Source organism: Cornus florida, unplaced genomic scaffold, assembly GCF_030987335.1.
Source record: "Cornus florida cultivar Cherokee Brave unplaced genomic scaffold, ASM3098733v1 CherokeeBrave_3.0.0_Hap2_Chr01, whole genome shotgun sequence".
NCBI classification, from domain to species: domain Eukaryota; kingdom Viridiplantae; phylum Streptophyta; class Magnoliopsida; order Cornales; family Cornaceae; genus Cornus; species Cornus florida.
The window spans coordinates 102,770,554-102,842,642 of NW_026775571.1; the positions used below are offsets into that span (position 1 = coordinate 102,770,554).

Sequence of the window (72,089 nt, forward strand, 5' to 3'; positions counted from 1 at the left end):
ATTTAAAGTAATCCTTATGTACGAAAATTTAAACAATATTTATTTAATATTTAGAATAAATAATCAGTACCTAGTGGGTATCTCCTTTACCTCCCAAAGTGAATGGTGAAGGTTCAAGTCTCCAAAAAAGTAAAGTGCGTGATATATATATATATATATATATATATATATAAAATATTAAATGTACTAACTAATTTTATCTAAAATTATCATTTTTGATGAAAATTCTTCTTTATATAAAATACATTTCTTGAAATTTTTTTTCGCAGTGAATGAATTTTTTTTCAATTAATATTATATGTAGAATATCGTTAAACTTTTTAAAAACTATACCCAAAAGAAAAAATATTTTGAAGCTGAATTCTATTGAGGTAGGTTTTGATACCAACGTATCTCTCTCTCTCTTCGGTTTTTTTTTTTTTTTTTTTTTTTTGCTTTTTTTTCATAAAATCCATATTCTTGAAATTTAATGTCAAAATAGTTAGGACTTTTCTCATCAATAAGAAAAACTTCAATATTTAAATACATTTCAAATTTATTCTTAAAAATCACATAAAGAAAAAAAATTGAAATAAAACTCAAAACACACAATACAAAAAGAAAATTTTATCATCACCATTAGCATGATGGTGTTGAATAACTCATGGAGTTTTGTTACAGGTTTTCTGTACTAATCTTGCATTTCTACGTACAAAGATCAATATTAAATCCTAAGTGAGAGAGTGCATATAATTAATACAAAGTAGAGATTTAATTGAGAGAGATTGTAAATGACCCAAAACCTCAAATAAAGGAGAAAGTGTAAGAGAAATATATATTTCTATAACTCAGAGGATAATTGTGGTATTTGAGAAAAAATAATTAATTATTTGTAAAATTAGGAATAAAAATATCATTTTTTATAAAAATGTAATGTAATTGTAAAAAAGTAAAGTACAAATATCGCCTCCCTTAATTATTAGCCTCCCTTAATTATTAGTAATATTATGTACCTCTAACATAGAAGAAATATAATTAGTTATAACACAAACACATCTCCTCGGGCTCATGGCATTTAATATATGTACAAATATTAAAAACATTTTATTGAGGATCCTTGCTCTTAGTATTGAAAAATGATATTGAATGCGAAATATCAATAATGCCCTAATATTATATCAGGGAATGATAAAATTATTATTTTATAAAATTTAATCAACAAATATATTGTAAAGAAAATACTAAGAATATAGGGTCAAGGGCAAAAAACATTCTCAATTATGCTTACAGTGCATATCACACTCTTTCGTGCAAAAAACACCAATTAAGTTTTAATTTGGTACAATCAAGTCCATTTGACACATTTAAAACCGAAACTTGACTAAAGTGGCTTTAGTCAACAATTTTATAAAATATATAAAAATACAAATTTTTGTAAAAAGACCAAAAAGGACACTAAACTGTGACAGTGGTGACCTCGGAGGTTGTGGCGTTAACGGGGGAGATGGTGGCGGAGGCGACCATGAACTTTGGGAGGCGGGGGCAGAGAACGAGCCAGACGATGAAGAAGATGAGGACTGAGGCGATGGGTGCCGGCCGAAAGCTACACTCTGTAAATATCGAGAGAAATTCAGCAACGGCTCCCGTTGTTGAAATGTGAAGCATCGTTTCTCAGAGTTTCAAACCCGCCGTTTCCACTTCCGATCATCCCGATCGTCGGCTTCGGCGAGAGCCAGAAACCCCATGCGTAACGGCATCGGCGGGTAAGGAGAAGCTTGGCTGTGAGCGACGGCGAGCTTAACTTTCATGGAGCGACGGAAGAAAGGACGGACGGTGGTAAGAAGATGGGCTCGGCTGTGGAGAGCTTGGCCGTGGATGACTCGGCGGTGAGCTCGGCAGGTGGAATCGATGGCTGATGAGCAAGGGAGGGCTCAGCGATGTAGCGGCAGTGATGGTAGACAACTCTAGTTTGTCAAGGTTATCTTGAATGGTGTATTGCGAAGCAGACACCGATGCCAAGAGGCCAACCATCTTGCGTCAACGTAGAAAAAATGGCCACAGAGGACAACTCCATGATTGTTCTTGAAACCTCGGCTGGGAATGGTTTATCATTGCTAGTCAACTTTAGCTGGGTAGGCTCTGAAACGACAGAAACTGAACATTTAAGAGGTTGTACCAAAGATTTGCAAAATAGGTATGGCTTTGAAGGGTTGAATTGGGTTCTGATGGTGGGTTTAGAGAGAGAAAGTGATGGTCTGAAGATGTGGGCAGTGGGGAGGATTAAAGGTAGAAGATGTGTTGTGAGAGATTGGTTTTGTAAAACCATTTCACTTCATTGTGTGAGATCAATCGCGCCTTCCAAGATTCCTGCTTTGCAAGATAATCTAGGAAGAGAGAGTTTGTAGAATTGGATCCGGCTGGTGCTGACCGTGGGTCCCACTGCTTCATCAAGCAGTGGTTGAAGAAGACGACGGTGGTGGGAAAAGCTGGCGGTGATGGAAGAAAGAGGAAACGCCAACGACCAACTCACAGAGAGTAGAGAGAGAAGGATGGGTATTTTTGGAAGATTAAAAGGGTAAAATGGGTATTATAATAATAATTTATGACAGTTTTTTGAAAGATGAGTAATTTTACATAATTTTAAAAAATTAAAAATATTTATTACACACTTTTTTAAATACGAAATAAAAATACTATTTAAAATATATTTCAGGATATTTCTGCACTTATCCCAAAAATACAATACATACACAAACACCAAATTTAAAACGATGTGAAAGGAATAAACACTCAACCAACCATCTACTAAATACAAACCAAGAAATGGTTTAGTCCAAACACATAAGTAACAAACATAACCAAATGCCCTCAGACCCTAAAATAAATAAAAAAATAGTACATAGTTGGTGAAAGATTGAATGTCACATTTAATATGGACTGTCACTCAAATTTCTCCAAATAAGGACCTTTCACTTTGGAGCGTCCCGTCAAAATCACTTTATTGCATATACGAAACCACTCAGAGTCAGAGCTGGGAAGGGACATCACGCGTCCTGTTCACCACGCGATGCACAGTCGCGTGGAGTGGGACCCATTACTTTTATATGGTCAACCGTTGCAATTATATCATATGCTAACAAAATGTGTTTTTTGTTATGGTTTTTTTCAGACAAATTTTTTTGTTGGAAGCTTTTAGTTGGCAGCTTATTTTTCGAAATACAAATCAAATTTCGCTTAATCAACAAACATGGATTACTTTTAATTGGTCAATTGTTGAATTAAATGCAAAAATAAATAAAAATAATTCAACTAAATTCAAAATAACATCTTTTAGTTCGATGAATTTTAACTTGAATTTATTTTTTTTTCTAAACTCAAATCAAATTTAGATTAATCAACAAAAAAACACGTTTAATGGAACCTACTACTTATGTGTGGTCAATCGTTGAATTATATGTCAAAAATAATCTATTTGATTTGTAAAAGAGAGAAAAGAAATGACAGTAAATGGTTAGTGATGATTAAATTATATATATATATATATATATATATAGATAGATATCATAACGGAGTTTTAATCATGTTTTTAATGCAATCTTATTTGTAAAAAAAATAAAATATGGAAGGTGCCAATTGACTAGTTAAGTTCCTTTATATATATGTCTTTAACTTCATGGGGATTATGGTTTATACTCTATCTAAAGGGTAAATACAACTTGGATTAATTGAGAGATTAGCTCAAATTAAGTTTTAAATCTTCACTGAAAGTTGTTATTTTGATGAATTCAATCTGAGTCCAGGTCAGTCAAACCTAATGTGAATTGAATAAGTTATTTTTAGTTACTATTTTCGAGGTTTCAGGTATAGTTTGAACCACTTCAAATTAATTTTATTTAAATTTAAACAAAATCGATTTTGTGTTGAAAATTTTCAACTCAAGCCTAATCCAAACAACAAAACATGTAAGCCGAATTAATTTTGAGTTTGCATGGTTACACCATTTTAAATTAAAAAATAAAATACTAAAAAGAAAAAAATTATATTCAATTGTTATTGGTTAACATCTTGGGGATTTTTTTATTATTTATGATTACATTAACATCTATATATTGGCATTAGTCTTGATGTTATTTTCATCTTTCAAATAGTTTGGTAAATTGCTGTTAAACAAAAGAATAAAAAGCATCCAGTAAAATAACTTTTGGAGATCCATCAAACTCAAAGCATCACAACCACCATAATACTTGAAGGTTCAAAACACAACTACTACCTTTTTTTGTGTACAAAATTTTGAATAATACAAGTCTTTTTGAACTATACATGTCCTAAATTGTAAGTCAACACTCAACTTTTAAAATTTTACTGTCTTTACAGTGTTAATCCCCAAAAATTTAGCATTTGAAAGTAGAAAATTGTTCCTTTTTAGGTTAAATATAGAGAATTAGATATAGAGTAAATAATAATCACCAGAAGGTAAAACAATTATAACTACAACTTTTATATGCTTTGTGTAATAAGTGAGGTAAAAAAAAAAAAAAAGTCAGTAAAGTAAAGTCAAACGGTATATTAAATGAAAAGTTGGGGGAGAAAATGAATGGACAGAAATTGGGATAATAATCCGTCAAAGCTAAGAAAAGGAGGGGAAAGGAAAAAGGAAGTCATTTTCACGAAGTTTGCAAAGAAAATTCCAAACAGAGATTAGAGAGAGAACCAGTATTGGAAAATCAGTCATACGCGGAATTTCAATTCCGTCTGTTTAAAGTTGTATTAATAAAAACGAGATTCTGGTTGTTTGGGAAAAAAGAATTTCATTTCCTCTTCGTCGACAAATTACAAGTTGCAGAAAGTGGGGAGATTTGTGTTGACGGATCTGGTGATAAAAAGGAGGAGAAATATAGATTCTAGAGAGAGAAACATATACATATATCTATTCATATACATATATTTAGAGAGAGAGAGAGAGAGAGAGAGTTTGGAATTTGAATGGCATCAGCTGCGATATTCTCGTCTCTCCGGCGGAGGAGGTCGCCGTCTCTGGAGGCGTTCCTGGCACCGGTGGATCTCGACGACGTTTCGCTCGTTGAAACCCTAGCGGCGGTCACGACGGAGTTGATCTCGTCGTTCTCCGGCAAGGCGTTGCCGTTTCAGCGCAAGAATTCGCGGTGTCTGATTCGGAAGATCGAGGTGTTCGTTGTTCTATTGGAGTGCCTTCGTGACTCCGGTTCGATTTTGCCTCCGACGGCCATTCTCTGCCTGAAGGAGCTTTATCTGTTGTTGTATCGCTCGAAGATACTTCTCGATTACTGCTCGCACTCAAGTAAGTTATGGCTTTTACTTCAGAACCATTCGATTTCGGGGCATTTTCATGATCTTAATCAAGAAACGTATACGCTTTTGGATGTTTTCCCAATAAAAGAGCTCAATTTGAGTGACGATATTACAGAACAAATTGAATTGTTACAAAAGCAATCGAGACGGGCCAAATTGTTCATTGATAGAAATGATGAGACATTGAGAATAAAATTATTTTCATTTCTTAATGAATTTGAGAACGGGCGAGTTCCTGATCCGGTGGAATTGTATTCGTTTTTCATCGAAAGATTGGGAATTCGAGGTGCGAAGAGTTGCAGGGTTGAAATTGAGTTTTTGGAGGAGCAGATTGTGAATCATGGGGGAGATATTGAGCCGACTGTTTCGGTGCTTAATGGGTTTGTGGCACTAACTCGGTATTGTAGGTTCTTGCTCTTTGGATTTGAGGAGGATGAAGTGGAATTTGGAATTGGGAAACATAGGAGGCCGAGAAAAAGGTTGATAACTCAAGAAATTGCAGATACATTTATTACTGTTCCGAAGGACTTTTGCTGTCCTATATCATTGGATTTGATGTTAGACCCAGTGATTATTTCAACAGGGCAGACTTATGATCGAGCTTCCATATCAAGGTGGATGGAAGAAGGGCATTGCACTTGCCCAAAGACAGGGCAGATGCTTGTTCACAGCCGGCTTGTGCCTAATCGGGCTTTAAGGAATTTGATTGTACAGTGGTGCACTGCTCATGGAATAACCCTTGACCCGCCAGAGAGTGGCGAATCATCTGCTGAAAGTATTGTTATGCCTTCTGTGAGCAAGGCTGCAATTGGAGCTAATAAAGCTACAGCAGCACTTCTCATTCAACAGCTAGCTAATGGGTCGCCGGGTGCAAAAACTATTGCTGCCCGAGAGATCCGTTTGTTAGCAAAAACTGGAAGAGAAAACCGTGCTTACATTGCAGAAGCTGGAGCAATTCCTCATCTGAAAGGGCTGCTTTCATCTCCAAATACTGTTGCACAAGAGAATTCTGTGACTGCAATGCTTAACCTATCGATTTATGACAAGAACAAAAGCCGAATTATGGATGAAGAAGGGTGTTTAGAATCTATTGTGAAAGTGCTTAGATTTGGGCATACAACCGAGGCAAGGGAAAATGCTGCAGCAACATTGTTTAGCCTCTCTGCGGTACATGACTATAAGAAGAGAATAGCAGACGAGGATGGAGCAGTTGAAGCCCTGGCAGGATTGCTGAGAGAGGGGACACCGAGAGGTAAAAAGGATGCAGTTACAGCCCTATTTAACCTATCCACCCACGCAGATAATTGTGTTAGAATGATAGATTCAGGTGCTGTAACAGCATTGGTGGGAGCTTTGGGAGTTGAGGGTGTTGCAGAGGAAGCAGCAGGCGCACTGGCCTTGATTGTTAGGCAGCCGACTGGGGCAGAAGCAGTGGGGAATGAGGAAATGGCAGTGGCAGGATTGATAGGAATGATGCGTTGTGGGACTCCAAGAGGGAAAGAAAATGCAGTTGCAGCATTGCTTGAGTTTTGTCGGACTGGTGGGGCGCCTGCAACTGAGAGGGTGGTGAAGGCACCAGCATTGGCCGGTCTGCTTCAGACTTTGCTCTTCACAGGAACAAAGAGGGCAAGGAGAAAGGCAGCATCACTCGCAAGAGTGTTCCAAAGGTGTGAGAATTCTTACATGCATTTTGGTGTGGGGTATGCCTTTGCAGGCAACTCTGCTACAAATAGGGATACAAGCTTTGCTGGTGATGTTTCCGTGCCAATGTCCATTTCAGTGCCTGTTTTATAGCGGCAATATCCAGTTGTTTTATTGCCCTGTATCCATAATGTTTCATTTTTGTTGGTTACAGTCACAAATTCTTTTATTGAAAAATATAGATGAGCAAAAATTAATAGGAACACCAAAATTGCTGTGTTTGGAAACAATGATGAGAGCTTTGAGCTGCTAATCTTTATATGTGATGTCCAATTATCTTATAATTAGCATATGAAATAGTTATATGCAAAAAAACTGGTTCTTTAGGAAACTATTTTCCCAATTGTTTGATACTTGAATACTATTGAAATTGATGCAGGGATTTATTTATTTTTTTTCTCTTTCGGTTCTTCATGTATAAATAAAGTGACATACTAAGTGATCCTTGAGAAAACGAGCTGAAATTTGTCTTCTGATTTATGTTTTGATCTCCTGTAATTTGACACACTTGAGGCAAGTAAAGGGACTCTTTTCTCTATTTACACCTGTTATTAGAATGCTGTTGCTAGAGTTATTTGTCTTTACCTGGTAGCAGATTTCGGAACTGATGTATAATTTTCCTAAATCCAAGTTATAAGGCCGCATTGGTACATGCAACACTTAGAATTATTAGCCTCTATCGTATTTTTTATTGTCTTGCGCCAAATATGTTAGGCATGTTCTCTCCAATGGAAAATTTGATGTTAAATAGAGCAAAAGAGTAATGGTATAATCTTTGAAAAACAACAAACTGTTGAAATCCTTGAATCATTGTTGTGTTGCGATGGAATTTCTTGTTTCATCTTGCCACAAGTTGCATCATTTTGAAGATTGAACCCCTTGGATTTAAATGCTCCTCCTTCCCCTCTTTATCGTCTATATGACAGTTCTACCAAAACGATATGTTGTCCAGTATCTGGGGAAATTCAGAAGGGAAATTTATGTCTTTTATGCACTAATAACGATCGTTTAGTTTATCATACTTACATATCAAATCATATATCAGAATTTGAAGTAAACTGCTTGATTTTTATAATATATATGTGTGTATATCTACAATAGGCTGGAGACAAACCATTGCTCTGAGCTTGTTTATGCGAGTGGTGGAAGATTGGAAGAATTGTTCTTTCAAATATTGATGTGAAGTATGAATGGAGTCGTCCAAGCATGAAAAACATGAGCACCATATCAGGGTGCTAAAGTTGCATTCATATAGGTAATCATCTTCTCGAATATTCCACCAGGAGCGGTTTGAGATCAACTCACTAATCGTTGATCTCAGCCCTCCTTAGTGAACTGCGGAGTACAGGTCACTGGACGCTCTTGGTACGGTGACCTTGCGTGATGTCATTGGCTTATATCAAAGAAAATTTTGTGGGTGTTATAATTCTCATTAGTCTTGAGTTCTTGATTGTTCCACTAGAAGCAGTATCGTCAACCTTTAATTAACAGTTTGGTGGTTGTGATGTATGGTGGGGCATGCCTTCACCACAAAGCAGCTACTTTGTCAAATTAGCATGAATGCAAGATCTCTCTAATATGGCCACAGAGGCCATTAACTTGGTGAATAATTATGTACTGTTGTTTTTTTTGAAAATGGTGGTTGTTGGAGCTATTTAAAGTGGAAAACTTGCAAAGCCAGTTTGAGAATTGATGATGGTTGGTAACTTGGTACGTTCATAATAAAAGTACTAGTTTCTTATCTCTTTCCTTTGCCTTGGATTCTTTTTATTTGTTTTACAGTGTACGACTGACCAGCTAGACAGCAGGCCCCAATTTGCAGATGTGAATTCCAGAAGAACTACATTTTAATCACTAAATCTATCAACTAAACAAATATTATATGCACTAATGTATGATACCAACATCAACATGCTTCCTGTTTAGGTCACGCTTTTCAAAATGCCTTTCCATTCTCGACCCCACATCCCCTTATAACTGTTCGTAACTTCTATTCGAGGCAATCTTCTCTTCTCTCCCATGCAACGTGGAACGTCACACAATCTATAGTGTGTTCTTCTTTTGGTTCAACTTGGACTTCTGCTTCTGGAGTTTTTTTTTTTTTTTTTTGGGCGTTGGCTCATGCATCTTGGAGAGAATTCTGAGAGTCTGAGAATTGATAAATTGCATTTGTTGTTACAAATTGATATACTAACAGATGATGCAAAATTGAATGGAAGAGAAAATGATAAAAGCACTCAAACTTACACTCCAACTTTGAGAAAAATCTGGTCATTTCTTTCGACAAATAAAAATAATCAGTGGAGAAGTGTAGGAACATGAAGTGTCGATACCACATCTCTATTTGAGTTTAAAATATACCAAAAAAATAAAAAAAAAATGAAGAAGATGAAGAAACAAGCTACAATTCATTTGTTTGGATGTAAAAAAAACTTACTCAGACAAATTCTTTCACGCACTGCCCGAAGACGTGGGCTTCAACTTCAACCTATACCATTCTCAAACATCCCAAAAAATAAAAAAAAAATAAAAAAAATAACACACTTGAAAAAGAAAAAATAATTGAAAAAGGCCTAAATAGAAAATTATAATCACTGAAAAGTGGGGCCAAAGAACCAATTGGTCCAATTACAAACCATTGGGCTGTTTAGTTGACAACTAGGTAGATTTTATTTCCAAATTCAGAATGGGCCATGTCTTGGGCTTCTAGGGTGCATTACCCTTAAATAACCCTAACATTGTTCCCCACGTCTGATATTTAGACCACATGGCCAATGCAGTCTTTAAAAGATTTTGGGCCTCAAAGACTAGGCAGAGTCAGCCAAATTAAGCCCATCTCAAACTAATTTGAGGCCCAAGTCCACAAAACTGCTATGGACGGACACCCTACTTTTGACCAAAGAAAAGATCATATTCTAGTAAGTAAAAAGTAAAAGCTAAAGAAAATAAAGAAACCAAAATGATTTTGTTCAGAAAAAGAAATTTGAGAACCAGAAAGTGAACTTCTTGGACCTCCCATATGAACTCAGATCACCCCCTTAATCATAACACATACAAAGTTAAATTATACAAAATATTATAAATAATCGTGTACTCAAATAAATATCAAAGCCGTATTTAGAATAACAGGAAAGAAAAGAAATGTTTCTTAATTCTTTTTTTTTTTTTTTTTGATTCGATGATGGTATCAGACCCTAGTCTTATATGCAACCGTCAATTACCAGACCGAAAATTTTCTCTCACAGTGATTTCAAGGAGATTCGAACTCCAAACTTTCACAAGTAGTGAGGTGAGAGTCTTTGTGGAATTCCATAGTACTAATTGCCATTTAAAAATAATAATAATAATAATAATAAAGAGGAAAATAAATTGAGAGAAAAAGAAAATCCTTGATTAGCTGGAGGACCATGGGGTCCCCACAACTAAGAACAACTACTCTCCAAAGCAAGTACAAACTAAAAAGTAGAAAAAAGTGGGCAAGTGGTCACAAGATTTAAGGCGGGCCTATCTTTTGAAAAAAACAGTCACAAACCAATATAGTATATATGAAGCCCACGTTCTCAATAACACACCCTAACTGTCCCTTAACTGTTTCTTCCCACCTCAATTACTACTCATTTCAGTCTTTTATCATCTTTTTCTCTGCAATTTCTGACCTTCAAACACAAACAATTACTCAAAAAACCCAGAAGGAAAAGAAAAAACAAGACTAGCTTACAATGATGAAATGGGGAAGAAAGAAACCTTCTATGTCTCCTTCACCGTCTCGGTCTACCTCCATTTCTCATGCCTTTCCCATTTCTTGGTTGTCAAAGTTGAAGCAAATGGGTGGCATTTCTCAGCACAAACACACAAAGGAAAACCGGAAAGGAAAAGGGAAACTGAATCCGGAGTCCGGTAGTTCATCGCCATGGCCTGCTGCAAGCTGGAAGGATGGCAGATTCTACTGTGGGGATGAGGACTCGTATTGGAGGCTTTCGTTCGGAGAGGACAGGCTGCTTCAGGGGGAGAAGAGTGGAGTTGGATTGAAATCCGTCCGGTATGATTCTGATGATGAGCTTAAACTCCCCTTTTCGAGCTGTGAGAATTGCAACTCCATTGCTATGGAAATGGCAGGAAGAGGAGAGATTTACAAGTTCAGTGACATGGTCTCAGATGGAAGGAAGAGGAGAGAATTGCCTCGGAACGTGGAGGTTTCACATGAAATTGTCACACCTAACAGAGGAGCAAAAGAAAGAGCGGTGAAAGAACTCAAAATACCAAGGAGAAAAGCTGTGAAAATTCAAGCAATCGAAAGTGATCATCATCATCAACAACAGTCAATAGCTTCTGATTTAAGAAAATCAAGAAAATCTAATGTGAGCACAATTGAAGAAGATTGTGTATTTGAAGCTCTGACTTTGAAGGAAACTAATGGACAGTCCAAAGAAAAGAGTCGAGAGTGGCAAAACTTGAAGGACATGAAGGTCAAAGAACTTGGGTCTAAAGGTGAGAGAGGGAGAGACTCTGTGTACATAAGCAGGAAACCGCAGAGAAGAACAAAACAGAACGGCAAAGTCAGAGCTTATTCGCCGAGAACAGCGGCGAGGGTCGAATGCAAAATCAAAGCCCTAGAAGACATGAAGAAAGCAAAGATCAAGATGATGAAGAAGAAAACAAAGGGTGGAGAAGTTGAAGAGAGAACAACCTTTGATAGCTTTGCTGTGGTAAAATGCTCGTTTGATCCGCAACAGGACTTCCGAGATTCGATGGTTCAAATGATCACGGAAAAAGGGATCAGACAGGCAGAAGAGCTTGAAGAACTCCTGGCTTGTTATCTGACATTGAATTCTGATCAATATCATGACCTCATAATCAAAGTCTTTCGGCAGGTTTGGTTCGAGCTGAACCAGGTATATTTCGTGCCTGATTTTCAGAATGCACCCGGTTGCTAATATGTACTCTTCCATCTATATCAACTTGTAATGATATGCTATACCAGTATGATGCTACTATTTATAGTAAGTTACAATTTTAGTCTCAAATCTAAGGGTACTTGTAGAAGCAAATTGTATGAATTCTACAATGGGAATGTTAAACCAGAAAGAATCATGAATATATATAATTTTATCATATGCTTTTGTAGTATATCTTCAAAGTCGTTATTTAAATAGGCTATCAAATTATGTACCAAGGAGCGGAGTAATCTCTCGATAGAAGGGTTCAAGATAACCAGCACTACCTTGAGGATCCATCTCCAAGAGCATCCTGGCTACACATTCTGCCAATTCCACATTTCCTTGATTTCTGCAATGGAGCTTCTTCCAGTGCCATTGTTCTCACGAGTTCTTAAGCCTCTTCTAATCATCCAAAGCCAACCCTAAAACTAGATTGCGCAATTGACAAGAGTCATAAACTCTCTTTATCGATGACTGAATTGAAAAAGATCTCGAAATTTGTAGATGTCAAGACAAAGCTAAGAGATTCCAATCAAGAGAGTGATATATATCATGTTAGCTTTTTCTAAGATGATAGGGATCAACAGAAAAAAGGTACCATAGAAAAACAACATGCATGTACTCTAACCAACGTCCACTCACTGATAAGCTAGTTTGGTACAATTTAATGATTCTCAATCCAATTCTACCACTCCGATTATTCTACGGACCCTCCAACGATCCTACGTAATCGTGACAACCTTGCTAATAGGAGTAAGAAAGAAGACAATGACAGCAGTGGCACATATACATGAGTTGTTAAAAGTCAGAAACAAATTATATCACTCACTCCATATTGTCAAAACACATGATTACATGACAGCAAAAAATGAGGAGAATTTCTTCCACCTAAATCCATGAATGCCCTTCTAGGATCCCCCAATCTATTCTATAATAACTTTAGTTGACATAATTCGTTATTCCTGATGGTTCCACCACTAACAATGCTCAAGTCCAAACTGTTTGGGGGTCCAAAGAAACAAAAACCGATACTTTGCATGTCACATAAAAGAAGATACATCAAGGATCGTAACCCAATGCTATACCCTCTCATCTCCCAAAGTGCAAGGTTACAAGTCTCCATAGGGGCACAGTGAAGTTAGCTAAGCCAACCCTAAAACTAGACCAAAAATGATGCGCAGAATTTTTTATATATATATATTCTTCCAAGAATGCCTGTTTAAAACGTTCATGGTACAAAACATAATCAGTGTATGTTACGCCAAGACAAGTTAAGCCATTTACAAGGTACTTGCTCTAAGGATTTGAACTTACCTTTTACCATTGCGCTTCATCTATGTAGCAAATAACTAAACAGCAAGTATTTTAAGTTAAAACGTCACCGATACGCGCTTGGAAATGTCATGATTGATTCACCAAGGCAACAGGATTCAAAAATATAATTGTATAAAATTGTAAATTATCTAAAATTGACATTTTTAACTGCTCAACACTGGCAGCGACAAAACTATGCATAGATTTATCATATAGTTTGCGTGGATGTCCGTTTCTGTAAGTTGACATATACAATGCTGACACTAGAATAGGCCAAAAGGAAAATCTCGTGCACAAAACATAAACTATGGTAGTTCCCTATTAAATGAGGGAGAACCAAGATAGACTTTGCATAAGTTTGATAAAAAAAAAAAAATCATGATAAATCTAGTGCTGATGAATGATGAGTGTGGCTGACAAAACACGTGATATGCCCGAAGATGATGAAACAAAAACACAAAAAGCCTATTTTATTGCCAGATCAAACCAATCTGAAAATTTACACCCACTAACTAATGAACCAAAAGGTAATATAATTATAGTAAACATGTAAATTTACACCCAGTAAGTAATGAATCAAAAGCTAATATAATTATAGTAAAACTTGTAAATTTACACCCAGTAACTAATGAATCAAAAGCTAATATAACTATAGGAAAACAACTAACATCAAGTTCTCTCTGCTGGAGTAAGCTGCCCCAATTGTTCCGCAAGGTTATTGATACTCCTCATATTCCACCAAAACTTTCCATCAATGGATTTGCTTTCATTCTTTCTGCCATCAAAATCTTTCCTTTCTGACTGCACCTCTGTTGCATCAGTTGAACCAGGATTCTCTGTCAGGAACTGTTCCCAAAACACATCATTGACCCCGGTTGGAGTAGTAGCTGCAGTCCCAACTACTTGTTCTTCTGAAACAGCAACCTCAGAAACAACAGCTGCAGCAGGCTCGGAGTTCACATCTATCACAGTTTTAGAGCCAACATCCACATTTAGCTGTGTGTAAGAAATAGTTGGGCTATCTGCACAACTTGTAGACTCAACCAACTCCGGGGATGAATTATGTTGCATGTAAGATTGACAAGCATCATGTATAATATTTTCCCAAAATATCAGGGAGGACTCCAACTGCTCAAATGATTCTGTATCTAACAGCAACGCAGAGGAAGCATTCAAATTTTCTTTAGCCACAATTTGGGAAGTTCCCGTCTGGTTACCTTCAATGCAGGCCTCATCATGGAAGCAACTCCCTCTAGGCAACCTCCTCCTTCTTTCATGGATTTCTGATTGTGGCATTAGATTCAAGGCTAGCTCAGGTTTTCGCAAGGTTTGAGCCAAAGAGGATAACATATTTTTTTGACGATGTTCCACATGTCGCAAACCCTCAGTCAAAACCTGCATTTGCGTATCAATTCTTTCCTGCTCCTGTTTATGTATCTGCAACTCCAACATAAGTGACTCCTTATCACATTTCAGCCTCTCAATGTTGCCCCGATAACTCTGTCTTTCTGATTCAGTCAATGAAGATGAAGAAGTTCCTTGTCCTTGCTGATTCTGTAGGGAATGACTATGAACTGGCTTGCGTCTGTGGATGTTCTTCAAAAGGTGTGGCTGGCCTCTAATAAAATCGTCATTTGCAAATTCCCATAGTTCCGGATCAATTTTCCTAAAACCCTGGTCAAAGAAGGAAAACCAAGCAAGAATAATCAAGAGGAAATTTATACAGAGTAAATAAGAGATACAGAATTGTTTTGGAAGTACTCAGTTGACTTACATATGTATTGAGCTGTCTGATAAAGCTGGCAAAGTTATTGTGCTTGAAGAATTTGGGCAGCAACTGTCTTGCGAATTCTGGTGGATTCCACACGATAAAGCTACAATTACTCTGACTCCAGGAGACAATGGAGTCTGTGGAAGGATCATCTACCATCTCATATGTCTTTGTGAGGAAAGGAGGAAGTGCATTTGAACTGCATTGAGTTTCATCCATCATAGAATCAAATCCTTACAAGAACTCAGAAACCACGAACAAATCATCAACCAGATCTCCTTGTAAATGTTCAGGACCCACAAATGAGTCGGCAAACCCTTAAATCCCCAACTCAAGTCTTTCAATTCCAAACAAGTTAACAAGTTTTATCCTCAGATCACACTGAATAGATTCACAAGGGCACCCTTGAGATTTTAAATATCATCAAAATCCCAAAGAAGCCTTTAATTCTTCTTCTTCTATTGGGGAGGAGGTCAGAACCTTATGAATTACCCAGAATATAAACTCTCAAGCACGTCCTGTATTTGCCAATTTTCCAAAGAAATTAGTAGTAAACCAATTTCTCAAGATTCTATAGCCAAAATCAAACCAAATGACCAGAGCAGTCAAAAGTCCTACGTTTCCTATGTGTATTCCAACTGTTCAAAACATCAAATCCTAATCTATTCCAAAGTTCACCCACAACACAATATTCTTAATCAACTTCCTTGCACACACAAACCCAACAATTCAATTCCCAAACCCCACTTTTCCCACTGAAAATTCCAACTTCAACGAAATTAAAAACCCTTTATTGCCCGAATCGCATCAAATCAGGTGATAAAGCAAAATTGCACAGGAAATTCTGGTAGCAAATAGACAAACCCGCAAACAACTAATTCCCCAAACCACAAGCGAAACCCAACGATTCAACAAACTCTGGTCAATTCTACAACAGTCACCTGTTTCTGTAGCTAGAAAACAAACGATTCAGTTTCTACCTCACAATCCCTTGCAAAACCCAAACATCAAAGTCGTTAAAACAGTCATCTTTATCGGAAACTTAAAGCAAAAGCATCAGATTAAATAATATTATATACATTTGCGAATAATCTATGCACACATATGCAAAGCATTACAGTAATTTAATTCGTGTAGGTCAGGTGTTCGAGCTTTTACCTCACAGAAAGAAGATCGTAGTCGTAACGCCCAAGTTACAGAGACGAGTCCCGATTTCCAGAACCAGCTCGTTCGTTCCTGTGTGTATTATATATTGGGATTTGCGCGTGAATCGAAATTTGGGGGACTTTTCTAGGGTTTTCGAAACGAATTTGGAACACAAGATAATTATAATAATTATTAAAAAATAATAAAATTTTCAGATTCTTACAATCTCACCGTGAGGTCCGTGATTGTGATATGGTTTTGTATCCGAATTTAATACCATGCGTTGACTGCAACGGTGGTGTCGTGGGATAGGATCGATCTGGTGATAATCTTCCAAGTCATTTCTAATGTTGTAAGAAAGAGACAATATCTATTACAGACAATTGAATGTTACATTACAATATTACATAGAGTCCTATGTATTATGTATGCAAAATATTGTATTATGGTTTTGGGACGATTAGGTGACGTGTGTGCTTCGCTGGTGTCGCTATATTTCGGGGATTTTTGGCCTTGGGATGTGTGACATATATCATATATATATATATATATATATACAAACACTGTATATATATATTTAGAGAGAGAGAGAGAGTCTGATACATTGTACGCGTTTTTAAATTTAGAAATGTATATGGTGCCGAATATTCTGGAACATGGGCCGTACACGTGTTTCGTGAATGAGACTCGTGAAATTTAAAGCTCTTTTATTCTTTGGCTTGGTGAATTTTTTATCGGGAAATTGCCTTGGTTACCAAGAAATATACGGAGAATTTTATGCATTCAAACTGTATAACGACAAGCGTGCAGAACAAAATGTGTAAGTTTTATTTATTATTTATTATTTTTTTGGGCTTTAGTACAGATAAATGGTAATAATGACTCATATTTATTATTTAGAGTATCTTCGATGGTCTCTTAAATAGGCTCTCGAACTCAAAATATAATAGGTGGATAAAAATACGGCTACTCCAATTCTCTCAAAAGACCTCTCATATTATGAGATTCTTAAATATATTTTCAAATATAGTATCTCTTAAATGGCCTCTCAAACTCAAAAGAAAACAAGTGAATAAAAATAGGCACTTAATGAATAAGGCATTTCAATGGGCTCTCAAAATATGGAATGGTTGTTGTGTAAAAAAATAGTATTTTGGATAAAATGCACCATTGGAGCATAATTATAAAAATGTAGCATTTTGACAATGTAACTCTTCTCAAAATATAGATTTAACAGGAAAATATAACATTTTGCATTGAAGATACTTTTAATGGAGTCAAAGTCTTATAGTTTCGAAAAAATAAAATTGACCAAAATGCTGACGTTGATATGAAAAAACACAGTTTACCCTTACTGAGGTATCACTTTCAGACACATAGATTCCATTTTTTGTGCACGGAGGTACCACTTTTTATACATTAGGTACTATTTTTGGTTTAGGTATAAAGGTACCACTTTTATTCACATAAGTATCATTTTTTTATACAACACAAAAAGTGGTACATGGATGCAGAAAAAGTGGTACATATGTGCCCAAAAGTGATACCTCAGTAAAGTTAAACATTGTTTTTTCATGTGTTCATTTTTTTCGAAATTATGAAAATTTGAATCCATCAAATAATAAAAATAGTTTATTAGCACCATTTATACGTAATAAATTTTTTTTTTCTTTTCTTTTCTTATTCTAATGAAAATAACTAGTCAACCATTTTTAGATCCTAGTAAACTCCAAATGAATCTAATCACTCCAAGTTAAGTACATCAATTAAATTTATGTCTCATGTTTTAGTAAGATTCACTGAGAGAAATACTTCAAAAAAAAAAAAATCAGATAAGATGTGTGCAGGTTCAAAGTGTATAAATTTTAGTCTAGGAAATTTTATTTTATCCGATCTTTTAGATTTGTTGCTTACTATTTTAATTAATAATTACTATTTTAATTAATAATACCTCGGTCCCAAAATAATGTCCATTTTAGGACATTTAACTTTGTAAAATGAGCCGAATTATCAAATTTATCAACCCTTGAGGAGGTGAGTCAAAGATTTCATATAATTTGTGAAATTAAGAGATTGATGCATATAACTTTGCGTACATGTTTATTTCTTCAAAAATATGTTTATAATTATTTTTACATAATTTGCGAAACCGTGTTTTTTTCCCCAAACATATGTATGGCATGGACGGCGATATATATATTTTTTCTGAATATTTAATGAGGAACCTTCTAAAACTGACGTGTCTTAACATCATTGGATCATTTCAAAATTAATTAACCAATTGGAAATAAAGTTGACTTCAATGAAAATGGGTTGATTTTCTATCTTTTCTCATTCTGGTATATTTTTCAATATCATAAAATGCAATACGACGAGATTCTTCTTTACATGCAAGGAAAGTGTAAGGAATCTGGGAGCAATTATTTTCTTTAACACGGTCATCCAAATTTCTGTCAAAGCTGAATGAAGCACTTTGACAAATATTTTGTTTCTCATGGATGAATTTGGTGTATATAATATATATATATATATATAAAGGTTGGGCGGAGTTCTAGAACATTGCATAATGTGCATATTTATTTAAATCGAATTGAAGAATAAACGATGTCATATGTTTACATTATCTCAATCAAATAATTGAAGACATGATGATCTCATAACAGACTTATTTTTTTATTTGAAATAATATTTAGATTTTCTATCACGTTGAAGTTTACATGGCATAATTTGAATCATAATTATCATACAATTTTTTTTAACGAGTGTCGTTAGTTCTTACGCTTCGAACGTGTTTTTGTTCTCACGTTCTTCACGCACTCTCGCTCTTATTCTCACCATGTGTGATTTAAATTTTGTCAATGTTCCCTCTCTCACTTCCGCCTTATGTAACTTTAGTTATATCCTATTTTAACCGTGACTTCTTCTTCTTCTTCTTCTTCTTTTGTTTCTTTTCTTTTCTTTTTTTATTTTTTATTTTTTTTGAGAGTCAATGTTTTTCTTCATGAAAGAGAGAATGTAATTAAGCCATTTTAATACAAATTCTTTGAGAAAAAAAAAATATATCAGTCCTCATTTTTTAAAGTTAATTTTCAAATTATTTAGACTTATAATTAATATCCTTAGTATTTCATGAATTGGTATATGATCTATTAACAATTCAATAAAAAATTAGTTTGTCATTTTTAATGAAAGTTAAATATTAAATATATATATACCAAAAAAAAAAAAAATTACATTCTAAAAAATAATAATGTTCAATTACATGCATTTAATTACTTTTCCCTTAGAGTTATGCTTCAAATTTATTACTTTTTAGGTTTTAATAAGCTTTTCGTTTAAATGAAAGCGTTAAGCTTACAAATTGTTTTAACTTGACAATTTGAATATGATCCATATAACATAGTTTTGACTTATATTAAATTTAAGTTCATTAAATGGTAAGTTATTAAGTTAATTAATTGTTAAGTTATATAAAAATTTTGTGGTATAATTCGTATTAATCCTATTTACATATATATGCACAAAAATCAAGAGCCAGAGAGAGATGGCTTTAAAGTTTTTGAGAGAAGTATTTTTAAACGAGTGTTTTGTATTTTGAGTTGATTGGATGAAGATGAATATATAAGTTAATAAAGAAAAATGCAACTTTTGTGAACATAAATATTTGATTATTTGAATTTGATTAATTGAATTCAGAAGAAAGTGACGTCCTACAATTGTACTTGAAAAAAAAATAAAAAAAAAAAATAAAAACTTAGAACTATTTTCAAAAAACAGTTATTAAGGCCAACTCAACGGAAATCAATAAATTGGGCTCTGGTAAAACTTTTGTGGGCAGAAAAAAATTGTTTTAAATATTTTTCCATTTTTTTTTTTTTTTAAATACTGACTGTTTTTTTGTACAAGGTTAGTAGCTGCACATGAAATAGCACATACTGTACTAATACGAGCCGTTGTGTTGTGTTGACTCCAGAAATTGTGTACAGGATGCCACATGTGAATCGCAACTTTGAAATACCTCTCTCTCTCTCTCTCTCGCTGTATATATATATATATATATATATTATCAGAGTCTGCATCATGTGGAGTACAAAACACCATGCTTAGTTGTGCTCAACACAGTTAAATTTAATTTTAATATTATTATTTTTAATTTTAGCATTTTTATTTCTAAGTTGAAATAATGTGTTGAAACTTGAGTCACAGAACTAGAACTAACACTACGCACTTGCTTTGATCCATTATGTGTGACTTAGATTTTGCCATTTTTTTCGCTCTTGCTCGTGACTTAGGTTGAAACACAATTTAATTTTAATATTATTATTTTTTATTTTCACATTATTATTTCTAATTTGAAATAATGTGTTGAAACTTAAGTTACGGAATGAGAACTAACACTACGCTCTTGTTTCGATCCATTATGTGTGAAAGAAAGAAACCCTTTAATAAAGAGAGAGTTTTTAGAGAGAGAAAGATATGAGGCCTTTAACATGTACTATAGTAACCAGAAACAAAACAACGATTAAGAGAAAAACCAGTAAGCCCAATACCTATTGTAGAGTGAGAGACACGAGACCAATCTATTATTGAACAAAAAATCATACAATTTCTTATTTTTGGTTTCTTCAATTTGTTTTTATTATTATATTTTTTTGTCATCATTACTGGATTAACATGTAATATTACTTTCTAAAACTATAAAAAGTGATGCATAAAGTGGTAAAAAAAAAAAAAAAAATCTCACTCGTTGCATTCGATGGTAGATAGATTTGTTTCGGTTAGTTTATCAATTTTTTTTTTTTTAAATCAATTGATTATTTTTTTATATTTTTTGTCAAATAATTATTATTGTTGGTATAAAAATAATTGGACCAATTTGATAATAAGAGAAAAATTAAATAATCAATTACCCAAATAATAATTTTAATTTAAATTTAAAAATATTTTTAAAAGCCGAAAATCAAAAATATTTTTTAAAATTTTTTTTCAAAACCTTTACTAAACACGAAAAAATAAAATAAAATCAACATGAAAAAGTGTTACATAATAATAAACAAACCGATCCTAAAAAAAACTATTACTGCTACAATAACATCTCCCGGAAGTTACCGTTAAAACAAAAAAGGGTTTGGTGTTTGGGGAGAAAGTGAACAGGAACTCATTTTCATGGCCCTGGCATACTGGAGGAGGCACCAGTAATCAGTGAGCCCAGTACTGCTGAACCAACACACACACCTACACACACTGACAAGTGACAGGGCACTGGTTCATGCCGGCAAGAAGGAGGCCCCGCCGGATACGTGCCCCTAGAACAGGGCAGGTCCCTCCTCCTAAACACTAGCTCACACTGGAAAGGCAAATGGGTTCATTAATGCAATAAAAATATACCTATCTTATTGTTACTAAACATTTCATTTTTGGGGGCTAATGCAAGGCTCAATTTCCAATTTCTCTTTCAATTTCAACCCTTCCCCATATCACCATGATTTTATTACAGTCTTTCTAATGTAATTTCATTCTAATGTAATTTCAATTCATGTTCTAAGTCACATAATTCTTTTTAATAAGTATCGCTATTACGCTTCAAGTGTGTTTTCACTTTCATTTAAATTTATAATTTAATTCTGTCGCTATCACGCTCTTTCTTTCACGAAACTTTATGTCACCTATGCTAGTAATTCGTTTTTGGGTCAGTTGAGACCTGAGAGAGATTCAAACGCCTGTATTCAAACACAAAACACTTGTAATCTAATATATATATATATACTTTGTGCAAAGTCCAAAATCCCCCCACCTTTCATTCATTAAAGCGTTAATGAGTACTCAACATATACGGCTAGACACGTTCACATGATCCAGTGTAAGAACAGTAGAGCTCAACACTGTTCATAATTGACTAGTAAATTTATTAAATTATTAACATGCCATAATTGGTTCAAATTTTGACTTATCAACTAAGTGCTGATTGATTATTCAATTTAATTCTTAATTATGAATAAATTAAATGTTTATTTAATTAAATATTTTAAAATTTTCAATTTACAATTATTACTTAAAACTTTAACACCTTAAACTCTATATTCAGTTTTTAAAATAATACCAAACATAATATACTTTTTAATTAGTTGAAAAGTAACTTCTAAATGTTGTATTCACTACAAATAGATTTGTAGTAAGAGAAACTGCGACACATACGAGATAAGCGAGTTTAGGTTCATCTTAATCGAATTCAGATCGAAAACAATTCGACACAATTAATCTATTTAAGTAATCGTGTTGCGTTAGGTTGAACAGTTCAACTGGTATGGTTTCTACCCTATTAATTTAATGTGTTATAATCTTGAATATAATATATCCTTGTCCTGTTAGTTTCAATTATTATGAACAAATAAGTCATTTCAACATAAAACCTAACAGCAGATGCCACGATAGCCCATTGAGTTAGTGCACTCATGATGTTTCACTTGGAAAACGATATTCTTATAGTGGACGGTTGAGAGATTAATTTTGATGGATAGTGAGTTAGTGCCTTCAATAGATTTTGGAATGTCAAGTTTGACTCTATACATATACTAATCTAACTTCTAACAGTTCTTACCATATCAACCTCATGATTTTCAAGTAATTAGAGTTATTTGAACATTTTTCTCCATACTTTAAATATTTGGTTTATGTAATAACTATCTATTAATTTACTATTTTGTGGACTAAGAGATTATTTAGAAATTTTGGTCAGGATGAGACTTGTATTGTTTTTCTTATTTAAATAATATAATATTTAGTAAATAAATTAGGGTAAAGTGCATTAAACCCCCTTGAACTATAGTGCCGAAGATTCTGGAACATGGGCCGTACACGTGTTTCGTGAATGAGACTCGTGAAATTTAAAGCTCTTTTATTCTTTGGCTTGGTGAATTTTTTTTATCGGGAAATTGCCTTGGTTACCAAGAAATATACGGAGAATCTTATGCATTCAAACTGTATAACGACAAGCATACGGAACAAAATGTGTAAGTTTTACTTTATTTTATTATTATTTTTTTTTTGGGGATTAGCACAGATAAATGGTAATAATGACTCATATTTATTATTTAGAATATCTCCAATGGCCTCTTAAATAGGCTTTCGAACTCAAAATATAATAGGTGGATGAAAATAAGGCCACTCCAATTCTCTCAAAAGACCTCTCATATTTTGAAATTCTTAAATGTATTTTCAAATATAACAGCTCTCAAATGGCCTCTCAAACTCAAAATATAACAAGTGAATAAAAACAAGTACTCCAATGGGCTCTTTCAAAAGCGCTCTCATATTTTGAGATTGTCAAAAGTTGTTAAAATGAAAATAAGGTATCCCAATAGGCTCTCAAAATATGGAATGATTGTTATATAAAAAAATAACATTTTGGATAAAATGCACCATTAGAGCAAAATTGTAAAAATATAACATTTTGACAATGTAGTTCCTCTCAAAATATAGATTTGACATGAAAATATAACATTTTACATTGAAGATGCTCTTAATGGATTCAAAGTCTTATAGTTTTGAAAAAATGAAATTGACCAAAATACTGATGTGGATATGAAAAAATACTATTTACCCTTATTGAGGTATCACTTTTGGGCACATAGATTCCATTTTTTGTGCACGGAGGTACCACTTTTTATACATCAGGTACCATTTTTGTTTTAGGTATAGAGGTACCATTTTTATTCACATAAGTACCACTTTTTTGTACAACACAAAAAGTGGTACATGCATGCAGAAAAAGTGGTACATATGTGCTCAAAAGTGGTACCTCAGCAAAGATAAACAGTGTTTTTTCATGTATTCATTTTTTTCGAAATTATGAGAATTTAAATCCATCAAATAATAAAAATAGTTTATTAGCGCCATTTATACGTAATAATTTTTTTTTTTCTTTTCTTTTCTTACTCTAATGAAAATAACTAGTCAACCTTTTTTAGATCCTAGTAAACTCCAAATGAATCTAATCACTCCAAGTTAAGTACATCAATTAAATTTATGTCTCATGTTTTAGTAAGATTCACTGAGAGAAATACTTCAAAAAAAAAAAAAAAAGTATCAGATAAGATGTGTGCAGGTTCAACGTGTGTAAATTTTAGTCTAGGAAATCCGATCTTTTAGATTTGTTGCTTACTATTTTAATTAATAATACCTCGGTCCCAAAATAATGTCCATTTTAAGACACTTAACTTCGTACAATGAGCCGAATTATCAAATTTATCAACCCTTGGGGAGGTGAGTCAAAGATTTCATATAATTTGTGAAATTAAGAGATTGATGCATATAACTTTGAGTACATGTTTATTTCTTCAAAAATATGTTTATAATTATTTTTACATAATTTGCGAAACCGTGTTTTCTTTCAAAACATATGTGTGACATGGACGGCAATATATATATATTTTTCTGAATATGTAATGAGGAACCTTCTAAAACTGACGTGTCTTAACATCATTGGATCATTTCAAAATTAATTAACCAATTGGAAATAAAGTTGACTTCAATGAAAATGGGTTGATTTTCTATCTTTTCTCATTCTGGTATATTTTTCAATATCATAAAATGCAATACGACGAGATTCTTCTTTACATGCAAGGAAAGTGTAAGGAATCTGGAAGCAATTATTTTCTTTAACACGGTCATCCAAATTTCTGTCAAAGCTGAATGAAGCACTTTGACAAATATTTTGTTTCTCACGGATGAATTTGGTATATATATATATATATATATATATATATATATATATATATATAGGGTGGATGGAGTTCTAGAACATTGCATAATGTGCATATTTATTTAAATCGAATTGAAGAATAAACGATGTCATATGTTTACATTATCTCAATCAAATAATTGAAGAATGATGATCTCATAACAGACTTATTTTTTTTATTTGAAATAATATTTAGATTTTCTATCACGTTGAAATGTACATGGCATAATTTGAATCATAATTATACTCTAAGTCATAGAATTTTTTTTAACGGGTGTCGCTAGTTCTTACACTTCGAGCGTGTTTTTGCTCTCACGTTCTCCACGCACTCTCGCTCTTATTCTCACTCTGTGTGAATTAAATTTCGTCAGTGTTCCCTCCCTCACTTCCGCTTTATATGACTTTAGTTATATCCTATTTTCACCATGACTCTTTCTTCTTCTTTTTTCTTTTTTTTTTTTTTTTTTTTTGAGAGTCAATGTTTTTCTTCATGAAAGAGAGAATGTAATTAAGCCATTTTAATACAAATTCTTTGAGAAAAAAAAAAAAAATTATCAGTCCTCATTTTTTAAACTTAATTTTCAAATTATTTAGACTTATAATTAATATCCTTAGTACTTCATGAATTGGTATATGATGTACTAACAAGTCAATAAAAAATTATGTTGTCATTTTTAATGAAAGTTAAATATTAAATATATATATACCAAAAAAAAAATATATATATTCTAACAAATAATAATGTTCAATTACATACATTTAATTACTTTTCCCTTGGAGTTATGCTTCAAATTTATTACTTTTTAGGTTTTAATAAGCTTTTCGTTTAAATGAAAGCGTTAAGCTTACAACTTGTTTTAACTTGACAATTTGAATATGATCCATGTAATAACTTTAATTTTAAAAGGATAGTCTCGGTATTTATTTATTGTTTTAATTGTATTTTTAATTATTTAATTGATTATTTGACTAATTACTTATGTGTTTAATTAAATTAGGTATTACTTGATTATTTGATTACGTGTCTATGTATTATTTGTATTTGTCTATGTGTTAATTGTTTAATTAGATTATGTGCTTAAATGGTATTTTGATTAATTGTAAATTAAATATATATTTTTTATTATTATTTTCTTTTATTTTTCTTTTATGGTTATGGTCAGTAGTAATGGACCAACCAATTGGGTCCCATGGACTACTTGGATAGGAGGTTGGATGTATATGGATTATTACCCTTGGATAGTTGTGTATGTATATATATAGATATATATTATATACATATATAAAAAGGAAAGTAATTTATTAATTACTTCTATGGTAACTTGGGTAGTAATATTTAATCTGATGTATACGTTTTATATTTAAATAATAAAAATATACGTAGATTTGATACGTGTTATGTTTTAAGTTACTTTATAATATTATGGTAACTTAAGTATTATTGGATAATCCATTAATAAATAATGGAATGTGTATAATTTATTTATTTAATAAAGATATACATAAATTATATACGTAACATATTTTACTTACCTTTTTAATATATATAAAAAGGAAATTAATTGATTAATTACTTTTATGGTAACCTGGGTAGTAATATTTTATCTGATGTATATGTTTTATATTTAACTAATAAAAATATACATAGATTTGATACGTATTATGTTTTAAGTTACTTTATAATATTATGGTAACTTCAGTATTATTGGATAATCCATTAATAAAAAATGGAATGTGTATAATTTATTTATTTAATAAAGATATACATAAATTATATACGTAACATATTTTACTTACCTTTTTAATATTTTAATATTTTTTTTTTTTAAGTTGACGTGAATTGGGAAAAGGATTAGGGTTATTTTATTTAGCATATAAATATATAGCTATAGGTTGTAAAAGGGGGTTAGAAATATTCACGTGATATATTCTAGAGAGAGAGAGTTAAAGAAGGAAGAAGGAAGAAGGAAAAGGAAGAAAGGAGGAAAAGGAAGGAAGGAGGAGAAAAACCCTGTAGAGAAGATCAAGGAAGAAGAAGTTTAACCTTTGATTCGTATTTCTGTACATGCCTAGGAAATTCCAGAATTTATTAAACACATAAAATTAAATTATTATGCATGTTTAATTGGATTAGAACATAGGTTTTATGAATTTTGTTCAAATCTGTTCTAATGTTATGAATTGATAAATGCATGATTTTGATTTGATTTCCGGTGTGAATTTTTACATGTTTAAATTATGTATTTTTCATATCTGTGGAATGATGGAACGTAGAAACATGCGTAGGATTCCTGAATATTAAATAGGAACTAAGTTTGGGTTTAAATAAATTTAAATAGACTCAATCATAATGATGCTTACTATTTGAATGTTTTAAACAAATGAATGAATTTAATCTTTTAATATGTTTTAGCAATTGAGATTAAATGTGTAGGATGAATTGGATATGGAGAATGCTTATTTGACGGTATAATAAAATATCATCATATGTATAAGAATCAGTTAATGTAGAACATATGATATAGGAAGTTTAAATAAATAATAAGTCATTCCTATTTTGTGATAACTTGATATCATATTATCATAGTTATTTCTGAATTGTTTAATGTATTTCCATAATCGTTACATTAATTGTTGGATTGTGTGGTTTAATGCACCGGTATAGGACGGTGGCATTCTAGGGACGGATTAACTTATCAGTTAAGTCCTACCTATTTTATATAAGGGAATGGATTGACTAAAATGTTAAGTCCTACTTATATTCAAGTCAGGTCAGCTGAACAAGTTGAATGACTTATGGAGGATTAATTTATTATATAAGGGAATGGATTAACTAAAATGTTAAGTCCTACTTATATTCAAGTCAGGTCAGCTGAACAAATTGAATGACTTATGGAGGATTAATTTATACTGAATATGATGGTTACTAGATTATATATATATAAGTATGGTGCCATGATATGAGCTTGAGTCTCAGGATCAGGGGTTAGGGTGCGTATATCGCCAGGGATGTGTAGCTAGATATAGTGTAGTTGTGTACCTTGGTAGGTCTAGGTACTCATGCCTACTATATGTGCGTTTTGCATGTTGCCTACTATTCAGGTTGAGACAACCCTATAGTCTAGTGAGGTTCCTTTAGTGTGTATATATATATATACGGACTACTAGTTACTATTGGATTGATTAGGATGTATACGTGTATCGGATCTCTGCTTGGACTGTAGTTGAGTAGAACTTGTTTGTGGGCCTGACCCACCATTATTTTTCAGATGTTCGTCAGGAGTAAAGGGTGTTCGTGCTGAGCGGGGATCAGTCTACTTCATTCTTCCGATGCTACATAGGAGTTCCTTTATGATTCAGTTTCCTGATTTAAACAGTTATTGCTGTCATTTGTTTAGTTTGGATTTTCTAGGAGTCCACACAGTATGGATTCCCGATTTGTATTTTAGAGGATCAGTTGTATCAGAAGAGTTTATTAATTCATGAAAATATATTCTGAGGTTTATTATTAGATTATCATTTTAGTTTCTTGTCAGTATTTTATTTATTCTTCTTTATTCTTTTGTACTCTGTGTTTGTTTATTATCAATTTGTGTTGATATCCTCGGGTATTCGGGCGTGGGCCTGGCCAACCAGCATTCGGGAATCGGGGGTATTATAATCCATATAACATAGTTTTGACTTATATTAAATTTAAGTTCATTAAATGGTAAGTTATTAAGTTAATTAATTGTTAAGTTATATAAAAAAATTTGTGGTATAATTCGTATTAATCCTATTTACAATATATATGCACAAAAATCAAGAGCCAGAGAGAGATGGCTTTAAAGTTTTTGAGAGAAGTATTTTTAAACGAGTGTTTTGTATTTTGAGTTGATTGGATGAAGATGAATATATAAGTTAATAAAGAAAAATGCAACTTTTGTGAACATAAATATTTGATTATTTGAATTTGATTAATTGAATTCAGAAGAAAGTGATGTCGTATAATTGTACTTGAAATAAATAAATAAATAAATAAATAAACTTAGAACTATTTTCAAAAAACAATTATTAAGGCCAACTCAACGGAAATCAATAAATTGGGCTCTGGTAAAACTTTTGTGGGCAGAAAAAAATTGTTTTTAATATTTTGCCATTTTTTTTTTTTTTAAATTGCTGATTGTTTTTTGGTACAAGGTTAGTTGCTGCACATGAAATAGCACATACTGTACTAACATGAGCCGTTGTGTTGTGTTGATTATTTTTTTTGCGTCTGTCAGTCGCGACTTTGAAATACCTCATATATATATATATATATATATATATATATATATATATATATTTATCAGAGTCTGGATTGTGGAGTGCAAAACACCATGCTTAGTTGTGCTCAACACAATTAAATTTAATTTTAATATTATTATTTTTAATTTTAACATTATTATTTCTAATTTGAAATAATGTGTTGAAACTTAAGTCACAAAACCAGAACTAACACTACGCCTCTTGCTTTGATCCATTATGTGTGACTTAGATTTTACAATTTTTTTGGCTCTTGCCCTTGACTTAGGTTGAAACACAATTTAATTTTAATATCATTATTTTTAATTTTAACAGTATTATTTCTAATTTAAAATAATGTGTTGAAACTTAAGTTACGGACTGAGAACTGACACTACACTCTTGTTTCGATCCATTATGTGTGAAAGAAAGAAACCCTTTAATAAAGAGAGTTTTTAGAGAGAAAAAGATATGAGGCCTTTAACATTTGTTATAGTGACCAGAAACAAAACAACGGTTAAAAGAAAAACCAATAAGCCCAATACCTATTGTAGAGCAAGAGACACGAGACCAATCTATTATTTAACAACAATCATACAATTTCTTATTTTTGGTTTCTTCAATTTATTTTTATTATTATATTTTTTTTGTCATTTTTACTAGATTAACCTGTAATATTATTTTCAAAAACTTTAAAAAGTAACGTGTGAAGTGGTGAAAAAAAAAGAAAAAAAAAACTCACTTGTTGCATTTCATGGTAGATAGATTTGTTTCGGTTTCCTTATCAATTTTTAAAATAAAAAAAAAAATCAATTGATTATTTTTTTATATTTTCTATCAAATAATTATTATTATTGGTATAAAAATAATTGGACCAATTAATAATAAGAGAAAAATTGAATAATCAATTACCCAAATAATAATTTCAATTGTAATTTAATAATATTTTTTAAACCGGATATCAAAAATATTTTTAAAACCTTTACCAAGCACGAAAAAATAAAATAAAATCAACATGAAAAAGTGTTACATAATAATAAACAAACCGATCCTTAAAAGAAACTATTACTGCTACAATAACTTCTCCCAGAAGTTACCGTTAAAACAAAAAAGGGTTTGGTGTTTGGGGAGAAAGTGAACAGGAACTCATTTTCATGGCGCTGCCACACTGGAGGAGACACCTAGCCAACCCCAATAATCAGTGAGCCCAGTACTGCTGAACCAACACACACACACCCCTGCACACACTGACAAGTGACAGGGCACTGGTTCATGCCGGCATGAAGGAGGCCCCGCCGGATACGTGCCCCTAGAACAAGGCTGGTCCCTCCTCCTAAACCCTAGCTCACCCTGGAAAGACAAATGGGTTCATTAATGCAATAAAAATATACCTATCTTATTGTAACTAAACATTTAATTTTTGGGGGCTAATGCATAGCTCAATTTCCAATTTCTCTTTCAATTTCAACCCTTCCCCGTATCACCATGATTTTATTATTGTCTTTCTAGTGTAATTTTAACTCATATTCTAAGCCAAATAATTTTTTTTAATAAGTGTCGATTTTACACTTCAAGTGTGTTCTCACTTTTGTTTAAATTTATAATTTAATTTTGCCGTCACACTTCCGCTCTCCAATTGACAAAACTTTGTCACCTATGCTAGTAATTCATTTTTGGGTCAGTTGAGACTTGAGAGAGATTCAAATGCCTGTATTCAAACACAAAACACTTTTAATCTAATATATATATATATATATACTTCCGCTCTCCAATTGACAAAACTTTATGTCACCTATGCTGGTAATTCATTTTTGGGTCAGTTGAGACCTGAGAGAGATTCAAATGCCTGTATTCAAACACAAAACACTTTTAATCTAATATATATATATATATATATATATATATACACTTTGTGCAAAGTCCAAAATCCCCCCACCTTTCATACATTAAAGCATTAATGAGTACTCAACGTATACGGCTAGACACGTTCACATGATCCAGTGTAAGAACAGTCGAGCTCAACACTATTCATAATTGACTAGTAAATTTATTAAATTATTAACATGCCATAATGGGTTCAAATTTTGACTTATCAACTAAGTGCTGGTTGATTATTCAATTTAATTCTTAATTATGAATAAATTAAATATTTATTTAATTAAATATTTTAAAAATTTTAATTTACAATTATCACTTAGAACTTTAACACCTTGAACTCTATATTAAGTTTTTAAAATAATACTTAAACATAAATCATAATATACTTTTTAATTAGTTGAGAAGTAACCTCTAAATATTATATTCACTACAAACAGATTTGCAGTAAGAGAAATTGTGATACGACACGAGATAAGCGAGTTTGGATTCATCTTAATCGAGTTCAGATCGAAAACAGTTCGACACAATTAATCTATTTAAGTAATCGTGTTGTGTTATGTTGAGCAATTCAACCGGTACGGTTTATGCCCTATTAGTTTAATGTGTTATAATCATGAATATAATATGTCCTTGTCCTGTTTAGATTCAATTATTATGAGCAATTAAATCATTTCAACATAAACCCCAACAACAGATGTCACGATAGTCCAGTGAATGAGTACTTTCACGATGTTTCACTTGGAAAACGATATTCTTATAGTGGACATTTGAGAGATTAATTTTAATGAGTAGTGAGTTAGTGCCTTCAATGGACTTTGGAGTATCAAGTTTCTACTTTATGCATTTAATAATCTAACTTCTAACAACTCTTGCCATATCAACCTCATGATTTTAAAGTAATTAGAGTTATTTGAACATTTTTCTCCTTACTTTAAATATTTGGTTTATGTAATAGCTACCTATTAATTTACTATTTTGTGGATTACGAGATTATTTAGAAATTTTGGTCGGAATGAGACTTGTATTGTTTTTCTTCTTTAAATAATATAAAATTTAGTAAATAAATTATTAAACAAATTAACGTTAACAACCCGTTTAATAAATTTGGTAATTTCTGACCCAATTATTAAACTAATCATTTTTATATGGAAAACAATTTAATTCTCCCACATTAATCTATGGTCATAGATCTAGTTCTCCTCTGGTAAAGTTACATTTATGCCCTCAATCTTCAAATCCACATGATACAAGCAAACTTGTACGAAAATACTACAAAGAGGATGATAATATTACTCGTCGACCCGACCCGAATTCCAACTTATTTGATAGACTTCTCTTTCCTTGAACTTGCCCTCACCTCCACGAGAGTTTATTGAACACCCCAGCTATATGGTACTCCGGAGGACCATTGAATTATGAATGTGATGGTAGACTCCACTACATCCAAGGGTTGGTATGTCCGGGGTATGTACCCGGGTATTCAATAATTTTCCCACCTCCACCTCCCTCTCCTTTCAAAAGACTAAACACGTGCAAAGACCCGCAATTCCAGGATAAAGCTTAAGTGGCTCTCTCGTAAATTTTCTCATCATCCATGCCCCAATATAACAAACAACCCTGTTTAGCTGTTTATTTCATTACCACTTCCATCAGATCATCTGAGACTCATCAAACCGATTCACTCAAACCCTTCCCGCTTTCCGATACCAGAACCCGGTTTTCCGGTACCGAAGTTTCGCTTCCGATTCGGTTCGCATGTATTGATTTTGTTAGGGTTTGTTTGGAGAGTGGTTTTCCGATTGTGCGAGGGTGGTATGACGTCGGGGACGAGGCTTCCGACATGGAAGGAGAGAGAGAACAACAAGAGGAGAGAGAGACGGCGGCGAGCGATCGCGGCGAAGATCTACGCTGGGCTGAGGATGTACGGGAACTACAAGCTCCCTAAGCACTGCGACAACAACGAGGTCTTGAAGGCTCTCTGCAACGAAGCTGGTTGGACCGTCGAAGAAGATGGCACCACTTACAGAAAGGTAAACATCAAATTTCATTCTCTCTCTCTAGTCTGTTGTTTACATTTTGTTAGCTCTATATGGTTTTGATACGTGCGTAGTTTAGCAACCTGTCTGCATAGCAGATAAAATGCGCCAGTGTTGTAGGTCACCAGATCTAAATTTCTTGTTTTTCCAGCGTCTTTTATTTATTTACGATTTTTTGAGGCTTTTTTCCCTTCAATTCTATAAATCAGAGCTCAAATTGCTGTTTATGGTGTCTGCTAACACGCGCGGTATCATATTGCGTAAGTTAGCTAGTAAGAATCACTCTTTCTTCTTTTCGCCTCGTATCTAGAGCGAAATTGTAGAATCAGTAGTAAGCAATTACCTGTTCTCTTTCTCTCTTGAAAGATCGTCAGATACCGTCCGTAAAGTACCGGTTACGTAGTCTGGTTGTTTGTCCAACCGGCGTATGATAGATCACTTCCGACTCTGATTTTTCATTGAAAGCACGAAACACGAAGATTCTATCAATCAGCCAAAAAGTAAAGATCATTAGACAACCTTGCCCCTCCTCAATGCTTTCCGCTTAGTTCATTAAAGTCTGTAGAGCTCTTATTAATCTGGGCAGTTTTGTCATTTCAAGTACCATTCATCTCCTAGATTGAACTCTGAGTTGATGTACCGTGACTGATGTTAAAATAGAATTTTTACAGTCTGTCACACACACACTCTCTCTCTATATTTATATATCTTTTTCTCTTTTTACTCTTTGTGGAGATTCCAGTTTCCGAGTAGTTGTATACTTGAGGTCAATTTGGTAATTTTGGTCAGGGATTGCTTTCTCCGAATTTCGCGGGGAAATGCCTTTTCCTGTCAAGGCGTGGAATTGTTGTTGGGTGGTGAGAGGTTTGTGGGCCGTTGCTGTTTTTATTTATTTATTTATTTATTATTATTATTATTATTTTCTTTATTAGGCTATTGTTTATTGTCCTATGATTAAATACGAAGGAAAAAAGTTATCAAATCTTTGGATTCTTTCATTCTTTGACTTTTCTTTCATTTGGGAGAGCGTGTGACATATTGGATTGAATTTTGTTAGGGAACGGATTGTGGTGGCCTGGTGGCCAGTATAATCATAGTTGACATTATCATTTTCCCTTTATAAAAAAAAAAAAGAAAACTTTTTGACCAATTACATTTATCATGCAATTGTGAGGTTGGATAGTGGCAAAAGAGTATTGCTATGCGTGAATTGGGTCTCACAAAGCTGTTGGCCCTATCGACAGACATCGGACTAGCTGACTAGCTAGTCGGGTGTTGACAATTTTAAAATTTTCCTTAGCAAAAATATTCAAGGGACTACTTATTAGTCATTACCATGTTGCCAATGACACTGTGGCAAGCCTTCCTTCAGCTTGTGTTATTAACTTTTGGGTTTGGATGGGAAGTAGTACTATAGTAGAGAGAAGAAACACATGCTTTATACCAAAAGTTGATAGATTTTTACTAAACAGCAATTCTGTTTTAGCTAAGTCGGGAATTGCCGACTCTCTCACATGGGGTGTCACTCACCATGTGTGTGGTAGAGCTTCCACACCCTATGTGAGAGAGTCGGTTATCACCGCGTTGGTATAGAAGAATTGTGTTTTGCTATCATGTTGTGTGATTGTCACTGTGAGAGACATTCATTGGACTCACTATGAATGGTGAAATCGCAGCTCTACATGGGAACCTTCATGAGCTTTGCAACGCATTGTGGTCAGTATGTACAATTATCATGTGGGAACATTTTTAGGACATTTGGGGCCTATAACTGTCTTCACAATCAATACGTATACTTGATATCTATAAGTATACATATTGATTTACTAAATACATATTGACAGATGGGGCTTATAGCTGTGTACACATTTTTAGGACATGTGGGGCTATGGCTGACTCCAAAATATTTGTTGCATTACTTCAACAATTGATATTTTAGTGTTCTTGGTCCCATGTGGGGCCCACAAATACTGATAGCAAAACAATTTGATGTATCATATATGTTACCTAGGGCCTTGTTACCTTATCATTCATTATCCTCCAGCATTGTATCATAAATGTGTTATGCCTGTTAGGGCATGTTTAAAGTACTGAAGGTGATTGAATATTTTATATCAAGAACAATACATGAAAGGCTTATATATATATATATATATATATAGGAAGTGTGTGTATAAAGTAAAAAATTTGTAAGGATCAAAAATAATATATAAGAATAATTTTGTATTATTATTTATTATATATAAAAGTATTTTAAAGACATATTATTTATTGAAATAATTAACATTATAAAAATTAAAATTAATATAAAATAAATTTGTATATATAATTCTTAGTTTAGGATTTTATTGGTATATTTTTATATATAATTTTTGTTATGTATTTATTGAAATAAATTAAATATTTTTTTCTCTAATTAGATTTTCTTTTATTGAATTTCAGTATTTCCTATTACTATATTATTATTAGTATTTCTCCTCTAATTAGATTTTTATTTTATTGAATTAAATAATTAAGTTTTTTAATATTATATATTTTCTTCTCTAATTAGATTTCCTTTTATTGAATTTCAGTAATTCAATTATTAAATATTATATATTTTTTACTTTAATTAAATTTCCTACTACTATATTATTATTTTTAGTTTTTACTACTATAATTATTTTCTACTACCATATTTTTAAATTAGTTTTTAATATTATATATTTTATTCTCTAATTAGACCTTTTATTGAATTTTACAAGAATATTACTATAAGTCAATGATTTGAAACACCTTATACTTTTAATAATATAATAGTATAGATATATGTATTTGCACGATACAACAGTACAATGAGTACACGAAAAGTTTGTAATAATGGAGAATCTATAACAATAAATATACTTATACATATACATGTGGTATGTGTGTGTATATATATATATATATATATATATATATATATATATATATTATAGTATGTTTATATAGGTTCTTATGGAAGATTTTCGAACTTCGGGAGATAAAAAGGAATAACATAAAAAAGGACTTGTCGAGAAAGTCTTTTCTATTCTTTAGGTAGAAGTTCTTGTAGAGACATAACGAATAGGAGATATTTGATCTACAAGAAAAGAATTCTACCTAAATAATAGGAGAAACTTGCTCTACAAGTATTTTACTAAGAAAGTCAAAATTCAAATATAAATATGGTAACAATCAACCAACTACGAAAAATATGTTGCTCAAGTAGAGTAACGTTAACACACATGGCATATATATGTGTTTGTGTGTGTGTGTGAGAGAGATATAATGATATGGGGTTGAGCAGGGTAGCCTAGTTGGTAGAGACACTCCCCTAATTTCAACTTTGGAAGATAAAAAGGAAAAGTATAATAAAGGAAGTTTACTTTTCTTCCAAAATTGGAAATTAGCTTCATTGGGAAGTTATGTTGGTATAGCTTCCTAAAGAAGTTATATCATAGATTCTTGCTATTCTTTTAGAGCTGGGAAGGAGCCGACAAGACACAGGGTCCTGGTGGGCTCCACCATGGTTGGTGGCCCCGCCAGGGCCCTGTGTCTTGTCAGCTTCTCCCCGACTAAGGTAGAAAGACATTTTCTTATATCATATATATGTCTAAGTGTTTATGTATATACTCCATACCATTAGAGATTTTTTATTAGGGAAGGAAGAAGATGGCTAAGGTGGGGTAGAGTTAATAAATAAGGATATGATAGCATGTGATTTGACTGAGGCTATGGCTTTATGTTATGTTTTGTAGGAAGGAAGGATAGAAGAGAGGAGCATGAATGGAGCCAATTAAGGGCTAGGGGGTGCATGTGCGCGCCTCTCGCGGGAAGGTAACAAAGGGAGTTGGGGCTAGTTTGGCAAAACCTTACTTCACCCGTTAGAAAATTTGTTGTACCAATTCCGTCCTTACTACGGGATGGGTTTGTAATTGGTATACCATCCCGCCCCTACTCTGGTAAACAAAATGCCAACTCCGCCCAGCGTACTCCGTTTAATTGCAGGCCCGGGGGGGGGGGGGGAGGGAAAAAAAAAAAACTACCTAATGTGCTCAAATTGGGCTAACAAATAAGTGACTCGGCTTAAAAATATTAAATATTATATATATATATATATATAATTAAAGGTATATATATAATCGGGGCGGGGGCGGGGCGGGTTCATTACTAAATCTGCCCCCGCCCCAAACCCACTTAGGTTTTTCAATTGTTCTACCATACCCACCCCAATCCCATTTAGGGGGTTACAAAATCCGCCCCATTAGGGGCAGGGCGGAAATCCTCCGAGTTGGGGAAAATTCCCATCCCTGTCCCCTACCCCCTACCCCCTCCCCAACTTCTAAAAAATTGCATTTTTGTATGTATAATTCTTTAAAATTTTGAAATTGCCCTCCTGAATTTTTTAATTACATCCACTCCCCCCACCAAAAAAAAAAAAAAAAACTGATGTTAAATTACTATTTTACAGTTTCTCTCTATACATATATATGTATATATTCCTTTAGTGAAGGTTTCAATTTCCAACCAATCTCTCTCTGCCATTTTTTGAAAGGAGTTCAAGTTCAACTCGGTTTTTTACAGTGAAACTGCCATCTCAAGTGTCTTCACACAGTGACATATTTGAGGTCAATTAGGAAATTTGAATATAAATATTACTCCCGTAATCTAGCTAATCAGGGTTCTCTTGCTTTACACTTTTTCTTGTCAAGAGTGGAATTGTTGTGGGGTGGTACTCGGTGTGTGGGCCTTTGCTGTTCTTTTTCTTTATTGGTTTCTTATTTTTTATCATATGATTGAGAAAGGAAGGAAAAGAGACATCCAATCTTTGGATTCCTTCCTTTGACATTTCTTTCACTTGGGTGAGCGCATAGGCTTATGTTGAATTCAATTTTATTACTAATCTGAAATAATGTGTCGCGGTGAGCACTCTAGAATCATAGTTGATGTTATCATTTCCCTTGAGAAAATTTTGGACTGGGTATAGTTATCAGAGAACAACACGCACACCCATCTCATGTAACGGAAGAAGCTGAATAGTGTCGAAAATGTCCAAAGCGCTACTCTTTTCCATGTTGTCGTTATGGCCTACCTTCCACAACTTACATTCTTTTGGCTTACGGGCTTGTGGGTAGAAGCAGAGAGCAGCAATAAAGTCTGCGTTTGACTAAATAGTGATGATTCTAGTAGGAATTATTTCATGTAACCATCGCACCGTGTGATGGCCATTATGGTAGACCATTCATATAATTCACTGTGAATGGTGAAATCATAGTGACCGTCACATGGTGTGATGGTCACATGAGATAACCTCTCTAATATTCACACCTAGTAAAGGAACAAATTGTGGTCAAAAGATCTTTAATCCATGTGGGAGGACCCACGTGGGGCCTATAACTGCCTCCACAATCAATAGTTATACCCTACATCTTGATTTATTTATACCCTTTTGAGTTTTGACTACTACGCACTTGCACCGTGCATCGATAATTTAGATTCTATCACTCTTTGTTCCATGGGGGCCCTCAAATTCTACCTTACCATTCATTTATGAGTACTAAAAATGTTGTAAATGTGTTGTGGAAGGGTAAAAAGGATTGGAGCCTACAGTTTGACTGTCTTACTTGGGATATCAATGCCTACCTAATCATTGATATGCTTGGTTTGATTAAGTAATACCTATAGATTAGTGGACCCTGTTCCTTTTTTCATTCTGATATGGCAAGATTTATAGGTCTCACGGCAAGATTTAGGTCTCACTTGATTTATAGGAGGGCCATGGTAGGTAACAAACTTGATGGGGAGCTACATCCCAGTTTATGGAACACGAAATAGAAGATTAGCAACCACAATTAACACTAGTTTCTGGATGCCTTATAATGATCCTTTAACCAAGGGTTTTGTTTCGTTACAGATGATAGATTTTTTTCACAACTACATAATCATTGGATTGCTTTATTTGTTTATGTAGCACCTAGAGATGATGGGATCCAGTTCCCTTTTTATAGCTAATGTGGAAAGATTTAGGTCTCATTGGATTTACAGGAGGGCAGTGGTAGGTAACAAACTGGATGGGAGCTACACCCCAGGTATTGGATTATGAAATAGAATATCAGCAACCACAATTAAGACTAGTTTCTTGATGTCCTGTAATGATACTTTAACCAAGGGTTTTGTTTCGTGACAAATGATAGCTCCTTATCGCCAGAATAGAACCACCTTTGATTTAAATATATTATATTCTTACTAAGTGGAGCCTGAGAGCTTGTATTAAATTGGATCAAGAAGTTATAGTTGATTGAGTCATGATGGGTAGATAACATGTGGAAGTAATATAGTCATAATTGACATTAATATTTTCCTTTCAAGTAACTTTTAGTTTGGGTGTAATTGCCATGTTGCCATCATAATGCCATCTACATTTGCTTTTATGTTGTACTGTGAGAATTGAAACAAGAGTTCTGAATATGGGATTTGATCAAATGCGTAGATCTCACTGTGGATGAAAACTATAGTACATTTCCTAGCAATACACAATCACAATCAAGCTTTTGATATCCTAGTAATGGGCCTTCAGATGCTATTGTCGAAATCAGAACAGCCGATCATATTTACATCCTCATTTAATAAGGAAAGCCAAATGTCATGAAATATGTCAAAATTACTCAATGGAGAGGGCCTCCAATCTCCAAAGCTTTACAACGTGGATCTTTGACTTCCTTCTGTTCACTTGAAGTTTGAGATCGTTTTTGTTCTTCCAATTGGAAAAGCTGTGATTGTGGAATTCAAGGTTATTAATCAAATGAAGGAACTGGATCCGATCTTCTCTAGGTGCTGCTTAAACAAATCAGACAAACCCATATCAGCTTTAAAAAAAAGGAACTGGACCCCTCCTCCTTTTCCTTCTCTTTCCCTTCCCTTCACCTCCTACCAAACAGTGGAAAGACTCTCCATTCCCTTCCCTTTTTTTTCCCCTCTTCCCAATTTTCGTTATTACCAAATGCAGCACCAGCACTCATTGGAATAGCTATGGTAGCAGCAGTTAACAAGCTTAAGAAAACCCTACACATTGGGGAAGAAGCATGAAGTCTTGGATTTTAAGGAAGCCATTGCTGATCTCTGATTAATTGTGTCCTGCTAATGAGGGGTTCTGTACTCTCTTTAGTTGGACGGTTAGATTGAGATACTTAGGATTTTTGTTGCCCTTTCTTTTACTTTTATTTTGAGCAATATTATGATATCAATGCAGCTAAAACGACCGATAGATGGGGAAAAAAAAACTATGTTATTATTATTATTTTCCCTTTCTTTGCTCTCTACCAGTCTCAAAACCTTGACCTAAGGCTTGGGGGTTAGACCCCAAACCACTAGGACAAAGGAAGACCAGTAAAACCCTGTTATTTTTTTCACCATGCTCATGAACTTCAGCAGTTCTGAAGGATTCTGTTAAAGAGAAGAAATTTTTACTGGTCTACCTTTGTCCTAGTGGCTTTGGGTCTTAATTCCCAAGTCCTAGGTCAAGGTTTCGAGACCGGTAGAGAGAGGATGAGGAAAAAAGAGAGGACATTTAAATTTTCTTCAATTTAGAAGCTAATTGTGACCTGATATAAATATATGTGTACAGTTGCTTCTACAGTTTAGTTGAGTATGGCCTTCTCTTGCACTATTTCCGCCCGTTGGTGGGTTATAAATCCAATAGATGAAGTTTAGCGCTGAATTGAACTCGCTGTTGGATATTTACCTGATATTTCATGAACTTAAAAGGTTAAACCTAGGACCTGGGAATTTGACCTTATGAATGCCGACTTTGGTATAATGGTCTTCCTTGTTATTGAACTATTACTCGGCCAAATGACTTGGCTGCACTTTTTATAATCTTTTAGTTCATGAACTTCTCAGTCTTTTGAGGCTTATGATTCACTGAGTGATATAAATTTATTTCCAATAACATTTGTCTTTGGCAAGGAAAATTTATTGTGATGTATTTGGCTAAGGAACCCAAAGTTAAATAAACAAATTTGTGATTTTTGCTACTTAAAATTGAAAGAATGAGTAAACATTCAGAAAATTCCTTATAGCAAGTTGGCAACAAGGACAATGAATGTCATGAATATTCACGTGTCTGATTTTCTATGCAGTAATGAGGCATGCTCCAACTAAGTAATAATATTAGTTTGTTACAAAAGGGGTATTATGTCTTGTAGTTGCCACTTGATGAGATCTTTGAAACTACATTTCCATTTGCAATCACAATGCTTGAGCTGTAAAGTACCCAATGACCTTTAATTGTTTTTGGAATTTGGTTTTTTGCTTGCCCTCTAATCATCTCCGGTATTTTGCAGGGTTGCAAACCTGTGGATTGCATGGATATTGCGGGTGGGTCAGCATCAGCAAGTCCATGCTCATCATACCACCCAAGTCCATGTGCGTCTTATAATCCAAGCCCTGCTTCATCTTCCTTTCCAAGCCCAGTCTCATCCCGTTACGCTGCAAATGCCAATAGTAACGCTGATCCCAACTCCCTCATTCCATGGCTCAAAAACCTCTCATCTGGTTCATCTTCAGCATCTTCCAAACTTCCCCATCATCTCTTCGTCCATGCAGGTTCTATTAGTGCTCCAGTCACCCCACCATTGAGCTCACCTACAGCCCGAACTCCCAGAATGAAGGACAATTGGGATGATCCAACTGCTGCTCCTCCCTGGGCCGGGCAGCATTATGCCTTCCCACCTTCTTCCACCCCACCAAGCCCTGGCCGTCAGACCCCTCCTGAATCAGGATGGCTCTCTGGTATTCACACTCCTCAAGATGGGCCATCGTCTCCAACATTCAGCCTCGTCTCATCAAACCCATTTGGCTTCAACTTCAAGGAGGCACTGTCAGGTGGAGGATCCCGCATGTGGACTCCTGGGCAAAGCGGGACATCTTCTCCAGCAGTTAGAGCGGGTTTTGATCAAACAGCAGATGTTCCAATGTCAGATGTGATTTCAGCTGAGTTTGCATTTGGCAGTAATACAAAGGGGCTGGTGAAGCCATGGGAAGGAGAGAGGATTCATGAGGAATGTGTTCCCGATGATCTTGAGCTTACCCTTGGGAACTCTAGAACCAGGTAAAGTTAGTATAAATTTGCTGCTGACTGTATGCAGCATATGGTCTGTTGTTGTTCTGGAGACTGGTAAATGCAGTGCGGTAAGTTCCTATTTTCCTTTGGAGTAATTTACTAATGAATTGTTATGGCACTGCAGATAGTGTGATGTGCGATTGGAGGAGACAACTTTTTATGTCCATTGAATATTTGGTTTCTGCCCTGCCTTGGTGCAAGTTTCAAATTTCGACACACAACTTCTTATCATGTTCATTAAGAAGTGTTCTCGTTGGCACACCTGGGAAGCATAAAATACAGAGCAGGAGCAATTGATCTTTCTTCTTAAGAAACGGAGCTATTAGTAAAATTATAAATACTTCATATGGTGAATTTTGCACCGCTGCTTCAGATATTCATCTGCCTACTTTTTTTTCCTCGATTTTTCCTGGAAAGGAATTTTCCGTTACAGCATTGATACACACCAGTGTTGATTGTTATGCGTGATCTCGATTTTGCAATTGGAATGGATTTTGAATGTCAAGATTAAGTGGCTGATTATCACTTATCCAAGAAAAAGATTAGCTGGTTCGTTATAGATAACTAGTGGTTGCACCTGTTTCAGTGTTGTCATTGTTTATTCTTGTGTCACTTATATTGTATTGTTTTCTATTTTATTGATTTCATTGTACATTAATATTCCTAATGGAAATGATACGGTTCAAAAACTTCCTGCGTGAAGAATGGGTGAAATCCGATCGATATTTTTGCAGTATCCTTTTAATTGTAAGAGCAATCAGAAATCAGAATCAGTACGAGATGTAAACCTTTTTTACCTCTACCTTTTTTTTTAACCACAGAATTAATGTTGCCAGTTTTACATCATTGCGAGGAATCAAAAAAAAAAAATAAAAAAATCTTACTAATATGTTGTGAGACATTCGCAATGAACATAAGATCAAAAATTACTGATCTTTGGGTGCTATCATATGCCTTTGTATCGGCTAAGTTTACGAGTTGGACATCCGCCGCATGAATAAACCACCACCTCTCAGGTCCCTGACTGATTTGGACATCCGCCGCATGAATAAACCACCACCTCTCAGGTCCCTGACTGATTCTACCATAGAGGCCAACGATAGACAATAACTGTTTGCGTGGGGTCTGCAAAATTGGGCCATGGAAGTTATGTTATGCCATGGCCATGGAGTCCCACGGCAGATGATGATATGAATGCCTATGCTTGAGAAAGACATTCTAGAATTCTCTACACTTGGTGTAGAGTTGTAGTATAGATTTGCATGGGATAGCCTAGATTACTATATATTTATTTTGAGCATTCTAGATCCTACTCACAAGACTGATTTGTAATCACACTTGTATAGATACTAGGCTTTAGCCGTCAAATCTCTTAAACTATATACCAAATTAGCTAGAAAGTCCTCCCAAAACTCAAATCAATTTATATGTATAGTCATTTGACTCATTTTCATATTGAATGTAAGACTCTTTTAGCAGGTTAATTTCATCTCAAAATAGCAAATCATTATATCAAGACCATGCTATTTTTTAAATGTTCAAGCAAAATGTCGAAAACAATATTACCCTTAGCAGATGAAAATGTTGTTAGTGACCATGTAATTATTCCTGAATGTAATTTATTTGACTTTTCTAACTCTTAGGAGATGGTTCAGAAACAATAGCATATTTTGAACAGGAAATTCAAACTACCTAGGAGAAACACAAACAATATAATAGGAATTAAACAACCCAGGAGAAACACAAACAATATAATTGGCTGATTTGGTCAGGTATCTCTGTTGTCCAACCATAGCAGTTCATATACAATTTAAACAGGGCCAATTAGGTGTTTGGCACAGTATTTGCTGTTAGTAGTTACATATTTTATTTACAGACTTTCTTCCTCCCAAGGCATACTGTACAACAATTTACAAATGAATTTACATGGACCAATGGATAGTGGTGAAAAACTATTCACAGAGAAGCAAAGCAAATATGCCAGTGATCCCCGAGGATCTCCATTTTAATTCTTCAAAGTCCATTGTAAAATCAGCATTATACACAAAACACGATTGTCACCCCTCAAACTTATGATATAAATCTGCCAGTGCACGATAGAGAACGGCAGCTGCAGGTGGCCTAGGCAATGAGCCAAGAAGAACATCAGATGCATTTATTGAGTGGCTACCATAGAATCGGGAATTCTCTCGTGTGCGGGTTGTGACAATACTTCCTCCTAAAGAACATCCAACGAATGCGCCTGCACAGTAAACAGTAGAAATTTTGAACAGTATAGAAACAAAATTTTATTTAAAAAAAAAAAAAAAACCATCCAAAAGAGGAGGGAAAAAGAGGGACTCCTTTTCCTACCATATCTTCCCTTCAAACATCACCATTGCGTTAATAAAATATGCAAATAACGTATCATCATTTTTCTTCCTCTCCTTACCAAATGGATGGAGAAGACACTTTCATTTTAACACTTTTCATACCTCCTTACTAAACAGATGGATCCTTCGGACCTTTCCTATCCCTCAATTTTCCCTTCCTCACAATGCAAAATTTCAAATTTCAAACAAGGCCATTTGACGAAGGAAATGGTATGTATATTTATTAATTGAAAACTTGTAGGAACCAAATCCAACCTTGTCCAAAGTTGCCATATTGACTTATTAATTTTTAGCTAATTTTTAGGGAAACTTGGATTTTAGTGATCAAAAACCTAAACAAAATTGCTCTAAAATGACCATAAAGTAAAAAAAAAAATGAATGGTCACCAAATTCAAAACTTAATTGCTAGGAAGTCACCGTTTGATTATTTATTCCATAAATGCCCTTCTTATAATACATTATGTATAATTTTAAATTTTATACATTAAACATTTTTTTTCTTCTTTTTTTTTTTTTTTTTTTTTTTTGTGCACACCTTATACACGAACAGGCCTTATCAAATCATAAATGACCTCCCCATCCCAATCTTATCACATATAAAACCGGCCAACAAATCAACTGAACTTTTAAAAATAATTTTGAGGCCCACAATATTCACATTCTCATCCTTTTTGGTAGCCTTTAGTTTCAGAAAAATGCAGAGCGCTTCAGTCAATGTACAACATCCTCAAAAGAAACTAAAAGCAAAAAACAAAAATCTTTCGAAATAGACCGACTTCAATTGACCCCAAAGAAACTGTAAATCAAAGGTTAGAAAAGATATTTTATCACAGTATATTATAGATATATATAGAGAGAGAGCGAGTTAGAGTCCCTGACAGGACGAGTGAAATTTGGTGGAAAATAGGTCGGGCATCTGTGTTCATCGGAAAAATCTGAGAGACGTTTGGGTGGGAGAAGAATGCAGGAGCAACGTATGACCACCACCATTGCTTCAGATTGTGACCAGAAAATTACTCAAAATAATACTCCCTCCGTCCCACAAAAAGGGTCCACCTTTTCAATTTTTGGCTATCCCAAAACTATAGTCCCAAACTCCCAATTCAAAATCCAATGTACTATTTTTTAATATTCCTTGCCTTGAAGTTATAAAAGCACGTGGACCCACCATAGAAGGGTATATTTGGAAATTCATTCCATACTACTATAATAAAATATATATATATTAAAAACTACACTCTTAAAAAGTTGGATTACCAGAAAGGGAAAATTTTTGTGGGACGGGATTATTCTTCATCTAAAAAAACAAGATTCTCCAATCACTTCTGCTGCCGGCATTTCCACCTTCTTCTTCCTTGTCAATGCCTTCCCCTCTCCATACACCATTCAACGATAGATCTAATTCCTCCTCCCGCCGTTGACCTTTGTAATTTGACCTTACCATTTTTTATTAAATAACTAAGTAATTTGAAAAAATTAAACCTGAATGGTCACTTACTAGCAATTAATTTTTCATTTGGTCACTCTTCATATTTTCTTTACTTTATGGTCACTGCAAAGCAATTATGTCTAGGTTTGATCACTAAAATCAAATTTTCCCTAATTTTTATTTTACTATTCTTATTAACCTTTCCCAAAGTTCTACAAACTTTTAATATTTTTATAATTTTAAAACAATTTTGAGATACAAATTTTGTCAAATATTCACCTTCAAGTATTACCATTTAAGTTCTTAAAATTGAATTGCTTTATAAGATCTTAAAAACTTCTTAATGAACATCATGTGGTATTTGGATATGAAGATTTGATCAAAATAATATTGAATAGGTGATTTTAACAATTTAATCTGAATAAACAATTGGACATCTAGGATGTCGCAGAGAGGGTTGGAGAGGCAAACTCATTCTGCTTTAGTACAATCTTGCATCATTTTAGGACTAGACTTATAGGACCTAACTTGTTTAGGCTTGAGTAACAGATATAACGAGAGGACAGGACAGAGATTGCAAATTAATAAAGGGGGAAATCGAGAAGAATATAAGAGATGTGACATCATGTGCCAGATGAAGATAAAGAAGCACAAGTAGGAAGAGGAAATATGCAAGGCCCGGTCAAAGAACCTCGGGCTTAAGAAAGAATAGGTAGATGAGTTGGGGTTTTGCTTCGACCCATTTCAAGTGTGTTATGTGCCAAATTGCACCAAATCTTAGGAAGGCTGGAATTTGACACAATCAATCATTAACATTAAAAGAGCATGTGACATGAACCAAGAATAAGAATAAAAGAAAAGTCTCCACTTTATTATATTTAACAAGGTAATATAACTCTAAAGAAGAGGCAACCTGTAAAGGATAAACGAGAAAGACCCTGCCCAACTTGATACGGTTGCATAAACACCAAAACATCATTTCTTTCATTGTTAGTTCATTGATGGAGGGAAAGAGAAAAGGGGGATTGGCCGCGGGGGGTAGGGGGGTGGGGTTGGTTGGAGGACTAATTCCCACATTATTGTTTTCTAAGAGGATTAAAGTTGAAGACTGGTTATATGAATCACAAAACTATGAACTATATCCATACTTGAAGAAAAGTAAAAACGGATAAACTAATAATAAGGTCCCACTTCTTTCTCTAAGAGAAATGATGGTATTAATCCTTAATATCATAAAGTGACACACAGTGGCCTACCCCATCTCCATGCGATATAAAGGGATGATGATGATAAAGAGACACGCAGTGACAGGTATAGGCTAATGAAGACTTTCAAGAGCTAACCCCCATGATTTGGAACACCACAAAAATTCTCTCTATATTCATATAAGATCCAGGTATCTTTCTGTAAGAGGGCTAAGCATGCTTTCACTAAAAATCAATCAATAAACTACAAAATAGAATGAATTGGATAAATAAGCACTACTTCTATCCAATCATCCACTTAAATCAGGAAAAATTCATTAATGATCTATGAAGCATGAACACAGACACGAGACACGAGACACGAGACACGGGTACGACACGGCGATACAGCAAATTTTTAAAAAATAGGACATAGACACCGCAAGGATATGGCAATATAATTTTTTATATATATTTAATTTTTTCTCAATTTTATATTTATATTCCTAAACACAACCTATTTAAATTAGTTCCACCAAATAGCATATATTGTTTTTGAAAAACAGAATGGTTAATATGCCCAAATTCCATTAAAATATAAATACTTGTAATATACTAATATGTGTGTGTGTGTGTGTCCAAGGCACAATTTTTTATCCCTTTAACCAAACAAGTTGAAAGACACGATAAGATTGAAAGGTTCTGATCTTATCCCCTCATTCTCCTCCTTTCCCGGTACTAAAACTCTCTCCATCTCCTCTCTTCTCTCCATCTCCATCTCTCTCCTTCATTAACAGTATCACAGCTCTCAGACCTTTTATCTCTCGTCCAGCCATTCCTCTCTTATCTCCTCTATCTCTAGATTTATTATATCTCAACTTTAAGCATCTGGGTTGAACAGATACACATATATGCACAACAGCCGTGTCCTCCGACATGTCAGCAGCGTGTCGACGGCATATCTTAATAAATTATTATTATTTTAAATAGGGACACTTCTATTGCACGTCCGACACGAGTCCGACTATGATATGGGTGTCTGTGCTTCATAGGTAATGATACTTAAATTAACTCAGATAAACAGATACCTTTACTGCAGCTATATGTATAACAAGCAGCATAGCCACCATCACCAGCTCTTACATCAGCTTCAAATGTCCGCCCAACAATTCCCACAGCTGCACTCAGACCAGCTCCTATTGAAAGATGCACATCGCCACTAAATGTCCTGACAGCATCATCTGTTCTCAACACAACTATGAAGTCTGTCAATTCTCCTCCAGCCTGCAAACAGATGAACCATTAATAAGAAAGAAAAAACCAGGAAAAAAACATTCTTAAATCATGATTACAATTAGATACTTCAGCACAAGAAAAATGGACACGAGATGAAAGAATCCTCGAAACAAAGTTAGTAATGCCCAAAAAAAATATAGTATACAAAAATGATCTCTTGCACAACGGTGAGAAAGAAACTTTCTCCACACCAAGCACATTGACCATTGGATGTGATCAAAGTGTAAAAAAGATAATTACCAAAAAATATATCAATCACATCCAACGATCACTCTGCTTGGTGTTGATGAGTTTCTTGCTCACCGGTGTGCAAGAGATCATTACTCTCTCTCTCTATATATATATGTATGTATAGGTAACTAAATTTCGTAACTATATTTAATATGTATTTATATCACATGGTGCCTTAATTCACTCAACCTCACATCTTATTTTACCTTGAATTTAAGACTCTAGGAGAGCTAGGCACCTTAAGCCTTTAATTGCTACAATTATATCTCAAATGACCAGTGACGTGAATCCTAACCCCAAGCCAAGCATGACCAACAGACTTGCAAATAGAGTACCTCTAAAGAGCGGAGAAATGCGGAAAGCAGACAATTTGCAAATAGAATCAGAATACAGAGCTACAATCAGTTTCTTCTCTAATCTTTTTGGTAAGTAAGAGACAATCAGTTGTGTTAGGAATGCCGTCGTAATTTCTTATTCTCTTCAAATTTAATTGTAGACACGAACTTTGAAAAGGAATTTAGTCAATTTACATGTATAAAGGGCACTTTTCCAAAAATGAGTTACTTCACCTGAGCTCCCCAGCTCACACCAAGAGAAGATATAGCAGAGGGTGGAGACCATGAGCCATCCTCCCTACGAGCAACCACGAGTCCTGTTCCAATATTGTAGCTGACCATCATGCCAACTTTCACGACAGTAAGAATTGCAAGGCCTTTTGCTTGTCGGAGTATAGCATCTGGAATTAACTTCTCAGGTCTCAGAGAACCAACCTGAGCAATTATATATCATAAAGTTATATATTGTTGAGAAATCAAGAATCTCAGCGTAATTATTTAACTAAATAGATTGCATCTGGCATCATAACATGCTTATTTTACTTTCATGAACAAAAGAATCCAAGGCAAAAAAAAATAATTGTTTATCAATTGTTCAAAAGATTCCCTCTCTTCAGGACATAAGTTTGATGCAAATTTTCTTTTAAGGGCAGAGAGAATAATTCAAATGTGACTAGCACAGTTGCTATAATAGCAGACCTTCTAGATGAAACTCTACTGTAAGAATGGTTTTTTTTCAAGGTACTCTGATTGCTTCGCTTAAATTCAGAAGACTTCTAATAGAAATTACAATAGCTCAGAGCTAAAGTCATACCGTATTGTAACCCCGGACAGTGTTTGTGGCTTTGTATATCTCATATTCCATAGACTGTCCCCAAGGAAAATTTACCCAAGATCTTAAAGTGCTGAGATCTGTCAGGTCATGGGTTGCCAATTGAGCAGCATGACTAACTTGATCCATTAAGTATGGCTGGAAAGACTCAAGACGCACACAACATACATCACATACTCGTTGTGGATCCCCAACACGGAACCTTGCTGGCAACAAGCTCCTTCCTCTAGAACAATCGCTGCAAAATATTCCTCCGCAAAACCGGCAGTGATGCCTGGTGCACATAATAGGGTGAAACCGCACACTACACAGCATACAAGCAGCAGCTGCACTATCAGGCAACCATTTTGGAGGCTCTGCTTCAAGAATTTCCATTGCGTCACCAAAATTGGCCTCTGTGAGGGTTTGAGCCATCTCTTTCCAAGCTTGCTCAACCAGGTGGCTTGATGTCCATGAAATTTTATGAATATCGCTATGAGCAAAAGATCTCACTTTTCCTCGTGCCACAAGTAACATTTCAACTACCACATCCCACATAGTCAACTCTTTATCTTCCCCAACATACTGACTCCACCCGATTTCTCCATCAGGAAAATAACCCCCATTTGAGGAGAAACCTCTGATCCACTCTTCATGCTCGCTTTCTGACATAGCTGGAACAGAAACAGGTATCCAAGCTCCAGTTTCCTCAGGGTGTGGCAAGTCATAATAGAAGTATTTTCCTAGTTTTTGATGGCTTGCATTCATTTCTTTCTTATCATCATTGACCTCCCCTGTAGGGTGATGTAATTCAGTATCACATTCTTCAGATTTAGCCATCTGTTGGCCAATGAAACCACTCTTCTCTTTATACTCCTCCCTTGTGTGTTGAGCTAATTTAGTATTAATTTCTTCAGGTTTATCCATTTGTTGGCCCACAAAACCTCCATTCTCATCGTTCTCATCCTTCTTGCATTGAGGTAATTCAATATCGCATTCTTGAGTACTAGCCATTTGTTGATTAATAAAACCTCCTTCCTCATCCATCTTCTTTGAGCATTGAGGTTTTTCGGCATCACATTCTTCATATGCAGCCATTTGCTGGCTCATGAAGTCTAACGTGGCTTCTGAACCACTATGCCTGCCGGTTTTTCCATCTACCCAACAATCCTGTCATTATCATCAAAGTAGACATGGCAGGAGAATTAGGTAATTAATCAACAATGTTACATTTGGTTATGAAACTGTTCAACTATCCCCAAGTGCCAACCAGTTTATCATTCCAAAACTATATAGCATAATTCCAGGAAAAAGTAAATGAAAACCAGACTCAAATGGAACACAATGTTAAAGACCAAATGGAGAGAGAGAGAGAGAGAGATCCAACAGAGTATCAGCTTCACATGCCTGTTTTGTAAGGTTATCCTTTTTAAATCATACCAAGGTGAGTTGGGGATTTTGGCAATAACAAGTAATAATTTTCAGCCATGGAGGAGATTCATGGAATTGTGATTTTTAATCTTAAGTTGGGCCTTTCTTCTTAATGAAGGAGCATTTATGTATTTTGACTTAATGTTTATTTTCATCAGTCGGTTTATCTCGACTAGTTAAAGAAAGAGAAGTGTTTTTCAAGGCAAGAGTAGTGTTTCACTGCAGCAAGTGTGGGTGTAGATCTACAAAGGGTTGCTCATCACTATCACTTCTTCCGGTGTGGAAACTACTTATTACTGAATGGCCTGCAGATGTACCCCTTAGTTCCGGACCAAGTAAATAATTGTTCTATATCTACGGTTGTGTTTTCTTTAATCCTACGAATGCACTTAGAATCATTAGTTGCACTTGCTAGAGTTTTAGGGTTTATTCTTGTTACTTGGAGTTCGTAATTTCCAGCAAATCAGTGACTAGCAGTGGTTCGAAAAATGATTCAGAGGTTTATAATTAAAAAAAGAATGAAAACAGACTTTTATTTTAGATTTTACCCTCTTGCTTCCATAATAAAAGGAAATTTTGTTTGAATTCAAATGATTTTGCTTCAAAGCAAAAACTCAGGCTGATTTCTGTTAACGCCAGATAAATCAAAAAACAATTTCCTACCTTTCCCTTCAACCAAGACGAATCAATATCATAACATCAGCTGTAGCAGATAAATTTACAGATTCGTACCTATCCCAATTTTTCTTTTTCATAATTCAATCGAACAGAATTGAAATTCTATTGAATCGTCAATCAAACGACACCAAACCAGATAAAATAATTCAGAAAATCAACGGCAATTACCGTCTGAGAGTTGGAACTTCGGTTGATGGTCTCTCTGGTGATCGAGAGAGTAGAAACCCTAGACTCAAACGGCTGAAAATCTCCTTCAGCTTGAGATTTGGAGAGGAAATTGTCGCCCTTCATTCATGGGTTAAATTTGAAGAATCGTAGAATTATAGCAATCAATCGATGTAAAAGCGAACAAAAACGAAGTCTTTTTCGCGAATTGTAATGGGCAACTGCTGAATGAAGAAAGATTTTAAGCGCTACAACGTATATATAGAGATAGAGAATTTTCTTTGCTTGAAGCTTAACAGCGAATTGTTCAGAGACGCAAGAGGAAATAAAACTAAAAGAGTATTCATTAAGATAATATCACAATTCAGGAAAAAATTAAATAAAGTATGCGACATTGTTAAAGCAGAAGAAAGTAAATTGTATGATTATTCAGGAAAAAATTAAATAAAGTATTTGATAATGAAGGAAAAAAGAAAATACTTGTCTTATTTTATGAGTAAAAAAATAATTTATTTAGGTTCTCACATGCATTTTCTAAAATAGAAATTGAATAAAAAAATCATAGTTTTTTTTTTTTTTTCAAATTATTCATTTGGGGAGGATAATTAAGTGTCAGTATTACAACATTTTCAACAGTGTGTTAAAAAATATATTTTTTATAAAATATATACAGTGTAAATTTTTTTATCTCACATTATTATGACACATTATATTTACCAAAAAATATATATATATATAGACAACTAAGAGTTGCTCTTACCCTCTTCATAATACTATTTTATATTTTCTTATTAAATTATTTGTATAATAATATTAATTATACTATTTAGTTTAATTTTAATATTATTATCAATTTTATCATTAAATAAAAAATAAATAAATTTGTAAATACAATTTTTTTTTTATGATTAACTTATTATTAAAATTTTATTATTTATAATAAAATTTAGTATAGTGATATTGGCACGCATTACGTAATGACAAAATTAACCCAATCAAACACGTCCACCATTCCTGTCTTAATTTATCTCTTCCTAAAGATCGCACTTTCTTCAACCTAGACAAACATCCCTTGTTTATATTAGTGTTAATTTTACTTGCCATGTTGGAATCCGTCGAGAAAGAGATGTAAGATGTTGCGGGAGAGAGAAATCTTAGGTTTTAATTTGAGAAAAATTTAGATAAAAAAAAAAAAAAAAATGGTACAAGATTACTTCTAATGATGAATTCGAAAACTTAGGTGTCGGAATCTGACCACATAACTAAAAAACGATCATAGAAAGTTTACACATGGGCTAAAACAAAGAAAGTTCTATTAGCCCAAAAACGATGGCCTTTAACAAATTATAGCGATTTGCCGGTGATTAATTTTTGACCTTTATCAATTAGTGAACAATGAGTTTGGGTTTATAAAGATGGAAGTTTCTACTATTTGTATACCATAATTTTTGTAATTGTTGGATGGTGAGGGAAAAATTGTGTTTTCAAGGTCTAACACGATAAACTTTAGAAAAAAATGAGTTCTTATTGGAAATCTATGGAAAACATTCAATTTTGCATAATTAGAAAGTAAAAGAATTATTCTAACCCACACCATCATCCAAGGAAAATATTCCGAAATTGCAACATCGCCAACCTTTCTTTTTATTTCGTATTTTTTAACTTGTTGGATTTCTTTCTATTCGTTCATGACTACTACAAATAAAATCTCCGACGAATATATTATTTACAGTTTAATTTTTGGCTTGAAAAATGGAAGAAATGCGAGAGGGTTAAATTGCCAATTTAATTAATAACGGAAAAAGGTGGAACACTTGTGGAGAAATTTGGAGCGCCAATAACAGCTCCCTAAAACTTATTATACTCATGTTAAACCTATTTTATTGTAGAAAAATACATTTTTTTTTCCATACAATATATTGATGAAAAATTAATAAATTACTTAAATAAAAAATACATTCTTTTTCAACTAATATATTCATGAAAAATTAATAAAATTGTTTTATGATTTTTTATTTAAGATTTTTGTTTAAACAATTAATTTAAAAAATTAAACATAAATTTATGTAAATTTAACGCAAAATATGTCAGCAAACCAGCAGAAGGGGGTGTAGTGTATTTGACGAAAAATAAAATATCTAACTAACATCATAATTTATTTATTTTTTTCACATAAAAAAATCCAACTAACATTGTAATTTTATTTTATTTTCAAATCAAAAGGCAAACAAAAGAATCATTCAATGTCAATATTGATTTGTTGAACTGAAAAAAATAGTTAAAATACTTGACAAAAATAATAACCAAATATAGATTTTGATAATATTTTCATTGAATACCGAAATAACCGTTTACAAATTATAGTATAAATACCAATTATAGATAGAAAAAAAAAATTAGTACAACCCTGCGGATCAAATGGCTGAATATTTTGATAGTTAAAATGATTGAATCACCCTCAATGTATCATTAAATATTTTTTTGAGGAGTCATATTTGAACTTTAAAAAAAAAAAATACACATAATAGTACTAATTTCTGTTTTTTCAAGAGGGCACATGGTCCCTCCGCCCCTGCCAATCAATATGAATTTTTTTTTCATAATTTATTTTCATAAGAAAATAAGTTTACTGTAATTCAATAAAAAAGAACATTATGGTCGGTTAATATATAGTTTAGGCATTGAGGCATTTTACAACAAAATGCAAGAGTTCAGAGGGTATTATGCACTAAATATATTTCAAGAAAGTTATTTATAAATTCAAACAAAATTTAGTTTTCCCTAAAATCAAATGTCGTGTAAATTCAAAAGAAATAATATGCTAAAGTGAACAAGTACGGGACAATGCCTCCTCTTTCCTATATTGACTAGTCACACGTTGGTTACTTTTATTTTATAGTACTTCCGGCTATATAAATTTCAAAAACTTTGACTCACCATCATCGTTTATTTTTGAGTCATTTGAAGTCATTTTTAGTCATATTCCTTTTATAAACTTATATACTATTTATATCTCATATTAGATGTTTATTTAGGTAACTTTAACTAAAAAAAATTGTGAATCAAAATTTTTGAAGTGAACAACTAATATAAGACGGAGGTAATAATATTCTAAAGAAACTTCTGTTTTATTCAACAATTTGAGAATAGCTTTCTAAAAATTGAAAATCAAAAAGATTGTCAAAATATTGTTTGGTGGGCCATGTGCGAAACTGTTTTGGAAAAATTTAGTTAAAGAAATATTTATTTTCAGAGAATTGATTTAAAAAAATTAAATCAAATAGGTAAAGTATACCTATGTGCTATGTATACCAATGCAATACGTCTCAAATGTATATATATTTTGCCTTAGCAAACAGACACTTAGAGCATCTCTATCGGTCTGTTAAAATTTTTTTTTATGTAAAATATACTCTATTACGTCTATTAAGATATAATGCCATATCACGTCGGTTAAAATACACTGTTATATCACCAATGTGTAAAGTTATTATGTATTTTACATAACTTTTTTACACAACCATATCAATATATTTCATTTCTCCTTTATCTTTCTCATTCCATTGGTTGGTTATTATTAGAGGATATATTTTTACACAAAAAGTATAAAACATAAATAAATAATTCTAATTTTTTGATTTATATAAAAATATATACGGTTAGAGATGGTGTATAATTCACTCACACGTTTTTTTGTCCATATCAACTCTAACTTTTTCTCTCCTTCATATTGCCACATTTGAATATGTCCTTTTTTTAATTTCCTATTTTATATTAGTACATTATTTTATAAACAATCAATGTTACTCTATTTGGTAGATAAATATTTTCTAAAAAATCATTTCATAGAAATATTGAGAAAAACATAACAAGATGGATAAGAAATAATAATAGTATCTACTAATATATATTTTAAATGGTAATTAAATTTAGAAACAAATTGAAGAGTCCTAATACAAATTCAATACATTAGCAAGACTCGCCGTTTATCTCTCCCAAATTGGCTCGGACTCTCTGTCACCATTAAACTCGCTCCAACGGTGTAATCTCTCTCTCTCTCTCTTCATATATAATACATATATTGTATATGAACATATATAATAAGATGGCTGGTTCTGTGTTCAAAGGTTGGGTTTTGGGTCCTGTTTTTGTGATCCTACTGGCAAATTTTTCCGAACCATCAGACGGGGCCTTCTGCTACAGTAATAGAACCATAGCAATGAATCTGACTTGGTCTGACAATATCAATGAATGGTGGTGGTTAAGCACTACTCAGAGGAAGAGCAATATTCAGATTATTGAGAACAAGAGCCCAGCCTGCGGCGAAATGGTGACGGAGTCTCAGTGCTTACAAATTTCCGATTGCCGGTGGTGTCGCAGCCACGTCCTCGATCATATGTGCTTCTACAAGAATGAGGCCTCCCGTTTACCCACTCAGATCTTCACTTGCGATTAGTCTTTTTTTTTTTTTTTTTTTTTTTTTTTTTAAGTAATGTTTAAAAAATCGTAGCGACCATTTCAATATATATAGAGAAAAATTGGGTGCATGAGCAGAAAAAAAATCATGTTATGTCTCTCGTTTCATCTAATTCGTTGTGTTTATGCACCATTCGGCCATTTTTTATCTCTAATTATTTATTTATTTATTATTATTTATTTCCCAGATTCACTTGACAATTATCGGATAATCTCTCCGGTCTTATGCCCCTTTGACAGAGTAAATTGAGTGACTGTAATGTTGTTTAACCCATTAGTTTGGGTTATTATTATTTTTGTGTGAGTTATTTAACTTATTTATGTATAAATAGCTTTATTTCATAAATTATTGGAGTCATTGACTTTTCCGATAATCAACAATTTGGATCATTTTTCAATGAGTAATGATAAAAAAAAGCCAATGGATGGGCATAATTATTTCGGTTTGAGTGCTAATTTGTATAGGACTGACCTAGTTTACAATTACGTAGTATCGGTAAGTGGAAAGTTTCTTTTTTTTTTTGGCCTTGATGGGTCCAAAAGCTTTAATTAATTATATTGTAGCAAACCTTTTTCTCGCATTCTTAAGTTGAAAGTTCCATGCGGAAGTTAAACAAAATTTCAGATTATATACCCCTTTTTTGAATCAAACGTTCTCGTATGGGTTTATGCACACTCTCTGCATTTATGAAGAATTGTCTTTGATACCATTTATTAAAACTCTGCTCTATTCTTTGTGGATACTATTCACCTAATTTGTTCACCAACACACGCACACACACACACACTTATATATATCATGTTTTCTTTGGCCTAAATTTTTTTTTTTTTTTTTTTTTAATTTTTTTTAGATGGTTATGGTAGTTGTGTCAAGACGTCCTCAGATGGGCTTATGGACACTACCTGTTGGTAGATATAGTCATGTATGTCATGTCATTAATATACACATCCAATGACAATGTTTTATTTCAAAAAAAGTTAGTCCACTTATAAAATTATTGATAACGAAATAATATGTTATATTTCATTGGATGAGTATGCTAGGCGCGGCACATTATATTTCATTAGATGAGTATACTAATAACAGCAGGGGTGGAGCCAAAAATTAAATTCAGGGGGGAGGGGTAGTGTAAAAAAAAAAAAAAAAAAAAAATTCAATAATTACGACAAAAAATATAGATTCTATAAATCAAGAGATAAAGAAAAAAATTTCTCAAAATAATATGTCAATGAGTAATTTAAGAAAGATAAATAGTTAACAAAAAATTTATGAAGGAAAGAAAAATGAAAGAATTTTGAAAGGGAAAAAAATTGGAATTTGATTCAAAAAGTAAAATTTGACTTTTTTTAAAGGAAATTAAACGAATTTAAATAGTAAAAAATAGAAGAAATACAAAATTTAATAGATAATTTTAGAAAATAAAAATTTTAATGGGGGCATTATATGAATTTTTTCATATATACATATAAAAATATTTAATTTAGTATATATATATATATATATATATATATATATATTATAGTAAGCGAACCAGGCTAAGAGCACGTGTCACTTGGGCATACACGGACTCCACCCTGGTAGAATGTGGAGATATTTTTCGCTTAATTTGCACACCTACACATATAAATGCCATCAGCGGCTATATAATGTCGGTATATAGTATAGTATTTGGTAGTGATCAGCCTCTCCCCACATGGGGTGGCAGGTGGGAAATTGTAGCAACCTCTTGTTGACTCTCTCTATCATATGAAACTAAATGAAGAAACAGTGCATGTGTGTGCCATAAGCTCTACGAAACAGTGGTTCGATTTCTCCAAAACTTCTATTCTGTATTGGAGTGATGGCAAAGTTGGCAACATTTCAAGGTTGGTTTACAGATTTGGGTTGAAAGCATTGACGATACTCAGGTTCAATGGAGCTACTTTATAGTTGTGTTTCAAGTTCAATGGAGATTGGTAAATGAAGAATCACAAAGGATGGCAAAGGCTATGTCATGACAGGTTGTCGATGCAATGTTATGACAGCACAATATATATGCATGCACATTGCACTCTATATGTAATGAGAGGTTGATTGATGCTTAATTGGTTCTTAAAGACAGCTTATCCGTCTCAATCCAAGAGTTGAAAACGTACTTCTTTAGGCGAAGTTCCCCTTAGAATTGCTTTTTTCTCCCATTTGTCACAGCATGGGAAAAGCTTTATTGATCGACTGCCAAATCACATGTAAAATGTTCAACATTATTCTAAACATAGAGACCCCATGACATCCAGCTCTAGCAACATCACTTCTATAAGAAAATTCCTGCCCATGCCTTCAAATTTCCAATTTCCAATTTCATGTCCATTTTTTTTTGACTTTCATCCAAATGTACATTTCTTGTAGGCTATGTTTGGTACGGTGGGTTTGAAGGGGGAGGATAACATTAGTTACGAGGAAAAGGAAATGGAAGGGAAGGGAAGGTTAATTTTAACCCCTTGTCGTGTTTGGTTAGTTAATGAAGGAAAAAAAAAGAAATGATAATGATCATGTTTGACAAAAGAAAAGGAAGGAAAGTATTTTAGTAAATTTATTATTATACCCTTTTAATTTTTAAAAGAAAAATTTATAAATTTAAGTATGTAATATTTGCAGCAAAAAAAAAAAAAAAAAAAAAAAAAAAAAACGTATGTAATATATATATAATATTTTTAGGGCAAGTCATTTTAGTCTCATCTCTATTCTCGTCCTAAATCTGAACTTGTCGTCTCTCTCTCTCTCTACGCCACTGCAAATACAAGAATCAGAAGTTCAAAATTTCTTTTAATTTATATATTTGTCTGCAAGAATCAAAACTACAAAACCCATATCGGCATCATTTCAGATTGTTCAAAAAATCAAAACCCCATTTCAGCCATATCGATCTTTCAGTTTCCATCGCCCTTCCAATTCGGGTTCGCCGTTCGCAAGCTTTAACCGGCCCTCTTTCTCTCAACTCTCAAGCTTGTCCCCCTCTCTCTCTGTCTCTCTGCAACTGCTAACTTGTACGTATGGGTTTTGTGTGTAATCAAGGGCAAATTTAGCATAAGAAATCACTCACCAAACCTCTCCTTCCCTTTCCTTCCATTTCCGTCCATTTTTGGGAAGTTAAGAAATCTACTGTAAAAACCTTGTGTTAACCCTCCAAACTCTTCCTTCTCCTTTCCTTTCCTTCCATCAATTTTACACAAACACAATTTTTTAATTACCCTCCATCACCTTCCCTTCCCTTTCCTCCCATTTTCTACCAAATTGAGCTGTAGAGTTGAAAATACAACTAATGAATCTAAGACTCATAAAAATGTTGGTGTGCGTTTAGATCAATTCACAACATAACGTTCAAAAATTTGTTAATGTGCTTTTTCTTTAGGTTCCTAGATGACCCATTCACTTGTACCAAAAACAATCTACACACACACAGCACACAGCAAAAGTGAAAGTAATAAATTATACTATATTAATTCCTTAAATTTCTTTTCTGAATTGAAATTGAACACAGTATGTTCAACACAGATGAAAAAAGCTACATTTCCAACTACTACTTGTTTGCCTCAGCAATGTAATGCTTAACAGCATCCCTCAAATCTTCAAAGCAACCACAACCCTCGAAAAATTCAATCAACTTCTGAAGCTCCCCATCACCGAGATCCTCCGTAAACGGCCGTATCGGAATTGCATTTTCCGGCTGCAATGAGTACGAATTTGGGTTGTCGTCGACGATCACCACCCTCTTCAAGTCCCTCCCCAACTCAGACAAGTCCTTCACAAACTTCCCATCAACTTCTCTGCACGAATCCCTATAAAGCCGGTGCGAAATCACCGCCTTCCGATCGATCCGATCGATCACCTGAGAAGCGTAGCTCTCAATTCCGGCGGTGAACACAACGAGTTCGAACTTTTCACTCAGCTTTTCCAGTAATTCGTGGACAAAGGGACGCTTCAACACGTAGAAGTTGACTCTTTCGCCGTCGATCATCGGCCGGACTATGAAATCGTACTTTTCTGGCGGCGGATCCGGCGTGGAGTGAACCAGAGTCTCGTCCAGGTCGAGGAAGATCGTCTTTTTCTCTGGGCACATCAACGGTGGGAGCCGATTTTCAAAGAAAAGTGACCGACAGGTTCGATCTTCTTCATGAACTCTCTTGAGGAATTGGTACCCCTGTTTTTTGGGGTTCTTCGGAGTTCCGATTCGGGCGAGTTTGGTGAAGATCTTGATGAGGCGACGGTGGCAGGTGTAAATTGATTTGTTTATCGTTGCGACCACGATGGAAGAGGCGGCGACGACGTTCTTGATCGGAGACTTCTTTTTCCGGCGACTTCGACGGTCTTTGATGGTTTTTGTTGAGGTTTTCTTGCTGATCTTGGACACCATGGTTTCTTAGAGAGAAAGAGAGAGAATGGTTTCTTAGAGAGAGAGAGAGAGAGAGATGGTTAAAGCGGTTTTAGTTCTGTGTGGGTGTATGTGGATATGAGGGAGATGTTCTAGTTTGAAGTTTCGAAATTTGGTTCGGTGTAACGTTCGAGAGATCTGGTTCGGAGCCGAGCCTGTTGAGTGTGTCGTTGCTGTATTGTTTTGTTAGTGACCGTTGGGGAAAGATTAGGTGAGTTTGGAGGGAAGGTCTGATTTTACTAATTCAAAACGATTTGGCGGGTTGGTTAAATTTAGTTGGGCTAAAAATTCACTTCATTATGGATAAACTAAGAATATTTACATCACATTAAAACATTTGTCTGATTAAATGGAATTTAGCATTATGGATAAACTAAGAATATTTACATCACGTTAAATCGTTTGTCTGATTAAATGGAATTTAGCATTATTTAGTTAATGGAACTAACTTATTGTGGCTTTAATTGTCATATTAACAAAATTAATGTGGTCAAAATTGAAAGTATTTCGAAATATGATTTTACTTTGGTCTCCAAACATAGGCTTGGGCTCATTTTGTACCTCTCAAACTGAGCCCAAATTGACCCAGGCCAGTTTGTTATATGCTGCTACTTTTGGTCTCAGACAATAGACCTAACCCAGCCCAAACAATAGATCTAACCAACATTTTGGGTTGGGCTCGGTATATGATCAAACTCACACATATACCCAAGCTGCAACCCGAGACCTATGGCATACTTGCAGAAGATTTTGGGCTCTTAGCGTGTTACTTTTACAACACAAAACAATGTTCCCACTCTCCACCTTTTACCTTTTTCTCCCCATCCCATTTCTATTTTCCCATCATATCAAACACACTATACAATTATACAAATTAGAAAATTTGCAAAGTTTAAATAAATTTATCAGTGAACCTTAGAGTAACCGTAAAATTATTCTATTATAATCAGGTCAGATCATGGTTCTAAATAAAGAAATCATCTCTCTTTACGTATATACGAGGAGATAAGTCTTACAGTAGCAAAAATATTATGCACTAATTTTTTTTTCCCTTTTTAGACAGACAATAAACAAATCTAATATGACCATATTGCACTTTTATGCTGCTTTACCTTCTTGTTGTTGCTTTTACTTTTTATTAATTTATTTTTTAAATTTTGGTTAGTGAGGACATACATCCACTCTCACCTACCATTGATCAGTACCTCATATCACTCGACTCGATGTATTTAAATGTATAGAAGGAAATAATCCAAATAACTTTATGGAAACTACCAAAATACCAATTACTACAATTTAGTTCAGCTACGTAGATATTGTTACTTTTTAAAACCACGTATATTAAGGGATGTTCATATGTATAAATGATAACCTCACTCTCGAATAATGTGGGATGTCACATTCACTCTTCTTAAGATCTTACATCTAAGTTGGCCCAACTCTCATGGAGTGTACATGCTCCTCTCATTTTTAACTAGAGAGTGATTGTGTTGCACCGATCACAACCCCATAATATATAGATATTATTTGCTTTACACACTTCTTGTATTCGGGATTTTCAAAACATATCTACCAAGAGATGTTCGCGTATATATGTGCTAACTCTTTGAGGCAACGTGGGGGCATTTTCAGCTAAGTATTGACTCCGATACCATCTATCATGACCATTGTTGTGCAGATATTATTCACTTTACATTCTCTTTGAGCCTGTTTGGATTGGCTTTTCAAATGCTGTTTTTAACTTTTTGAATTAAAAAATCATTTTGAGCAGTGTTTAGCAAATTTTTTAGAAAAGCTTTGAGTAATTCGAGAAGTTATGACCCAACTTCTTCAAAACGCTCTTCTTAAAAATACACGGAAGCCGTTTAGGATTTAGTGAAAATTTTAATATACCAATCATACCCTTTTGTTTAGGAAGTGAAAAAAATAAAATTACAACATATACCACTGTAAAAGACATAGGCTTCCTAAACCCTAATGTTAACCGGCACAACTCAAATGGCATGTTCAACAAGTCAGCCAACAATTATCTCTTTTGTTTCAGACAACGATGGTGTCTTTCGTTTAGCAACATATTCGTTTTTCGTTAAATAATGTATCCGATGATGCAATGGAAGTACCAAACAGCCCAAGAGAAGTCCTATGCAAACAAGATAACGATTACATATGAGCTTATCGATAATAGATCGATCCTTATGCGTGGAGTCATGGATAGAACAATATTGATAGATCTGTAAATTTATTGATAGATCGATTCAGACACGTGGATAGAACAATAGGTATCGATGGATACTTTGATTGATAGATCGATGGCAAGGTCTACTACGCATATTTTTTTTTTTATTTTATTATTATTATTTTTTTGGCTTTTTTTCTTACAACAAAAAATTGAAATATTTTGATCTGGGTTCTAATTTGATTGAATCTATTTGTGCAAAATTTTGAAGAGCCCAAATATTTGAACGATTTAATTTTTACTGTAACCCATTTTTTTATTTGCGTTGTCCATCACAATAAGTTGTAGTTGTAAACCTCTCTGGTTATACTATAGTTGCAGCCTATTGTTGAAGTATTTGACACAAATAAATAAATAATTTTTTTAATTAATTAATGTAATCTATTGGAGTTGGTTGATTGTGTAATTGTAAAAAATGATAAATGTCTTAGCTACAATAGTTTAGGTACCCCCACTAACGGATAAATAATTTCCCTTTACTTAATAAGTTTATTTTACGTGTAAACATTATATTTATATTTGTGATTTATTACATATATAGGTATTTTTAATTTTTTATCACTCAATAGTTATTCATTTTTATTGTAAATTAGATGGGGACTGCTAGAACAAAAAAAAAGTAAAAACGAAAATGGGAAGACACACTCTATCAAGGGTAAAATAGTTATTTTAATAATAGAAGAGTTTCAACATATGTTTTGTCAAACAGATATAAAAATTCTTCCGGTTCTAAAAACTCTTTTAAAATATAATACCCAAACACTAATATAAAAGCTAAATCGAAGTGATATCTTCTGCTTCTTTTTTTTCTTTTTTTCTTTTTTTCTTTTTTTTTTTTGGTTGTGTAAAAGCAAAAACAAAAGTTATACCAAATGAGCCCTTTGTGTTTATAATTTTCTAATCACGCATATAAATGCCAACCTCAAATCCAGATAATTTGGAAAACTTTGCTTATAATCACCAATGAATTTGTCCTCATTAGTCAAATTCATCAATGGAACTACACCCTTTTCAACAATTCTCAATTCAGAAGCCTCTAATTTTGGTTGAAACGGGAGATAATTCAAGCAACTACATATTAAAGCTTTATGAATCACGGGAGACATTGATGAAATAAAGTCTTCTGTAACCACATTAGTCAATACATACATATCCTTTATGCGCATTAAATCATTAATTGGTTTGATCTTTAATAAGTGCTTCAATATTAATTTCCTTACGTGGAGGGTGTTGAAAACTGTAACGTGTGTTGATGTTAGCTTGCACTAGAAAATTTTCAGTTTCAATTTCATGGTTGCCTCTGAAAATTTTTCTGTTTTGGAGGCACTTGCCGCACTGCTATATGTTGCACAATGTAATAATTAAGGATCACGTCACCATTAATTCAAGACCATAAGCTTTTAGTCTACTCCTAAATGTAACATTTGATTTCGTATCATTATATATGATTAAGAATCACAAAACTTTCTTCTATTTTTTTATTTTTATTTTTTTATGTTAAATAAATAAAAATGGCATCAAAAGAGTTGCCCGGCTCTATTCCAGTAAAATTATTATAAGTTTTCTGCTTTTGAGTCGTTATAAATTTAAAAAATTACATGTAACATGTGTCTGTATTTTAGTTTGTGCCAAAAAATTCCTTTTTTATTTTTATTTTTATTTTTTTAAAAAAATAGGGTTCATTAATGGAACATTTACGGTCATAGTACATAGGTGGCTGTGGAGACTCATTATGCAAACGAGTCAATTTCTCGAGTGGGGATAAAGCAGCCACTATATTATGGAAAACATAAAGCAGCCACTATATTATCTAATATCTGACCACTATCTTATGTTACACGTATTAATTCTCATGAGATAATTCAAAGACGTATTAATTCTCAGGAGATAATTCAAAGATAAAGTATTGTTTTGTTTTTTATTTGTTATTTCTTGTTTTAGTTTTTATTATTATTTTTCATTTGCAATAAATTTATACACACCACACTTACATACTTACTTTGCTCTTTTAAATACTCGAATCTTCACTATCCACTTTAAAAGGTAGGGGAGATACCACTGGGTCACAAAAACCTTGATAATTCAAATATCTCACTCAGTCATTTTGAATTTTTTTACTCTGTTTTCGCTTGCACAAAATTAGAATCCGTGTAAAATTAAATTAATTTTTTTTTAATTTTAATTTCAAAATTCTAATTCTACGCAGGTCTTAGAGCAATCCTAATCATAACAAAACTCAAATCAAAGAACACTTCCTCCGGATCATGGCTACGATATACTGACTCCAGTGACTGCGATGATGACATTTGTCAGGCTTTGGAAAGAGCCACTTGTCAACAGCTAGCATCTAAAGTATACTTAGTGTCTAATGTTGATTGAAGATGACATTTTGACTATGAAATTGTTGATCACCTACCAAAAAAAAAGAAAAAAAAAAGAATGTATTTGATTTGGTATAAATACATAAAATGTTATTAAGAATAATCAAATAATGCATTTGGTCAACTCCTTAGTTACATATTGATAAGAAATGTAAATATTTTCTTATTAACTATTTGTATATTGTAAACAATGGAAGCAATATGGAAAATTAAATGAGGTAATGAAGCAAGTTCCCTTGTTATCTTAATTTTGAAGCAATGACAGTTGATCACCTACCAACAAAAAAATCAACAAAACCAATTGTGAATAATCAAATATATATATAATCATGGACATTGAATTTAAAAAATGAAGGTGGAAGTGAACAAGAACAACAATCCATTTTGCCAAAAATCTAAGAAAATCTTCCTGAATCCTAAATCTATGAAAATTTAAAGGTTAGCATTATATATTTTTCATACTTCATCGGTCCATTTTATTTTATTTTGCTCCTTGAACTTGTGACACCTTTACCGTATTGCAAAACCATTTTTCGGATTCTCCGAAAAAAAAAAAAAAAAAAAAAAATTATGCTAATTTTTTTGAAAATGATGAATTAATAAGTGTGATGTCAAATAATCATTAATTTTATGACAACAGCCCTTGATTTCCTTATGATATAATATCTAACTTAGCTTTCTTGCTCTGTAATCTATTGCTATTATTTTTGTCCATTTATTAAGATGAATTGGATTTGAATGACATAGGCTAGATGGAAATCATGAAATAAAATAAAAACAGTCTATGATAAACTGAGAATTTAGGGAATGCGAAGACAAGTATTGTAAAAATTGTTTGGCAAGTTGCTGATCAAACACAATAAAAACCACAAGAAAGCTCTATAACTTAGGTATATACTTATCCAGATCCTAAGTGCCTTAAATGCTCATGAACATTCGAGGAATCAGCAATAAACTAGCTTGGAAACAATCGTAAAAATAAAAAATACAAAAAACAAAAAGCAGAGAGTATCTTTGTTTAAATTTATATATCCTAGTATCATATATTCTGTTAGTACTAAAATGCCATTAGTAAATCATAAGAAATTCCATGTATGTATATATCTTTGTTTTAAGTTATAAACTTTGCACTTAATTGTCAAGTTAATCAATTAACTTAAACAACTAGAATTCCAAGTAACCAATTTTAGGAAAGAAAATGAACAATGTTTTGAAGTTTCCAAGGAATTGATAACTATCACAGTACTTTTGTATGTTAATTTGCTAGAAAATATTTAGGATGTATGTAAAGCACATTAATGATAATTAGAAAAGTGCTATATCAATATATATATATATATATATATATATATATATTTTGATCAAGGTTACGCAATTTAGTGTTACTTCCTCGCCTTCTAAACAAGAAAGTTTTGAACAATAAATATGTAGGTGTATTTCTTGTCAAGATAAAAAAAATTAAAAATAAAAATCTCTTTCTATTTATTTATTTATTTTTTGTATTCACAACCCATGAAAAGAGCTAAAATTACAATACTTTTATCTTTTTTATTTTTTTAAATAAATACTTACACGCTCACAAATGCACACTATGAACTAGATATCATACTACTAAACTCCTCACCTATTTGTCAGTGTTCATTCTCTTTAATTCTTTAATTTGACTTGGTATATAATAATCTAATTGATGTGGTGAATAACTTTGAAAGGAGTGACAAGTTGATTCCTCAATTAGCAAAAGAGATGTAAATTATGTAAGGTATATTATTATAAAATTGGAATGGGCAAAGTTGCAATTTGGTTCAGGAACGCATATTAACACACACACATTTATTTTTCATTGTCAAGCTTGTAATCCAAATAGTTGTACTTTATTTGATGTATATATTTGGATATATACAATGTGTGTTGATTCCCTTGGTAGACCATTCTTGAGAGGGAAACATCAGGTCATTGTCACATCTTCAATTAGCTGACCTAAGAAAAGCCGACCCAAGTCTACTTCACTGACAATCCAAAGCAACACAATTTTGGAGAACACAATTGTTGTATAGTTCAATAATAGAATTACACGCGTATTTATTTTAAATTAAAATTATATAAATAATTTTTTTTAAAAAAAATTATTTATTTTCTCTCTTATATTTTAAATTCAAATTGAACAATGTGTCATTTTATGTGCCGTGTATATATGAATAGGATTGATTAGATGTTACTACAAGGGTGTTTATAAACTAATTTGTTAATGTTTTTGTTCTCTAATCATCAGAAACTAGAAAAATTGTAAAGCAGACAATTAAAAAATAGTTATATGGCATTTGTAAGATGATAACTATGCCACAATTTGGCTTCAAGTCTGTCTTAAGCTCTTTTTAATTAAACCAGAAAATTTGTTAGCTAGCTAACTCACTTGTTGCCATCTGAGTTGTGAATTAATGTATTTCGTTTATAATTTTAGATTTATAAGATATAGAATTTAATTAATGCATTCATATCTTTTTGTTTTTTTTCTGTTGGGTGGTTGTAGCAGCTAGCCTTCAATTCCATCTTTGTTCACATACTGGAATTTAAGAACACATCACACTTCTCAACGATATCTACTATGAAAAATTAAATATATGAACAGAAACTATAGTGCTTGTAGTCAATCCATCCATATATGTAAAACAGTCCAAAACACACACACACACACACTCTCTCTCTCTCTCTCTCTCTCTCTCTATATATATATATATATATTGAGATGATTTGCTGGATTCTTGTTCATTACAAAGTTAAAGAGTTAAAAACCTAAGGCAAGGAATCTGTCTCTCTTGTGATAGCACTAATGGCAGAGGAATCAGGAGCTAATGGGAACAATGGAGTGGCTTTGAATATAAAGGATGGTGATATGAATCACAACCTTCCTCAATCACCATCCAAAGCAAATGAAGACTCTGAAAGCTGCTTTGTCACCATACCTTTCATGCAAAAGGTGATCTTTAGACTTCTATGGAGTTTTTTTTCTTCATTTTATTCAACAACATACTTTTTTCATTCGCAAAATGCTAAATATACATATCAATCAAGTCTTAATTTCACCTGCATATATATGCCCTGCCTTAAATATGGAGTAGTTCTTTTTATTTCTCATGACAGGTTTCAAATTTTCTTTTCATTCCTTTTCTTGGTGGCCAAACATCTTGATCACCCAGAATTTAATCCTTTCGGGTGTTACAAATTAGCAAATTGTTTTAGAATATGAAAGGCGATAATTATCTGTGTTGTTTGGTGAGCGATTTGTTTGTTGATTGCAGTTGATCGCGGAGGTGTTGGGGACCTACTTCCTGATATTTGCTGGTTGTGCCGCGGTGGTGGTGAATTTGGAGAAGGACAAGGTGGTGACACATCCGGGAATAGCAATTGTTTGGGGACTGGCTGTGATGGTCTTGGTTTACTCTGTTGGCCACATCTCTGGTGCTCATTTCAACCCTGCAGTCACTATTGCTTTTGCCACTTGCAAAAGGTTTCCATGGAAACAGGTAAACTACACTAACCAACTCACACCAGTTTTTGAGCTAACTCCAATGTGCTCCATAATTTAATAAACAAACTCTTTTCTTATTATATTAATACCATTATTAATTCCATAAAAATCAATATCTCATGTTTTTTTCGGATCCCAATCAAATTCTATTACAAAGAACATGCCAAAATGTAAACAAATTTCATGTTTTCCGTCTTTTAGGAGACGTGTGTAAATACAGGCACTGTGAATATGTGAATTCCCACATCTCTCTTACGTGTAAGAATATTTTGAAAATTGTGAGCGCGAAAAGGGTGCAAAGTGGACTTTTATATGTGTAGATGTCCCCTAACTGTATAAACACGTTTCAATATGGAACGGTTAATGCCTTAATTTGTTTCATACAAAGTGCTGCTCTTAACATGAACTTTGAAGTACCCCTCTATAACTTTCTATTGTGCATGTATGATGATTGAAAAAAAAAAAAAAAGTGTTCTAATGCGTTTTAGATACGATTGAGACATTGTTGTACAAATATGTCCAATCTAAATCACTCTGATCTACCAAGTTAATTGACAAATGATTTTAGATGCAGGGTTGTTTCTAGATGTGCCATATAAGTCATTTTTTTGTCCTAATTAACTTATTTCTTCGTCTTCTTCTTCTTCTTCTTAGGTACCAGCCTATATATCAGCTCAAGTGCTTGGATCAACTCTAGCAAGCGGAACCCTCCGGCTAATATTTAACGGGAAGCACGATCACTTTGTAGGAACAAGTCCGTCGGGGACAGAGTTGCAATCTTTCGTGATAGAGTTCATAGTCACCTTCTACCTCATGTTTGTCATCTCTGGCGTCGCCACCGATAACCGAGCTGTTAGTTCAACTCCTTCATCTAATCATTGCTTCAATTTCATGAAATACGAGTACATGTACATGCAATTCCAGTATGTTATTTTATCCGACTAATACATTAACCCAAATGTTCAAGTTATCATATTAAACAAGTATGCAAGACTCGGTCACTTTTTCTAAGCTTTTCTTATCTATGTATTGACAAATGATACGGATGCTTACACATCACCATTTCATAATTTCTTTTGCTTTATGATTTGTGATGCAGATTGGAGAGCTTGCTGGGCTTGCCGTTGGATCTACCGTTTTGCTTAATGTGTTGTTTGCAGGGTACGTATTCATTAATCTTTCTTTATCCTAATAAAATTTTCCTATATATTTTAAACCATTGTTTTTGGTGGAAAAAAAGTTCCTTGGAGGAAATGAAAAAAATAAATTTAGGTAGGTATGAGAGATGAAAAAGAGTTAAAAAAGAAAAAAAAGAAAAAAGAAAAAGTCTCATTAGTGAAAGTAGATTATTATTATTATTATAATTTTTTTCTCTGTATGTTTAAGTAGTGATCTCTCATTCTATTCGGTTGAATGCAAAGGAAAGAACTAGGAAGGAAAGAGAAAGAGAAAGAGAATGAGTGATAATTTACGGTTTAAGGGGAAGCATGTAACAAAGAAAAGCTCTTCTTTTTTCGTGCGAAATTATTAGATAGTTTTGAACCATTTACACGATGATTCGGTCTATTTACACTTATTTCCACCTTGTTTGGGCGGGAAGGAATAGGTGGATTGAGGGAAGTCTCCCTCATATTTTCCTTTCCCTCCCCTAGTCTTTTTAAAAAAAGAATCACTCTCTTCATTCCCTCACTTTCTTTCCCCTATTTGTTTCATTTCCATTCTGTCAAGCAGAGCATAAATTTTAGAGATTAGTTGCAAAATCCAAACCATACCCATCATTTTAACAGCCCAAAAAAACAGAATTAAGCACCCTACAAAGTAACACGATCTAATTATATATTTTGCAAATTTGTACTTGTATAAACCTTCTTGTTGTTGGTTAATTTGGTTCATTAATATGTACTACTATTTAGACCCGTGTAGTAAGTTAAGTGGCTTTGTTGGGAATGCAGACCAATTTCAGGAGCATCGATGAATCCAGCACGATCTTTGGGGCCAGCGATTGTGTCACACCAATACAAGAGCATATGGATATACCTAGTGGCACCTATTTTAGGAGCCATATCAGGTGCCATGGTCTACAATACCATCAGGTTCACGGACAAGCCCCTCCGGGAAATCACCAAGACTGCTTCTTTCCTCAAGGGCTCACGACACAATGGCTAAAATTGACCTCAATTTATGTAATGTCTTTTACTTTTAACACAAGGAAACTAGAGAATAACATTGTGGTGGTTTGGGAACACTTATTTCCACCACTGAATTTGTATCATCTTGATGGAACTCAACTTTTGATCATGAAGGACATGCAAATTCATCTGTTTATTTTATATTATTTTATTTAAATAAAAGTAAAATTTTCATATACACATATATTAATGTTACTATAGAATAGTGGGGAATACTAATAATACTAATAATAATATATTAGAATGAAATTTAATTAGAGACAAAAATATATAATATTTAAAAACTGAATTATTGAAATTTGATAAAAAGAAATCTAATTAGAGAAATAAGTATATAATATTAAAATTTTATTTATATAATTCAATAAAATAAAATTTAATTAGAGGAGCAATACCACTAATAATAATATAGTAGTAGAAAATAATAGAATTCAATAAATAGAAATCTAATTGGAGAAGTAAATATATAATTTATTTCAATAAAAACATAACAACAATTCTATATCAAAATATAAGATTAAGTGCAAAAAACCCTTTTTACTATCCATATAGTACAAAAAGGTCCATGTGTGGTATAAAATCGCCCTATACTATCAATTTGATGCAAATACCTTCTTTTCGAATAAAAAGATTATAATATTCTCTTGCCAATAAAATTAAATAATATTTTAAAAAATTAAGCAATGTGAAATTACCATTTTAGACAATTCTCAAACTCATCC

General features: G+C 33.4%; 7 protein-coding genes across 12 annotated transcripts; 4 read left to right on the forward strand and 3 right to left on the reverse strand.

The window, feature by feature from the left end:
* The first annotated feature begins 4,595 nt into the window (after positions 1 to 4,595).
* LOC132310271 (U-box domain-containing protein 17) lies at positions 4,596 to 7,559 on the forward strand. The gene has a single exon (XM_059808465.1). It carries the CDS (start codon positions 4,963 to 4,965, stop codon positions 7,099 to 7,101), a length of 2,139 nt encoding a protein of 712 aa, XP_059664448.1. The 5' UTR covers positions 4,596 to 4,962; the 3' UTR covers positions 7,102 to 7,559.
* Positions 7,560 to 10,553: 2,994 nt separating this feature from the next.
* Positions 10,554 to 12,094, forward strand: LOC132310282 (transcription repressor OFP5). The gene has a single exon (XM_059808473.1). The coding sequence runs from the start codon at positions 10,728 to 10,730 to the stop codon at positions 11,940 to 11,942; it is 1,215 nt and encodes a 404-aa protein (XP_059664456.1). The 5' UTR covers positions 10,554 to 10,727; the 3' UTR covers positions 11,943 to 12,094.
* A 1,609-nt stretch (positions 12,095 to 13,703) lies between these two features.
* Positions 13,704 to 16,661, reverse strand: LOC132310294 (heat stress transcription factor A-4a). Of its 5 annotated transcripts, XM_059808510.1 has the most exons (4): positions 16,400 to 16,661; positions 16,189 to 16,266; positions 15,034 to 15,977; positions 13,704 to 14,933 (listed from the first exon to the last, which is right to left on the reverse strand). In XM_059808510.1, the coding sequence occupies exons 3-4, from the start codon at positions 15,250 to 15,252 to the stop codon at positions 13,929 to 13,931; spliced, it is 1,224 nt and encodes a 407-aa protein (XP_059664493.1). In that variant the 5' UTR covers positions 15,253 to 15,977; positions 16,189 to 16,266; positions 16,400 to 16,661; the 3' UTR covers positions 13,704 to 13,928. The 5 variants fall into 5 exon arrangements, with proteins under 5 accessions (XP_059664493.1, XP_059664471.1, XP_059664479.1 ...); XM_059808488.1 differs by having other exon boundaries at positions 15,034 to 16,266; positions 16,408 to 16,661; XM_059808496.1 differs by having other exon boundaries at positions 16,189 to 16,661.
* A 15,912-nt stretch (positions 16,662 to 32,573) lies between these two features.
* LOC132310342 (BES1/BZR1 homolog protein 4-like) lies at positions 32,574 to 42,953 on the forward strand. 2 transcript variants are annotated; one of them, XM_059808528.1, is made up of 3 exons: positions 32,578 to 33,087; positions 41,439 to 42,205; positions 42,342 to 42,953. In XM_059808528.1, the coding sequence occupies exons 1-3, from the start codon at positions 32,872 to 32,874 to the stop codon at positions 42,343 to 42,345; spliced, it is 987 nt and encodes a 328-aa protein (XP_059664511.1). In that variant the 5' UTR covers positions 32,578 to 32,871; the 3' UTR covers positions 42,346 to 42,953. The 2 variants fall into 2 exon arrangements, with proteins under 2 accessions (XP_059664518.1, XP_059664511.1); XM_059808535.1 differs by lacking the exon at positions 42,342 to 42,953 and having other exon boundaries at positions 32,574 to 33,087; positions 41,439 to 42,209.
* Positions 42,954 to 43,954: 1,001 nt separating this feature from the next.
* On the reverse strand, positions 43,955 to 52,515 carry LOC132310332 (uncharacterized). Its single transcript, XM_059808521.1, has 5 exons — positions 52,154 to 52,515; positions 49,880 to 51,046; positions 49,300 to 49,500; positions 48,292 to 48,487; positions 43,955 to 44,459 (listed from the first exon to the last, which is right to left on the reverse strand). Exons 1-5 carry the CDS (start codon positions 52,274 to 52,276, stop codon positions 44,275 to 44,277), a joined length of 1,872 nt encoding a protein of 623 aa, XP_059664504.1. The 5' UTR covers positions 52,277 to 52,515; the 3' UTR covers positions 43,955 to 44,274.
* A 7,564-nt stretch (positions 52,516 to 60,079) lies between these two features.
* On the reverse strand, positions 60,080 to 61,090 carry LOC132311832 (uncharacterized). The gene has a single exon (XM_059809993.1). The coding sequence runs from the start codon at positions 61,015 to 61,017 to the stop codon at positions 60,184 to 60,186; it is 834 nt and encodes a 277-aa protein (XP_059665976.1). The 5' UTR covers positions 61,018 to 61,090; the 3' UTR covers positions 60,080 to 60,183.
* A 7,336-nt stretch (positions 61,091 to 68,426) lies between these two features.
* Positions 68,427 to 71,476, forward strand: LOC132311914 (aquaporin NIP1-2). The gene is made up of 5 exons (XM_059810105.1): positions 68,427 to 68,626; positions 68,949 to 69,173; positions 69,833 to 70,030; positions 70,278 to 70,339; positions 71,131 to 71,476. The coding sequence occupies exons 1-5, from the start codon at positions 68,480 to 68,482 to the stop codon at positions 71,342 to 71,344; spliced, it is 846 nt and encodes a 281-aa protein (XP_059666088.1). The 5' UTR covers positions 68,427 to 68,479; the 3' UTR covers positions 71,345 to 71,476.
* The last annotated feature ends 613 nt before the right edge of the window (positions 71,477 to 72,089 follow it).

What these genes read in the sequence shown, in the direction of transcription:
- LOC132310294 (XM_059808488.1), bottom strand. Translation starts at nt 15,252, where the DNA reads ATGATGGATGAAACTCAATGCAGTTCAAATGCACTTCCTCCTTTCCTC. An exon ending in TCAGACAGCTCAATACATAT is followed by an intron (nt 14,934 to 15,033) that starts GTAAGTCAACTG and finishes TTCTTTGACCAG; the next exon opens with GGTTTTAGGAAAATTGATCC.
- LOC132310282 (XM_059808473.1), top strand. Translation starts at nt 10,728, where the DNA reads ATGATGAAATGGGGAAGAAAGAAACCTTCTATGTCTCCTTCACCGTCT.
- LOC132311914 (XM_059810105.1), top strand. Translation starts at nt 68,480, where the DNA reads ATGGCAGAGGAATCAGGAGCTAATGGGAACAATGGAGTGGCTTTGAAT. An exon ending in CCATACCTTTCATGCAAAAG is followed by an intron (nt 68,627 to 68,948) that starts GTGATCTTTAGA and finishes TGTTGATTGCAG; the next exon opens with TTGATCGCGGAGGTGTTGGG. An exon ending in TCGCCACCGATAACCGAGCT is followed by an intron (nt 70,031 to 70,277) that starts GTTAGTTCAACT and finishes TTTGTGATGCAG; the next exon opens with ATTGGAGAGCTTGCTGGGCT.
- LOC132310332 (XM_059808521.1), bottom strand. Translation starts at nt 52,276, where the DNA reads ATGAAGGGCGACAATTTCCTCTCCAAATCTCAAGCTGAAGGAGATTTT. An exon ending in GAAGTTCCAACTCTCAGACG is followed by an intron (nt 51,047 to 52,153) that starts GTAATTGCCGTT and finishes TGATAATGACAG; the next exon opens with GATTGTTGGGTAGATGGAAA. An exon ending in TACATATAGCTGCAGTAAAG is followed by an intron (nt 44,460 to 48,291) that starts GTATCTGTTTAT and finishes TTTACTGTGCAG; the next exon opens with GCGCATTCGTTGGATGTTCT.
- LOC132310271 (XM_059808465.1), top strand. Translation starts at nt 4,963, where the DNA reads ATGGCATCAGCTGCGATATTCTCGTCTCTCCGGCGGAGGAGGTCGCCG.
- LOC132310342 (XM_059808535.1), top strand. Translation starts at nt 32,872, where the DNA reads ATGACGTCGGGGACGAGGCTTCCGACATGGAAGGAGAGAGAGAACAAC. An exon ending in ATGGCACCACTTACAGAAAG is followed by an intron (nt 33,088 to 41,438) that starts GTAAACATCAAA and finishes GGTATTTTGCAG; the next exon opens with GGTTGCAAACCTGTGGATTG.
- LOC132311832 (XM_059809993.1), bottom strand. Translation starts at nt 61,017, where the DNA reads ATGGTGTCCAAGATCAGCAAGAAAACCTCAACAAAAACCATCAAAGAC.